This window comes from Centruroides sculpturatus, unplaced genomic scaffold (genome assembly GCF_000671375.1).
Source record: "Centruroides sculpturatus isolate CEXI.00-Female unplaced genomic scaffold, Cexi_2.0 scaffold692, whole genome shotgun sequence".
Taxonomy (NCBI): domain Eukaryota; kingdom Metazoa; phylum Arthropoda; class Arachnida; order Scorpiones; family Buthidae; genus Centruroides; species Centruroides sculpturatus.
In genome coordinates this window covers 269,476-341,564 of record NW_019384902.1, presented here as the reverse complement: position 1 = coordinate 341,564, position 72,089 = coordinate 269,476, and the positions used below count along the sequence as shown (strand labels likewise).

The following is a 72,089-nucleotide window of genomic DNA, read 5'->3' as shown; positions in this document are numbered from 1 at the left end:
CCATAGGGAGAAGAATTTTTAAAAAATGGTAGAAATAAGATGATTCAAATGATCTGTCCGGATTCAATCTCGGTCCCCTCTAAGTTGACTACCTTGACTACTCGGCCATCGGCCGTCGTTTTCTTAGCACTTCTTAAAAATTTTATTGCCTAGGAAAATTAACGCTTTTGGGTCAGATAAGATACAGATTTTCGTCATATCATAACCTTTTTTTTTTTTTTAATTCAAACTGAATTCACTAAAAACACAAAATTGAAATTTGTTTTTAACATATTTAATTAAATGTTCGCAGTCTTCCGACTGAGATCTCATGGCCTCTTAGGTCGCAGTCCTTTAATTCGAGAGGGACTGATATAGAGGATTCCAATGGTTCTATCAGGAGTAAATAGAAAAGATATCTGGAGATGCTTGGACAATGAGGACAAAGATTAACATATTAAAAGCTTGCTTTTTTTTATAGCCTTGGCAGTGCTAGATAAGTTTTTCAGTAATTGTATAAATTAATTTTGTGTACATTACTAATTTATTAAAATGTACATTTTTATCATAAACCGTTTCAACCTAATGAAGATATACTAATAAAATAAAAATGATTTAATTACCAAAAAATAAATATAATAATAAATACTAATGATAGCTTAGATTATAATCAATCCATTATTTTGTTTATCTGTTATTTTAAATATAATTGATATATGCCGATAAAATATCTGAGAATTATCCATACAAGAAAAAATATTTACGTAATAGAACATTTAATGAATGTTTTATGAATAAATGCCACATAAATAAATAAAATGTATAATACATAAATGATATAGTTGTGAAGACGTTTCATAAATGACATTGAAACTTGAAAAAAAATTAGGAATAAAAATATTTCAAATTGAAATATTGGAGAATAAAAGACAAGAATATTGACGTTTAATTCACGATAAATTCGTTCATAGAACAGTTCAAATCACGAAACTTATAAGATGTAAATTATTAAATTATTGCACTAAAGAAGCTACTTAAAATTTTATAAAAACGATTAAATCCCGGATACTGGTAAATATGCTTGATAAATGTTCTGAAAGTTGAAATGAAGAAGTAATTTTATCATTTATCGAGTAGAATTTCTAAACTTTTCTGTAAAATTATCAAAATCGTTACTTTTGAATAGATTAAATGGATGATTTTTGGAAAATATTTAATTAATCAATATACAGGTATTAAATAATCTAACTCGCGCATATTCTACATACAACTGGACACAAAATGTGTAGTGAGAAGTTTGAATTGTGCAATGGGAATACCATATTTGTGCAGTATTTAATTATCCGATTCTCGGTTTTATAAGTATTTCTTTCTTCTGGTTACGTTAAAGTTAAAACATGTACCTAAATTACACAGTATACGGTAAAACCTGTCCAAAACGGAACCTGAATAAAAAAGGAAACCAGCCTAACCGGAAAATTCTTAGGAACGGAGCGATTTTCTATGATAAAAAACGGTACCGTGCGATCCGGTTTACACAGGTTTTACTATACAGTAGTACCTCAGGATACGAAAGCCTCAGCATACAAATTTTCAGGATACGACACGAAATTCGAACATATTCGTGCTCCACGATACGAACAAAAACTCACCATACGATATTACATTAGTTCGCAGCGCCATTTTTTATTCACTTCTGTTCATTGGTCTCAGTCCGCGTGTTTGCGGACTCGCTCGATAAAGGAAATCTTGAGGTATTATCAGAAAGTGACTGATTTTATTGAAAAGAAACACCCCGAAAAGGTTCACACTGGCCGTATTGCTGCTCGGAGTAATGACATTTGCCTAAGCCATTTTAGAAACATTTTTAAAAGTAGGCAAAGCCAAACCTTTTTGGATAGATATTTTACCAAGCGACCTCTATCCAGTGAAAGTGCTGGTGGAAGTGAAGGAAAGAAAGCAAAAAAACAGTGAATAAAAATTTTAAATACTGTATATATATATAAAACAACACAAATTTTTAAAACCTTTTCTAAGTTATTTTTAAGTTATTGTTACATTATGTTATGTAAGTTAAGTTTTAGTATCATTTCCCTTCTCCCTCTCTTCCGCCACCAGTTTACATATCCACCGTCGTCTATTCTCAAAGGTAAAGTGCAAATAAAACTACATTTTTTTTAAATCAATGATTATTCTATTATGGTTATTTATACATTTACAACTACAAAACGCATTTTTCAGTGTTTTCCTTACTATAGTTATTATTTTGTTTTTAATGTACTATTTAGCTTTAATTTGAGTGTGTTTTTCGTGTTGGAACGAATTACTGTATTTGGTTTTACATGTAATCGTATGGGGAAAAATTATTCACCTTACGACATTTTTATGATACGATCTCAGTTTCGGAACGGATTAATTTCGTATCTTGAGGTACCACTGTATACTGTATTTTATTCGGCCCACAAAAAACGAGCTATAGAAAGAGTGTTGTAAGATTTACCATTCGTATCGAATATATATATGATAGATATTTTTTATGCTACTGCAACATTAATATTATCATTTTTAAACTATAATCCACAGCCACAGCGCACTTGTATAGTAAATTATATCACACGTAGGTGCACAGTTTACACTATTAATGTCTAACGATTAATTAAGATTGAACAGTGATCGAAATTAATAATTATACAGATATAAGGTTTTTCTTTATTTTCCATTTGACTTTTAGAACAGCTTATTAAAGCTAGGATTTATCGGCTTAGCGAAAACAAAACATATTTGTGCAGCAGGAAAAAAAAAAAAACATTAGAGTAAGGTCTGATCTAACCATATAAAAATGCTACATTGTCTCTTTATTTTGGTATATCTTATGCTTTTACCTTTCGGATTATCCACATATCATTTGAATTCAGTTTATACCTGAATTCTTATAAATAATACAGATACTATGTAAAGTATTTAAATGCAGTATTATGGAATACTGTATTAAATACATAGGCCTATATAAAAAATATACTAATGGAAAGTTTTTCCATCAATACACATTCATAAAACTATGGAAAATTTTTGCAAGAAATAAAGAAAAAGTGTTTCAAAATTTTGTTGTGTTTCCAAGTTATTAAAATTAGCTTTAATACGAAGCCTGCTCATTTTCAAATGTAGTTCAGTTAAAAGTAATAAATTGAGTAGCTTTTTTTTTTTTTATCCACGTTGGAGGTTTGAAACAGTGAAAAGAAAGCTATATCTTGTAATAAATTAAATTGAAATTACTGTTAGAAAAGAAAACCATAGCCGTATGAATGATTTTAATTTTCTGACAGTAACATAAAATATTTAAAAAATTAATTAATCAAATGACTGTAATTACTTTATTGATTTATTCTTGATGTAAAAAAATTCAATAAATCAATTGGATTTTGATTAATTAAAATTATCTAATGTTTTGGCACAGATATTTTTATAATTTATCTTCCTTACATTTTAATAACAAAATACTGTACTCTTTTTCATACTTTAATTAAAAGAAAAGTGAAAAAACAGATTCAAAACCTGATATGTAAATACTGTATTTTTTTGTGAATAGAACATGAGTTACATTATAATTGCATAGCAATATCTTTTACGCTTTTAATAAAACTTATACTTATAATTCGGACCGTGCTTCTCCATCTCTCTCCAGCATCATCTGATCATTTTCTGCTGATGTCCGTTCGAAATGACAAATCTGTTGCCAGCCAAAGAGAATTAATGAAGTGGAATTTTACATTAACAAATTATTTGTTAAGAATTAATTATTTGACTTCAGCTATTCAGAGCAAACATTTGGATCAAATATGTTTTGTGCTTAACACTTTTATACATATCTCTGAATACATTTTCTAACTTGACTAGAAAAACTTCTAATTTTTATGAAATATACTTCTATACAATTATCTTATGCAATTATGGAATTAATGGAATAGTTAATAAATTATTTATGAAATGAATATACAATGATTAGGGCAACCATAATGAAAAAGCGGACATCTTATTCCGAAATGTAGGATATTAAGAGAAAATGTAAGACATGTTCTTATCAGTAAATAAAACAAAGATACTAGCAAATACTGGTTTAATTTACATTATAAATCAACGCATTTATTGTAAACTTTAATTACTCACCACCATAATGCTTAAAATTCTTAAAATCCGAGATCAATTTTAAAATCATTGTAAATAATTGCTCTCGGACACATTAAATTTATTTATTACTAAACCAAATACTAGTATATGCTATATGTTATATAGTCATTTGCATACATTAGTTTTTCAGTTTATTATATTTTTACTTTTCTGTATATTTCTGTTAACTAAAATTCAAAATATTACAGTCGACCCCCCTATAAGATTGTTGATTTTTCCGTTTTATCTGAATTACATGTTGTACGAGTCACTTAGATTTTACAAATATGTGAGCCGTTCACAGCCCGGCACACGTATTTGTAAAATNATACAGATATAAGGTTTTTCTTTATTTTCCATTTGACTTTTAGAACAGCTTATTAAAGCTAGGATTTATCGGCTTAGCGAAAACAAAACATATTTGTGCAGCAGGAAAAAAAAAAACATTAGAGTAAGGTCTGATCTAACCATATAAAAATGCTACATTGTCTCTTTATTTTGGTATATCTTATGCTTTTACCTTTCGGATTATCCACATATCATTTGAATTCAGTTTATACCTGAATTCTTATAAATAATACAGATACTATGTAAAGTATTTAAATGCAGTATTATGGAATACTGTATTAAATACATAGGCCTATATAAAAAATATACTAATGGAAAGTTTTTCCATCAATACACATTCATAAAACTATGGAAAATTTTTGCAAGAAATAAAGAAAAAGTGTTTCAAAATTTTGTTGTGTTTCCAAGTTATTAAAATTAGCTTTAATACGAAGCCTGCTCATTTTCAAATGTAGTTCAGTTAAAAGTAATAAATTGAGTAGCTTTTTTTTTTTTTATCCACGTTGGAGGTTTGAAACAGTGAAAAGAAAGCTATATCTTGTAATAAATTAAATTGAAATTACTGTTAGAAAAGAAAACCATAGCCGTATGAATGATTTTAATTTTCTGACAGTAACATAAAATATTTAAAAAATTAATTAATCAAATGACTGTAATTACTTTATTGATTTATTCTTGATGTAAAAAAATTCAATAAATCAATTGGATTTTGATTAATTAAAATTATCTAATGTTTTGGCACAGATATTTTTATAATTTATCTTCCTTACATTTTAATAACAAAATACTGTACTCTTTTTCATACTTTAATTAAAAGAAAAGTGAAAAATCAGTGCTATTTAAATATCGTTTTATTTTAAATTATTTTAAGAATTGAGAAACAGAATAAAATTTTCTTTATTATATTAATATAAAATATATTTTAGAAGAACATTAATTATTCTTCCAATAATATTCTACGTAATTTTTGAAATAATAGTACTTTAAACTTCATAAACTTGTGTAAGTCTCAGATCAGTATTCCCTTGATCTTTTTCTAATTTTTGTATTCTTCGGATATATATTTTTTTTATAAATATTTGGTAATGTTCGCTCACATATTCCTTTTAGTTTTATCTGCATTTATTTATAGCGTTTTTGGTTAGATTTCATGCAATTGTGAATCACTTCCCTATAATTTGCAATTAGATACCATCATTGCAATTCGCATTTCAAACTAGATATCAACGCAAGCATTACATGAGCCTGTCAACCTTTTTCAATTGCAATCAAACATTTTTCATTCGTAGTATTACAGAGAACAACTGATATACCTTACTTTTAAGAATAATACCGAGTATTAAACACTGATTCCTTGCAAGTAGCGATTATTAAAGCCGTGAACTTATTTTTAAAAAAATGTAAATATAATTTTTATTTCCAAAATAATATGCAATTAGTAATTTAAATTTATTAAATCGACATTAAAATGAACTTACGGTACACATTGCACGAGACCTCAACTTTAATGTTCGTTAAATGTATATTTAAATAAATATATTGACTTCTCAAATCTTATGTTGATTGTTGAAGTGAAGAATTAGAATTTTCATTTTCCACAACAGAAAAATAAACAAGTAAGACAACATAATTTCAGACAGAAAAAAAAGGATTTATATTTTCTTAATTTAAAAGTTAGTTCATTGTTTCTTTCAATAATAATAAATGTCTGTTGAATTTATTTAAAAGTAGCAATTTTAGTATCAAATTATGATTATTGAATAGATATTTTTAGATATTAAATGTAGTTTATATTTTAATCAATAATAGATAAACATAAAGTATTAGTATATTTTACTAGAAAATATACATAATGTTTTTAAAAATTTCAGTACCATAGCAAATTAAAAATTGAAGTTAGGAAACAAAATAAAAATTAAATTATAATTAAAAATACTTTCAGATATCATAATAGAGAGAATGTCGTTGTAAGTGCCCTATTAGCTGAAGGTCACCCAAGAGCACAAACTCATTCAATGGCTCATGAACACTTAACACCTAAATTACAAAGGGTAAATAAAAAACAAATTTTATTTTTATTAAATATGCAAAGCTAATTCTATAAAAACTGAATTTAATAAAAACTAATTTTAATAAAAATTTATACAAATGAAGTTAATGTTTTTATTTTTGCTTCTCTAGAATTTTTAATTTATAATGAATTTTTTTAAACAAAATTTTAAAAAAAGATAATTATAATAAAATATTTTTATATTTCTGTTNTGCTTGATAATTCAACTACGCTTGTTGGAGAACAATAAAAACACTACACTCAACAAGCCACCAATAAAACTCAACTGCCTAACCTATAACCAAAGTCTCCTTTTAATTTGTTTTTTTAAAAAAGCGCTTGACAAACTTGCCCCGCATGCCGAAGTTGCCCCGGTCTCCCCTAAATAAACGATAACAAATTCGTTATGTCACAAGCAATTCATTTCCCAGAAAAATAATATTTCTGGACATGTGGGTGAAATATCCGTTGCAATCAGAAGTTTTTACTGTGTTAACAGATCATTCTATGACTTACTCCTGTTATCTTGGATAAGTAGTATCTAGGCTTGACCTTGCTACGTTTTTAATTTTGGAAAAAGCTTCTTCAATAGGAATAAGCATATAGGGATATGGAGGCAGAAATTTCAGTGCATGCATTCTTTCACCAACATATTCCCTTAATTCTCTACTTTTATGTATTCGAGCATTATCCACTATTAACCAGACATTGGATAAGTTTTCGTGAGCATCTAGGCATTCCAGTAGTTCAACATGAACTCGTTAAAAGACTGAGATTTTGCTGGTCCGTGGTTAACTTGTAATGAACAATTGAAACTGTATTCATACCAGCAATCAACGTGACGTTCTGTCCTCTCATGGTGGAACTGTTTGAAAACTTCTTTGCCCTTTCCTACTGTAGCCATTGTTTCTTTTAAGATTCTGAAACACCATTCATCGATAAATATTAATTTCAGCTGATTATTAGGTGAATTAGGTACAATGAAGTCATTTGCATATTTGAATCGCAAATCAATTGTATCTTGAACATTAACTCTATTGTATATTTAAAACTTTTTTTTTAGAGTTATACATAGATGTATAGTTAAAACTTATGTATAGTTGTTAGAGACAATCTCATCTGATTTTCCTCATAGATGAAATTAGCAATAGCTTTAACGTTATTTGTCATTACCCTCAAACTTCCTTTCAATATTCTCGACTATTGTAAATGTTATTTTTTGAAGTGTTGAATTGGTGTTGTCGAATATCTCAATGTTCCTATGTTTTGCAACTATGTGTCGAGCTGTATTGTAATTTAAGGACAGCTGTTGGCTAATTTCTTTAATATTTAGTTTATCTTCATCAATTAACTTCATCAAAAGATGTCGTTTCTCATTCCTTATTTTATCGTACGACACTTCCTACATAGAATCAGTCAGTCCATTGCCTTCCAATGCTGGCAAGAAATGGAAATCAAATCTGTTAGCACGTGTTTTAATAAACGCGGAAACATGAAATATTTTATTAGGTAGATGAAATATGTTGATATTTTAAATTGATGAAACTGTATATCAAAATTGTTGCTAAGATACTGTAAATTGTTTTTTGTTAATTTGTTAATCTACATTTTAAAAACGCGGTATATAAACGAACTTGATGATTTTACAGTGAAAATAAGTTAAAAGTGTTTGAATTCTGTTGATAAGTCATGAAAAGTGATTGATATTCTTTAATTTATTTCTTATTAGTTGAATCCATTTGTTTTCTAGTTTCTAGCGAGTGATTATAATAAATTATTCATTTCACTTTATAATTTAGTTTATTTCCTAATAACCAAGTCTCATATAATATATATGATGTAGTAAATCTTAAAGCAGTGGTGCTCAAATCTAACCGCGGCATACGTTATAAGTGATGTGTTAAATATTTGGCACGTCACTTATAAATGATAGAAATAGACCCACTTTTAGTATATTTGGAATATACAGAATATTTGCGGCCCGCATACTTACGATTTATAAACAATTTGTCCCGCCAGCTTGGACACCACTATCTTAAAGTATGAGATCATATAATTTCTGATATAACTTCCTATTTTTTCGCAGCACAGTTATTTTGTAGGCTATGTCATTTATGTTTTCCATTCGTTTTTGGATTAGAAAGCAGCAATATAAAACTTCCATGATTATATTAAAAAGAGAATAACTATGATTATAATAACAAAAAGGATGTATATTTAATAACATTAAGTTATCAAACATTTCTTACGATTGTACAGTAGTCCTTCTCACTTGTCAGAAGCCATTGATAAAATCAGAAATATTGCCGAAAACATAACAAAATGACTTCAGAAAAGAAAGATAATATATAGATCAATCTTTAGTATCTATAAAAAACAAAATGAATATAATTTATTACGCTTAATGCCATTCAAAGATTTTGAGGCAGCTTATGATTCAAACGAGAAGCAAAAGTTTAATAATATCTTAGTCGATTTATCCTCAATAAAGTTATGAAAACAAAAATCTTTAAAAAACAGGAGAAATAAGATAAATTCTTTCAGTTTTAAATATTATTTTATTTCATGATAGAAGAATCTATAAAATTTAATTATAGCTTAAATTTTTAATGTATGCAATATATGTTTAATTTTTATTTTATTGTACTTCAATCTTTTCTCTATATATGAGTATTTTACAAATGAGATTATTATTATTGCAGTTTTTTATAAGGAGCTGCATTTTTGTGCTATTTGTTAAAATATTTTTAAAAATTTTATTTATTCTTAGATATTTACCACTTTTTAATTACGCAGATTCATTTATAAACCGCGAGAAGACCGTAACGCGATATGTATTCTTTATAAAGTATAATATGTCTTAATGTAGTAAATAAAGAATAAAATAACTTCGCTGGACGTGAGTAAATAAAATTTTTAAAAATTATATATTTTTCCACAAGTGAATGATTCTTGAAATAACGTCACGTGCGCCAACGTGTCCTTAATTTAAAAGATATACTGTTAAGAAATTTTTCAGATTTTTATTTATTTTTATTTATTTTTATTTTTTGAAAGACATATGTCTTTTGTGCAAAACATATTCTCTTCAAATATTTTAAATGCAAGTAATTTCAATTTGTTCTAATTGAATTTATAGATAACTCAACATTAATATTCATTCTTTTAGAAATGGCCTTCTTTTCTTCTTTAAAACAAAACGTTTTAAAAGTATAGAAGTACTTCACTCACAAAAATACAATGATGTTACAAATCCATTCTTGAATTTTGATAACCCACAAACTGACGTCAGATATTATGGATACTTATAAGTTATAGTCTGTAAGTATTCAATTTTATCCCGTGCTATGTTATACACAGAAAAGTATTGTAATCGTGTCAAATTTGACTTTTCGTTTTGAGACCACCTGAACCCCAACAATAGTAATAAATAAATAAAAGGGGAAACATTTCGGGGATAGATATATGCGTGCATGTAAATTGATGTCTATTTCGTTTAATATCTCATGATGGAGTAAAGATTAGGTAACGAAATTTGGCATAATAAATTGTATATAAGGGGCATTGATGCTATTAAATTTTGGAGTACGGAACTCAAAGGGTGGAGAGATAGAAGGGTCATGTGTCATATTTCAAATGGAGTCGGTCGTATGAAAAATTTTATTCATTATTGGTATTTACAGTATTTTCAAAAATTTATTTCTACCCTCAAAATTAAGCCTTTTTTGTAATAATTAATAATATAAAAGTTATTTTTTAAATAATATTTTACAATAGATGGCGTCATACACAATTTTAACTTTGAGTTAATGTCATAATTTTTTTTAAACTTAAATATTTTTTTAATGGAAATTTTTATCATAATACAACAAAATTATTTCTCTTAAGATTTTGTTATTATTTCAATTTTATATCTTAGTGTAATTGAAAACTATCAGACTTTTTAATGATTTCTTTAACCTCCTGTTTGATTGTGGAGAAAGTCGAACAAGAGCCCTTGCTAGCTTTTTAAATTACTTTAACATTTTATTTTTTAATATTTTTGCAACATCAGTTTTGATTCTCATGTTTATTTAACTTCTGGTAATTCTATGCATCTATTAATTTTTTTAATAACAAATATTGATTATCGCGATATTTTTGTGAAATATTTTTTGTGTTTTTGTGAAATATTTTTTGTGTTTACATTAAATATATGAATTATAAGAATATAACTATATTGACTATGTATCTTTAAAAGTAAATTTTAATTCATTTTCATTACATGTTAATCAATGCATAACAATTGATTCTTTTAGCAAATTAGGCTAACAATTGTTGTTTAAATATTTATCAATTGGTAAACATTCAGTTTACCAAAATACATACAAACACGCTATAATGACAATAAATATGACTTTCTTAGTTGCGAAATGTTGAGGAAAATACATAAATATGAATTCTAGAATTAATGTAAAGCAAAATTTGGACAAAATATTGTATATTTTGAGCGTATATTTACGTCAAGTAAACGTAATATTTTAAATATTTTTATAAGAATTTGAGAGATGTCTACTTTTTAAAAAATTCCGACGAATTAATGTATTACATGAACATAAACTTATGTGTTATATTGTCATAAACTAATAAATTACATTAATTCATGAATTCGCGTGAAATACACACTCTTTTATGCCGAATAAAGAGATAAGAATTTTATATTAAGCCAGACTTTCGTTTTAAAATATATTAACTTTTGTGTCTACAATTTATCATATAAACAAATTCACCTAGATTTTATTTCTACATTCAATAAAAACATCACAAATTTTATATATAAATTTTTTAACATTAATAGTTTTCTATGTTTAAACCAATATATTTTTGATATTTTTATTTCTTTAATTTATAATTTGTATTCCTCAATATTTTATAGTAATTTTAGAATAATTTGTATTCCTCAATATTTCCTCAATAATTGTATATAGATCTATAAATAGAATTTTACGATTTGTATAATTGATAACAACGAAATCGTCTATTAAAAACGAATTGTCTTTTTAAAATTATTTTCAATTGCTTTTCTCTTTATGAAAATTAGTTTCTCATCTATACTACGTATAAAACTTATAAATTAAATTTTAATACAATTTAACTTAATTTAATTTATTTCCTGAAAGTTATATATTATTAGAATTGATTATTGAAGAAAATAAATTTAATTTAAAGTATATTTGTATACTTCATATAATTTTATTTGCCTTCTATTTAAATCAATATTAAAATTTTCAATTTAATTTATTATTAATTATTTTATTATAAATTCTTAAATACTGTTAGACCAAAATTTCGTAACAGCTGTATAATTTAATGTTGTATCAATTAACTGAACTTTCAAATAGTTTAGATATAATAATTTTAATGTTACTTATATTAAGTGTTAAATATTCAAGTGTTATGACGTTGCGGTTAGAATCACAAAATGATTTTGTTTTATATTATTCTGTCAAATGTGTATTTAGGAGATTTATCTACAACCCACGTAAAATTCTCATCTCCCACACGTTCTTTGTCAAATACAAAAGAAAGAGAGAGCGAGATTTTGATACAAAAATGATTCCATCTATTTTATTTAAAAAATAATAAGAATTAGTCGCTTAAAATTTAACAAATGTATTAAAAAATATAATAAATAATTAACAGCATAGTTATTTAAGCTAAATAATTATGCATATCGTTTAAATTTCTTGTTTAATTATTATTTTCACACAGTTTCTGTAGGGTCTGTTTTCATCCATTCAGGAATAATTATAGAGTTAAATTAGCTTCCATTGATAATTTTTCCATGATGACGAAGTTAATTATAAGAAAGTTCGACTGCGAAATACCTTTCTTAACATTAAATAATAATATTCTCTTCTAGCTATTCTTAGATAATTGAATGAGAATTCCTAGAGATTTTTCAAAATATTTTACATTCTAGAAAGATTTTTCTGAATAATAATCGAAGAGAAATTTGTAACTTTAACACATTTACGATTTAAAATACTTTATACTTCTTTAAAAACGTGATATGGTTTATAAGCGGTAACAGTTTAGAAATATTAATAAATTAATTAAAGAATATTTTATAAAAATTAAATAATTTTAAAAATAAACAGTAAAAAGATATATTGGATCATTTATAATTCTTTTCAATTTGAAATATCTGAGGAATTATAATGCTTTTGATCATTTCAATATCCAACTCTCTCTTGGTGATTAGTGATTAAGTAACAAATTCCTTATTATACAAATTCTGTTTTGAATAATTTAAATTTGAATACGCTTAAACAAAATAAAATTATTTTATTTTTTAAAATATATTTTGGAGTTAAGCTTGCCAACGTATAAATTATAAAAGTGCTTAAATATAAAATTCCCGTGATTAAAGGCATGAATATATATCAACGAAAGTGAAATAATTAATGTGATACTACATTTTGATGTTGACAGTCTCTTCCTTATCATGCAAATTAATTGAATCTTAATTAATTTACTCATATTAATTTTTGATCGATTATATTATTATAAATTCTTTAAAAACTATGTATGAATGATACTGTTATCTTTACCATATTTTTAAAAGATAATAATATAAAAAATATGTTTTCAAGTTACTACATTCTAATAGATGAGATTTGTATGTAATTAAGCGTTTATTCGAATTTACATACCGAATGTAGTTAATATTTATTGTATAAATGTAGTTAACTAAATTATTAACATCATTAATTATATTTGAAATATAAGTTTACACTTAAAAAACTGCAAATAACTAACTTATCTGTATTTTAACTTGAGAAATTCTTAACATTAATTTCAATAATTCGATTCAGTTTGGCAGATAAATTTTAAAATAACTTCATTATCTGATATGATTTCATCTTTATCACTTTGTTACCCATTAAAACTGCATTATTATAATTTCGTATCATTTTTTCCCATGCTTATTATAAAATATATATTCTGTACACGTAAATTAAATGTGTTAAATATAGATTTAGGTCTGTTTAAATAGCTTAATATACTTTCTAAATTGGGAGTAGAAGCTTTGTTAATTGACATTTACACTGTTTTCACTTAACGAAGCTAAGTGATGATTGATATTCCACTTTTGAAAATGAATGCGAAGAGAAAATTGATTAATAGATTAAAAGTAAACATTCTAACTAATTAAATATTGTATTTATAGCAAGGACTAAATTTAATTAGTTGTTTTTTTGAGAATTTGAAAATATGTCGAATATTTTTAGAATTATATTGCGTTCGAAAATTAAATTATTAATCGTCGATTAATTAAGGAGAGTTTAGCTTCCCAACAAATTAAAATTTCTTCTGGCTTAATGATCTTATTGCAAGAGTTTTTCATTTTTTCCCCTTGATGTCATTTCCTTTTGCTAATTCTGTTTGCAAAACTATTAGCATTGCAGTTTTATTCATTTTTCTGAATGAATTTCTGAAATATATAATTAAACAGAAATAAATAGCATCGAGAAATCACTATTACTATTTTTTATAGATATTTAATAAAATTTAAAGATTTTTTTTATTTTTCTAATTCCAGTTACCTACGCATATTTGAATAGTTTATATTCTATAATCCGAGCTTTTTAATTTATAAATATTATAATAATATTAAGTATCAAGAATTATTTTTTAGATAAATAATAATTTTAAAATTGCGAATTTATTTTTTCTAATATTAAATAAGATTCTAAACTTTTGAAAGCAAAACAACTTTAAATCTTTCTTTAGCTTGTATCTTGTAGAAGATAAGTTTTTATTAAAGTAAATTTTCATTAATTTTAAATAAGACAATTACATAAAAATCAATTTGTTCGAGATATTTAAGAAAAGAAAATCTTTCTAAAAATGTATTAGATAACATTTCTAAATGTATCTGTATATGAAATGTTGTGTTATATTTAAAAATGTTATGTATTTAATTTATTTTTCGTTTATATAATAGATTGGACAAGGCTTTGTTGAAAATAAAATACATTTCTGCTTTCAGATTTTCTGCTAGCGATTGTATAACGTTTTGGCTATCATCATTAAAATTCTAACTCGAGTTAGAAGTAAATTTAGACCTTTTAAATCGTATAGTCATGGAAATTGGAATTTTTGTGATTTATCATTTGGTCACGACAGCACTATATTCAATTACATTACAGATATAAAATGTATAGAGCAGAGAAAAATTATTTGGAAAATGAGGTTTATTCACTTCATATCAAACTTTTTATAATTTATTTATTTCAATTTTTATGGAAAAAATATATAAAATTATAAATATATATATATGTATATATTTATATGAATATTTAACTGCTTATATACATAGATATAAGCATGAATATTATATAATATACAGTATAATATTGTATACTGTACATATTCATGTAAATATTTTTGTTTAATAGTTTTATATATAATAGATAAAATATTTTATTTGAATTTTGAAGATACGTTAAGTTTTATTCATAATTTGAATAAGCAATTGCCTTATTTTTTTCTTCTTTATAACGCAAATCTACATAATCGACAAGGTTCAAGAGAAAGTTAAAAATAAGCAACAGCTGTTGTGCTGATGCTTAACTTAAAACAAGCCAAAAATAATTTTTATTTTTTAAAATTCAATTTATAATTTTTTTATATTTAATTTCTTTATTTTAAAAAATATTTATCTAAATACCGCGTAATAATTTAAATATAAATGACCTTAAAAGTAATTTTATAAAAATATTACAAAGTTCGTAAACTTTTATAGAAGATTTATCTTATTATGATGTAAATTAATATAAATTAATGACTTTATAAATTATTAAATTTTTCTAAATTAATTTTTTAAATAAAGAGGAAAATTATATAAAAAATTATCTTAAATTATTATGTTGTTTGTTTAGTTCATAAAATGCTTTCTTCTTCTTCTTCTTCTTCTTCTTTTGATCTCATATATGATATTTACAAATTTTTTTGCTCTTTATATATTATCTAAAAGGTTTTTTTTACAAATAAATTGTTATTTATATTTGCTTTTAACTTTAAAATTTTCATTTGAAATTAAATTAATAATAGATGAGTGAATATTCTATAGTAGTCAAGCATTCACAAGAGATTGGTACCATCTGTAATGCTAAGATAAGGTCGTCAAATCTTAAAACTAGCTTCCTTCGTCCATCAATTTACTTGGACAGAGATAGAATTTATATACAAAAAAAAAAGAAAAGAAAAAAAAATATGTTTACACGATAAAAAATTTATGAAACCTTATACATTTTTGAAACTTATTAAAAAGCGACTTTTAAAAATTTATGATTTAAGAAAGCTTAGAAAGGTTGAGTTTTAGAAATAAATTTAATCTTTTAAAACAAATAAAAATATTTTTAGTGCTTTATTTATTTAAGTCATGTTTAGATTAATTTTGAAAAACAGTTGCTTAAGAGATAAATTTTTTAAAATGCTTAAAAGTTAAAATTTTTTAAACGTCCTTTAAAAATTCGTTAAAATTTTATTTTTTAATTGCAAAATAGAAAAATTACCGCTACATCTGCTGTACGGAGATAATTTCACATTAGTTCACGAAATATTGTGGATGTTAGTTAGTCAATAATGCGTCAAACAATAACCTGTATCTAGCTACTTAGTTCATTATGAATTATATTATATTATGAGAGTTATATTAGGATTTTTTCAATGCAGTTGTAAATATAATATTTATTTAGTTGTTATTATATGATTTATCTTATAAGGTCGATCGAAACAAGAACATTTACTTTTAAATATTATATGAATTATGTAAGTCGTTTTTTGACTTTAATAGAAAATTTTATTAGTTTTTTACTGTATATTATAAATTTTTAATAATAAAAAAGTTTAAAATAAACGGGAAATAAAAGGACTAACTATGACCTATTTGTTTTTAAGTGATTTCTAAATTATACTTTAACATCTCTCCAGCAATTCGCCTTTGTAATGTGATTCCAACTTATCTGCCTTACACGTACTATGCAGAGAAACAACATTTCCAGGGGCAATTTTGGTAAATTTTTCTTTGTGTCGTTCAAAAATAGAATGTTTTCATGTAATTTACAAAAATAGTATATGTTCGAATGATAAAAACTCAACAAATTTTAATAAAATCTAGGCCATACAAATGTATATATAAATGTAGTTTGGATTTAAAGAGAAAAGAAAGTCATCGAGTTATATTACATTTATTTTGCTAAAATTTTGATTAAAACAAAAGACCCACCTCCTTCTCAAGCGACATTGGATACTTGATTGACAGAATCGGGAAATGTCCTTCTGGCCTTGTACCACTTTCGCAGCCAGCAGGTTTGAGGCGCTACTATCAACAAATCTTAGCACACGTGATGTGACGAATTGTCCAATCAGAATGCAATTGACAAGCAAGACACATTTCGAAGGACCAGAAGAGGTTATTGTTGTTCGATTCTTACAGGAAAGCAGACACTCTAATCCAATAGGTATGTACACAACAACAATTTCTGTTATATTCAACTTGTAGTTTTTGAGACCTTTACACGTAAATAATTCAAAAGAAGATTATGTATATTTATTTATAGTACAAGAATTTATAATTATTATAAAATAAATATTACAATAATAGCAAGATTAAAAAACGGCATTAATCTGAAACTGTCAACATTGATGATACTGTAATTCGTTTATGATGATAACTTGTCTGAACTTCACCTGGAGTAGTATGAGAAGGTTAAAACGAATTGCGTTTAACATTATATATTTAGATTAGTACAATATTTTATAAAAATATTTCTGGTTAAATTATAAGCTTTATCTATTATCTTAATGATATTTAAGAAAATACATTTAATCAGTAAATTATTAGAATAATATAAATTAATTATGATGACAGAATCTTCTTTAATTTAGAACGTATTATAACAGGATTTACTTTTTATAAACATATTTTCGCTTTAATTACGCTTAAATCATTTGAATAATTAATTAATTAGTTTTTTAAATTAATTTCATACATTACAGAATTATTTTTAATTTTTTAAATAACATCGTCGCATATTTTAAATAATTAGAAAGAATTTTAAAATTACAAATTTTTACTGTGTAAAGATAAACTGCGGTAGTTATAAAGCAGCAAATGTACGAAAGGAACTTTAGACAATTTTCATAAATCGTTTCTTTCTGTTAAACAAACAGAAAATATTATCCTTTGTATTGTTATTAAAATTTTGGATGTTTACGTTATATTTACATGCATGAGTATTTCAGTTTAAGAAGATTTTTTTATATTAATAGATTGTAAACATATGAAAAGCTCAGTTATTACTATTTATAGATGCAATAATATAACAAATGAAATAATTGTTATGAAGGAAAAGTACTTTTATACGTGCTCACTGACAGCGAAACCAGTCAAAATGGTAGTTTCATTTAAGAATTGTTAACGGTTAAGAATTTTCAAGCGTTTTTATATTTATAAAATTCTCATTTTTCTTCTTTCTTAATTTGTGTTTATATATTTTTTTCTTACGCAACAGTATTATATAAAAACAATTGTTCATTTAGTAACGACAGAGAATAGTCTCCTTCTTGAAATAAGCTAGATATTCCTCGATAAAATAAAAATCTTTTTTGTAAAATAATTCTATCGTGTTTTAACAATAAATAGCGTATCAATTGCCTATTCTTTCATACGTTAAATAAATTGTTGGGAGACATATAAGTTTCAAAACGATTTCTCTTTTATCTTATACAAATTTGATCTTATTCTCGTTATAGAGGATAAAATCAAATTTCAACTCGTAATAATATAAGAACTTGTAAGATACTGCAAATATCGATTTTTCGACTATTATATTCAAACATTTTTCTTAAGAATTATCCACTTGGGAATGTTTGTAATAATTTAGGTCGACTGCATCTTGATGGATTAAAGTGTAACCTTGATTAAATACAGTTTACTACAATTTTTTGATGTAGTATATAAATATTTAATTTATTTAAAACAGAATTCTCTTAGTCAATATCGTTTATTAAATGTCTGAAAGCTAAACAACGTGAATAATAAAGCTAATATTTTGTTAGTTGATGTTAGAATTTTGTATAAGGGAAATTTATCTTAAAAGCTTATAGCAAATACGAGCTATAAAATTTTATTAAAAATTAAGTTTATCAGCTAAAAAATAATATATATATAATCGATATAAGCAAAACGGTTATCAGAAGACATTGTATAGAAATTTTAAAAAAAATTATATTTTATTGATAATTAAGTTAATATTACTTTTTAAAAAGGAATTTTAATGATAGATAAATTATACCAAAAAAATTCAAATTTATATGAAATATTAAAACAAAATCAATACGTAAATCCGACATTTAACATTCGCTTATGTCTGAACATTTATTAATAATATTAGCATGACTTATACACAAAATAATTACAGCAATCAAATTGTTTCCATAGCATGTTAGACACTAGTTATATTAAAATAATAAATTTGAGTAAAATTCACCTGCATATGATAAGTACCCATAATTTAAACAATGTTGGATATTTATTAAAACTAAGTTATATAGTTTAAGTCAGCTTTAAAGCAATTTATTTTTATTAAATTAGAAACAACCGACGGCATTAGAATATACGAATTTCAAGTAGACAGGAAGACTTGGAATAAAAAATATAATAAAAGTACTTTTTACAGATTTCCCAACTTGTTATTTTATGTGTAGGGTTTAGCTACTCGGGAATTAAATCGTCTCCTACTAGGAATAAAATTCATAAGCTTACAAATATATCCCATTTTATGAAAACTAAATTCTAAACTTGGCTTAACATCGATAACTCTCACTAGGGAACATATCGATTTAGACATTGAATAGGATTACTTCTAATCTTCATTTCTTCGTTTTTATTCAGAAAGTTGATATATCCCGTTGATGTAATAAATCATTCTTTATTATTATTTTTAAAATTAGTGCTAGCAATTTAATACGTTAATCATAATTAACGGATACAATTTTTCGAATATCTTTCGTTTAAACTTTACAGGAAGCATAGGAAATGAAATCTTTCGTTGTTTCATGTCCTAAACAAAATGTCAGTTTGAAAATTTCAATTATAAATATTCCGAATTTTTCAAAATTTATAATATAAATTATAATTAAAAATACTTTCCGGTGTTTTTTATGAAAATAATTATTCAATTTATAAATTTAATGAATTTTTGAAAAGTTGAAAATATAATATCCAGTAAGGCGTGTAATGTAATTTACTGTTGAATTTTGTTAAAAGTCGTTTAATGTAATAGTAATTACGGTAACAAACATTAATTTTTTATTCTAGGCTTTAAAAAAGACGGTGATAAATGGCGCGTAACGATGCCTATTTCTCATGTTTAATAAAGGAAAGAAAAGATTTATATTCACTAATTTTAAATTATAATATTAAAATGATAACGTAATTAACAATTTTGCAACGATACATTTTCTAGTAAAGCAGAGCTCAGAATACCGGTAATTTCTTCTATCGTGGGTCATTAGTTGAAGTTTATCCTGCAGACGGCGATTATCACTCGCGCCAGTGACTTGGTGACATTTGTTGCCTTTTTCACTTGCTACACAAACTGAAATCGATAATTTTCTATTCAACTCTTTGCCAGAGAATTTGCAAATTGATAGTTTACTCAGCTATATTGAACTGGTAGAAATTAGCTATAGTTATATTGTAATTTTAGCGCGGCTATTTAAGGATGTCAAATAACGAATTATAGAGATAAAATATGAAAGAATATCACTTAAAAAGTACAAAAATATATACTTGAAGTGAGAAATTTGTCTCAGTACATTTTATTTGACAGCAGAACATACATACATACATACAATTCGTATGACCTTAGAATTGCTTGTTTATTTTCAATTATTAGGTTCACCTTCTGGTTTGCGGAGATGCAATTGCCTATAGGCTACAGTTCCATGAAACGAAAGGATGTCATTAACATAAAAGATCAACGCTCTCTAACTAAACCTTGTATTCGCCCGCATCATAACCCGCAGAGTATAAATTACAGAGCAACAACTTTTCCGTGCTTGCAGCGTTTAATACCCTCTTAAAAGCAAAAAATGTAAATAAAATTAAATAAGAACTATCGATTTAGGTTTTAAGCGATCGTATTTAATGATTGGAAGTTCTAGTTAAAACTAATTTATTGTAGCTCGATACAATTTCCTTTGCTTAGTTGCTGGTATCGGAAAGATTGCCGGAAAAATGTCGGAGCGAGAAACGTTTATGTCGAAGTAATGAAAGCGTGACATCATTTTTTTCCTTTTCTTTGACGGAATATTAATGAAAAATATTCAAAAGTGAAAATTGTAATTCTTGAAAAACATCTCTGACAAGTTTCAAAATTAAACGTGGTACGAAAGTTATCGCAATAATGTCCTAAAAGTTTTTAAAAATGAATGTACAAAACTTTGTCTAACATCAAGATTAAAGAATTAAATTAAAATTTTATTTTTGTTTTTCGTACACTCGGCTGGTCTTGGGATATAAACTCAATTCAAACCGCAGAACGAAGAATTTATTAAAATAATAATAACAAATAAACGTAAAATATATAAAAAAAAATTGCCATATCTTTCAGAGAAGAAAGGTGATACATTATTACAATTTTAATATAAGATTTTTCTTTTCTAAACCATTTTTAATTTAAATTTTAAATTATTTTAAATTATGAAATATATTGTTTTCCAACGAGCATTCAGCCTATCGGCGTGTCGAAGTAAAAAAAAGCATTCTTTAGACAGACTTGCATTAATTACAAAAAAACTTCTTAAATTATATAAACAGCAAGAAATCTTTTTTATTTTTTGAGATTTAGTAGAGATTTATAAGATCATAAAATTATATTAACGTAAGTAAATTAAATTCGCTACGTAGATTACAAATAAGTGCAATTTCTCTTCATTACAATTCTATTATTTTGTTTGAAATAGAAAGGATAATTGTTATTTTGTAAAAAATTACTAGTCTACATTATTTACTTACAATTTAATCTATACTTATAATTCTACATTTCTATGTGATCCTTTATAAACTTAAAAAAGAATAGCTTATACAATACCAATTTTATTTGCTTTCTACTCAAACTATTTCTTTTGAGCTTCAAGAAAATAGAGCTTTCTTTGAAGTTATGTAATAGCTAGACTGAAAATAAAAGTTTATATTAATAGTTTGGACTGGATTAATTAATACCGATCAAAATCAAGTATAGCTTTTTGTTGTCGAAAAAAACAGCAAGAGAAAGATCTCTTTACGGACCGTAAAGCATGGAGCATTCCCAATTTACGATGGTCATAATGCACTAGCCATTACCAGCCAATCTACGGAGATGATGATTTGTTAGTCTTGTTATCTGAATGTTCTAATCTCACAATACAGTCACCTATTAAAGAGCCATAAAATTATTTCTTTTGTGCAAGGAAACGTCAATAGAGAACATTTATGTTCTCTTCTGATTTTGTGGTTTATTTCGACAAAGTGAAAGTGATAAAGTCTTTCTTTCATCGAATTTACAGCTTAAGAATCAATTTAAGATCGTTACTAATTCTTTTGGTGACATTATCGATCAATTCCACTAAGCATTAAACTTTCTGAAATTAATTTCTTTAAAAACATTTAGTGTTTTATACGCAGTTATAAACGTTATAATGATATTATAACGATGTCATAAATTCAGTTAACAAATTTTCAAGTGGATAATATTCTACACTGATAAGAAATTAAAATTTAAACCAACAATATTATATATTAAGAATATTTTCTCTATTGGTTTATATATGTGTGTAGCCTACACACTCCGTTTTAGAATATATTAATTAATCTTATAAAATATGCGAGGATTCGCATTAAGTTCGACCTCTCTTAATCCAATCTCTCATTGTTTTTCAAGGAACAATAATTGATGAAATTCAATCTTTGGTATTTGAATGATAAAATAAGATTGAGATACTAAATCAATTTGTCTAGTTCAAGGTTACAATCAGCTTAGTATAGTAAATAAGAATGTAAGACGCTTTTATATTATATTATGTTTCTTTTTCTATTTTCGAGTATAATTTAGATTATTAAATATATCAGATTTTTAAATCTTTTTTACTTTTGTTAGGATTTATTACGTCAATTCTTTGTAAATAACGGGGAAGATCGTAACAGTTTCATTGTTCTTCTGTTGAAATTTAAAAGGTGTTTTCGATCAACTAATGTCTGGATGTTCCGGGTTATTTTTTTTTATTATGTTATATCACTTTACACTCGTAGTACATGACGCATCTTAACACCAAAATGCTTCCGATTGACGTAAAATTTATTGTAAATTTGTTCAACATATCTTGAAGCCATCACTTGTCATTTATTTTTATTATCGGGGGACGATTTATATGCAGAATCGGTCATTTAAAAGTGAAATGCGTTTGTCGTCTTGGATAAAAGTTGCCATCCATCAAGCTACATATCAATTTATGCTCGTCAGGTCTCCTACCGTTGTATCATTACACGAATGTTTTCTTTCGATAACTTTGCATTTATCGTATGTGTTTAATATATTGTTTAGTGCCATCTGTCTTGGATAAATATAGGTAAGTAACTAGATCCATTATTGTGATTTGTTTTCTTTTTATATCTTGCAAATCCTTTTCACTAACGATATTTACGAAAGCGAGATGTTTGAGTTATATTAAACATAATTTTACTAAATATAAAGATATAATAAACACCGAAAGCATAATATAATTCACTTATAATTCGGTATCGGATTAAAGCTTTATCTGAAAGAACTCTCTAAATACTTTTATAAATATTTCCGATTGATTTAATCTGTGAATAGTTCTCGTGCGAAGTAAATACATAGAATACAGTGAATGATTCGTAATAAAATTCGAAATAAAATTCGGCTTATTCTAAGTTATTAAATATTTTATTACTTTTCTAAATTTACTTAGTATTAAATGAAATATTTTACATTGTTTAGGTTCAAATTAAACCTAGTTTCTTCATAAAATAAATGATATGGTATAGGAGAATAATTAGAATTCTTACTGCTAGAGAACGAAACAGCGTAGACTTTATTAGCTTTTACATGCATCGTGAAAATTTGAAATAATTTAAATTAAATATTTGATACTGAAAATTACGTAAAAATCTCAGTGTGGTATGCTTTTTAAAATTATATAACGAAATTTTTAAGAATAGTAACTAGTTGTTTGACGTTACGATAACAATGAAATTAGTTATTTTTACGTAAAAATTTATATTTTTGTGATTAATTTCACTAAAATTCCATCCTATCCGCCATCACATTTGTTTTTGCAATCCATCCCAATATTTTATGCTTTGTCATTTATTATAATGAGGTTATCAATATTCTTTCGCTATTAGATATACAGTATAGACGAAATAAAATTATATTTTTAACTTAAATTTAAATATTATTCTTTAGTATAAGGGATAATAGAATTTAGATAAATATTTATTTTAATAAACATTTTTAAAATTTTAATATTTAAGAACAATGTATTAAAACCAGCTTTTATAGAATAAAAAATGTAATTATAAATTATTAAAATTATTTTAAAATTTTTAAATTAAATTTTAAAATAAAAATTAAATGATATTTCTGTATTTTTCTGATATATTTGTATAATTTTATATATGTTTAAAGAAATTTTCTTAAGTTGTAAATATGAAGAGTCACTATTTTCTTTTGTTCGAGAATTTTATTGACACAATTTCCGGTTATGAAACATTGTATACTGCATTTATTTTAAAACAATAAAATTCCAAAGCCTATAAACCATTTCATTTTAGGTTATTTATTGTTACTTATTCGAAACTATACACAAAAAAAGAAATTTCATTGCGCTTTCTCTCTAAATGCCAAGTTTCGCAGGCTTACAAAAAGAGAAATTGTATGAGTTGTATACACTAAAATTAAATTCAAGATATATTTTATATTAAAATTTGATAGTTATAGTTTGGAGTTATATAGAAAATTATATATTTATATTTTTGGTTTAAGATTCGCTTTATTGATGTTAATAACATATAAATAAACATGAAAACTAGCTAAAATTAGAGATGCAATCAATATACAAATAGGCTGAGTTCATTGATCACAGAAAATTACTAAATAGTCTAAATTATGTAATTTCGGGTATTTACCTAAATGCAGTACATCTTTATAAATATGAATTGGGAGCAAATAATTAAATCGTTTGTTAAGTTAAAAAAAAAAAAAACTAGGATAGAATAGTAATTTTGATTACGTGTATTCTTAATCTTATTATTATTTATTGATAAATTGCCTAATAATAAATTTATATGAATTTTATATTATCAGAGTAGTCTTTATAATATCATTTTCCCCTATACATTGTAGAAAAATAATTTTATAAAATTTTTAAAATTGTTTTATTGTAATTAAAACTATTTTACAAAAGGATTTAATTACAATAAAATCCTTGCCACATACTTAAATAAAAAAGAAATTAGTTTATATAGGCCTATACATCTAATACTTTTTAAGTTCAAAGAAATAAAATGAATCTTATCCATTTTTAAATTATAAACATTTAGTAATTTAATTTTAAAAATTTTAAGAATTTATGAATTGACGTTGTAATTATCCTATTTTTTGTTAAGGAAAATTAATAATTAATATCAAAATGAAACTCAGTATTTATTTATACAGATTTAATCAATAACTTTAATTAAATCATATAAAAACTAGTTGCAAATAAACAAATATTGATTAAGCTGCCACTAATAGCAAATATAATTTTAATTTCGATAAAAAAGAATATTAGGATGACATTATTGCTAAGTCTAAATTAATCAGATGTCTTTCAATTCATTTTATTTAAACTTGCAATTCTTTTCTAGTCTTAATATCAATAGTATTTAATTTTCTTAAACTATTTTTATCCTTTTATATTCATGTTATTATTATATCTACAATATATTGAATATTTCTCTTTGATACATTATAAATAAATAAACCATACATAACTTATCTAAATACTCTAAAAAAGCAATAATGAACTAAAAATACAGTAGTCATATATATATAATAAAACATATTAAATATGTATAAATTCAATAGTTAATGAATCAAGATATAATTCTAGACAACTTTATTTTTGAAAATATCAATGATTAGATCAATATACAAAAAAAAAATTAAGCCTGGAAAGTGACTATAGAATATAAAATAGACGGTTTTAAAAAACTTTTATTTATAATAAATAGATAAAGATTTTTTCGTCAATGATAATTTCTTTAGCAGAGAAAAGTTTATGCAGTAATTTTAAAAACCGGCAAGCAAATTCATTATTTTAATTAGAACAACTGCAAAAAATCCAGTTTAAAAATGTCAAACTCATTTATTTTAAAAACAAAATTTCGAATAAGGAGACAAAAAAAAATTTTAAGAAATCTTGCTTTAAAATCTTTTTAATCAGAAATATAAGTTTAAATAATAAAAGGATAAATGTTAGTCAATAGATTAAAGCAAGTGATACAATAGATTAGAAGGCTTTTAGCTTTTACTTTCAAAATAATAAATTTCAATTTATGTTTTCAGTTGTGTTTTCAATTTTAGAACTTTTATCCTAAAATTGAAAACACAACTGAAAATATTTTGAAAAATTAATAACCGATTTTTCTCTTACAGTAGAAATCACAGCAAACGATGAAAATTTACGAAGAAAATGCCAGAAAGTAATTTCTTATAGAAACAACAACAACAAAAAAAATTAAAATAAAATATTTCTGTCCTATTTTAAATACATGGTTCAAAAATCATAATACAAATAAAAATATTCGAATAAATAATTTGTAATAACTTTAACATATTGCGTCCTAAATAAATATTAAAAGTCCAAAATTAAATTTTATTTACTGCTTATGATCTGGATTATCTTAATTATACTAATATAAGCATATCATCTTTTATAAAGTAATTTGTTTATATAACATTATTTAACCAAAACTATTTAAACACAGAACAGGATATCATCGAGAAACAACAACAACAGAAAAAAAAACATATGCACTTTATTATTATTAAAACATATTTATACATTATCGTTAAATTAAATTACTTAATGCATAAAACACTTTTTTAGACTAAAAGACAAAATTTTCTTTTATTAATTATTAATGTAAAACTTCTAGAAACCAAAACATTTGTCTTAGGAAATAGAATTACTTATTAATTAAAATAATTACTAATAACTTAATACATATTGTTTATATTTGGTATAAATTTGTTTAAATCTACATGATTTTTAAAGAAATTATGAAATTCTAAACTATATCCATATCAACTTCTGTAACTATTAATGACTGTAATGTTGTTATTGATAATTATGCTTTATATGGAATCCATACTTTCTATCGACGCATTTATTCTCAGCAAGCATAACATAAATTCAATTCTTTGTATCAATACTATTTTTTAGTCTAAGATTTTTAAAAAAATAATTAAAAGCATCAATCAAATGATAGTCTGTTGTAATTTTTTAAAGGTTTAATTTAACTTTTCACTAGTATCTTCTATAAGTAGCAGAAATATATTTCTTATGGTGCGATTGTTTCTATATTGCTTTAAAATTAATTCTTAAAAAATTCTTAAAAAACTTGAAAAACTTAACGGTTGATGCAGAATTATACCGTCGTTTTTTAAAATCTGTAACCGCATTTCAACAGAAGCAAGTACTAAGGGTATATACATTAGTTCTTTATTACACTATGCATTTCGGGTGTAAGATTTTTTATGTTACTTGCACCCCTCATCAGTAATATATTTATTTAACTTAATAAAATGAATTTAGAAAATTTTGTCGCCATTATATATATATATATTTGCAACATATTCTATAGCATCTTTGAATTCATCTCATCTCAAGAATTTTTAATTCTTTAAATTGCTCAGTCCATTGATTTAGATATTCACAACGTGTATCATAAAAATTAAATACATATTTTCTCATTCAATTTTTATGTCGATATTTTCAAGTTCTTCAACTTGATTTTTCCTGCAAAAATAAATTTTGTTTTCTAACTAATAATTATTTCTTAAGATTAATTATTGCAGATTTGATTTACAGAAAACTTGTCCCTTTCGATTTTTAGAATCGTTTTATAGAATGAACAAGTCTATAAGTTCATGTTTTTATGATAAACTTCAAGAAAGTTTATCATAAAAAACCGGGACAGATATTTGTCTGAAAAGCATTGACAGTGACACAGGAACATAATACTATAAAATGAGACGTCTGATAACCTTATATAACATGTATACATAATTTATAGTACTTTATAAAAAGATAATGCATATTGATTTTATAACAAATTCTATAGAGTAGTTATTTGTTATGTCTCTTGATTGATTTTTTCCCCGTTAATTTAGATAACAAGCCGTAAAAGAACAATGACGAGTAGAATATTCTTGTTTTAACGATAGCCCTATAAGCAATTTATTTACACTGATTATTGGGTTTGGCGATCGCTCGGTACGAAGAAAAGCTTCCGAAATTATTAAAATATAATTATATNAATATATATATATATATATATTAAGAAATTTATTATATATAAAACATTTAACTGTTTGATAGTTATAATGGGTTTACTTCGTTATATCATTTCTTGAAAAGAAGATTTAAGTGTTTTGCTATTATTTCTATTTTAAAATCTTTATGGTGCTATTTTGTCACACTGATTCATATTATTACCACCACAAACTTTCTAATGTTTAAATGTATTTAAAAAGTCAAATTTTTTTGATTTTAGTAGCCTATAAGAAGTACTTGTAAACATGAAAACAATATTAACAATTTTCAAATATTTGAGTAACTGAATCTCACCAATGGATCGAACATTAAAAAAAAATAGTTTTTATATTATGGAATTTTTTAGCTCCGTCCCGTAGATTCAATTAAAGAAGATCAAAAATTATGCAGGTCTATAAAGAGGCAGAAATCTTTTTGTAATTGGGAGCTGAGTTAAGAAAAAATAAAGACACAATTTTTAAGAACAGTAATTATATTTTCAAATGATAAAAATAGGATATTTAATGATTTTTATTGACATATTTCTTATTTAAAGATTCTAGAAACACAAACTTGTCTTCTCAGCAAATTCATTCAAATTTGGAATATTTAGTACTTGGTATTTCTTAATTTCTGCACAGCTTTCAAACTTCGTGCGTTAGTCGCCCGACATTATTTTTTATATAATTCGTTAAAAAAAAGTAAATAATATAATAATAAATTATCAAAAATTAAAAAAAAGTTTTCATATTTTAATTAAGGAACACATTTTTTTTTTAATCATGCCAGCTTACAACTTCTAGTCTAAGAAAAACATTCTAAGTTTTTAATTAGCAAATAAGCTAATTAACAGGCTTATAATAAAAAATAAAACGAACCATTTTGTTAGTAAACCAGTGTTTTATATTGTTAGAAAGTTACATTAGTTAATTGAGGAAATGAAACAAAAAATGTATTGATTCGGAATAATTCCTCAAAATAATTTTAAATTTAAAAATTAAAATTTATAACTGCGAAATTTTTCAAGCATTTAGTATTATTCGTTATTTATTTTAAACTTACTTGTTGGTCTGTATATGTTTAATATATTCTATCCTTTCTTGTATCATAAATGAAAAATTAATTTTTGTAAATAAGTTTTTGTGTAGTTCTCTATTAAACTTCTTTAAAATCTTTAGCTTATGAACAAATCTGAAAATAAGGCTAGTTTTGTTCATGAGCAAAGATTTAAAGTAATAATAAAATAATGAAGAGAAGTGATACCACATTTCATACAAGATCAACATTTGCTCATCACTAATCAAGAGTGAATATTACAATCGAAAATGAATATGCGTGAGTGATGAAGAATGTTGTCCATTTGATGAAAATAACAAAACTTATAAAACATTTGATTCGGGCGTAGTGGGCTTTGTCGTTCTATGAAAAGAGTAATATCTGAAACAAGCCGATATTGCTATCTCCGACGATGCGTGGCCATCACGTTCAATGCTTTTATTGCCGACTTCAATGCAATATGAGCTAGATGCTTTGAACATAATACGCTCATAAATTATTCTTTAGTACGATACATAATAAAGATTTTACTTGTACAAATTGAATTACAGTCTTCGTTTATAACAGGAATGTTAAACGTTTCGTGTCTCATTATCATCGTAAACACGTCAATGAGAGACTGTTCATGATGGTTATTAAAAAAGTCTGAAAAACTGAGGGAGAAAAATAATGAAAAAATGGATTTTTTTATGCACTAAATATAAGTACAGTAACATCAAAGTGGAATATCTCTATAAACACACGACTTTTGGAACACGACTGCTTAAATCTTAATCTATAAAACGCTATTTCTATTATATAGTATTTTTATATTTAGGCTGTTATCATTGTGCTGTTATCATCGTTATTATATATTATAAACGCGTTAAATTAGCATAATATAAATTATGTTAAGTATTATATATAAGTGTGCAGCATTAATATTATATGTTTACAGATGTTTAATGTAAAACTAGAAGGATAATTCCATAATATATTTTAGTNTCTTTTCTAAACCATTTTTAATTTAAATTTTAAATTATTTTAAATTATGAAATATATTGTTTTCCAACGAGCATTCAGCCTATCGGCGTGTCGAAGTAAAAAAAAGCATTCTTTAGACAGACTTGCATTAATTACAAAAAAACTTCTTAAATTATATAAACAGCAAGAAATCTTTTTTATTTTTTGAGATTTAGTAGAGATTTATAAGATCATAAAATTATATTAACGTAAGTAAATTAAATTCGCTACGTAGATTACAAATAAGTGCAATTTCTCTTCATTACAATTCTATTATTTTGTTTGAAATAGAAAGGATAATTGTTATTTTGTAAAAAATTACTAGTCTACATTATTTACTTACAATTTAATCTATACTTATAATTCTACATTTCTATGTGATCCTTTATAAACTTAAAAAAGAATAGCTTATACAATACCAATTTTATTTGCTTTCTACTCAAACTATTTCTTTTGAGCTTCAAGAAAATAGAGCTTTCTTTGAAGTTATGTAATAGCTAGACTGAAAATAAAAGTTTATATTAATAGTTTGGACTGGATTAATTAATACCGATCAAAATCAAGTATAGCTTTTTGTTGTCGAAAAAAACAGCAAGAGAAAGATCTCTTTACGGACCGTAAAGCATGGAGCATTCCCAATTTACGATGGTCATAATGCACTAGCCATTACCAGCCAATCTACGGAGATGATGATTTGTTAGTCTTGTTATCTGAATGTTCTAATCTCACAATACAGTCACCTATTAAAGAGCCATAAAATTATTTCTTTTGTGCAAGGAAACGTCAATAGAGAACATTTATGTTCTCTTCTGATTTTGTGGTTTATTTCGACAAAGTGAAAGTGATAAAGTCTTTCTTTCATCGAATTTACAGCTTAAGAATCAATTTAAGATCGTTACTAATTCTTTTGGTGACATTATCGATCAATTCCACTAAGCATTAAACTTTCTGAAATTAATTTCTTTAAAAACATTTAGTGTTTTATACGCAGTTATAAACGTTATAATGATATTATAACGATGTCATAAATTCAGTTAACAAATTTTCAAGTGGATAATATTCTACACTGATAAGAAATTAAAATTTAAACCAACAATATTATATATTAAGAATATTTTCTCTATTGGTTTATATATGTGTGTAGCCTACACACTCCGTTTTAGAATATATTAATTAATCTTATAAAATATGCGAGGATTCGCATTAAGTTCGACCTCTCTTAATCCAATCTCTCATTGTTTTTCAAGGAACAATAATTGATGAAATTCAATCTTTGGTATTTGAATGATAAAATAAGATTGAGATACTAAATCAATTTGTCTAGTTCAAGGTTACAATCAGCTTAGTATAGTAAATAAGAATGTAAGACGCTTTTATATTATATTATGTTTCTTTTTCTATTTTCGAGTATAATTTAGATTATTAAATATATCAGATTTTTAAATCTTTTTTACTTTTGTTAGGATTTATTACGTCAATTCTTTGTAAATAACGGGGAAGATCGTAACAGTTTCATTGTTCTTCTGTTGAAATTTAAAAGGTGTTTTCGATCAACTAATGTCTGGATGTTCCGGGTTATTTTTTTTTATTATGTTATATCACTTTACACTCGTAGTACATGACGCATCTTAACACCAAAATGCTTCCGATTGACGTAAAATTTATTGTAAATTTGTTCAACATATCTTGAAGCCATCACTTGTCATTTATTTTTATTATCGGGGGACGATTTATATGCAGAATCGGTCATTTAAAAGTGAAATGCGTTTGTCGTCTTGGATAAAAGTTGCCATCCATCAAGCTACATATCAATTTATGCTCGTCAGGTCTCCTACCGTTGTATCATTACACGAATGTTTTCTTTCGATAACTTTGCATTTATCGTATGTGTTTAATATATTGTTTAGTGCCATCTGTCTTGGATAAATATAGGTAAGTAACTAGATCCATTATTGTGATTTGTTTTCTTTTTATATCTTGCAAATCCTTTTCACTAACGATATTTACGAAAGCGAGATGTTTGAGTTATATTAAACATAATTTTACTAAATATAAAGATATAATAAACACCGAAAGCATAATATAATTCACTTATAATTCGGTATCGGATTAAAGCTTTATCTGAAAGAACTCTCTAAATACTTTTATAAATATTTCCGATTGATTTAATCTGTGAATAGTTCTCGTGCGAAGTAAATACATAGAATACAGTGAATGATTCGTAATAAAATTCGAAATAAAATTCGGCTTATTCTAAGTTATTAAATATTTTATTACTTTTCTAAATTTACTTAGTATTAAATGAAATATTTTACATTGTTTAGGTTCAAATTAAACCTAGTTTCTTCATAAAATAAATGATATGGTATAGGAGAATAATTAGAATTCTTACTGCTAGAGAACGAAACAGCGTAGACTTTGTTATTAGCTTTTACATGCATCGTGAAAATTTGAAATAATTTAAATTAAATATTTGATACTGAAAATTACGTAAAAATCTCAGTGTGGTATGCTTTTTAAAATTATATAACGAAATTTTTAAGAATAGTAACTAGTTGTTTGACGTTACGATAACAATGAAATTAGTTATTTTTACGTAAAAATTTATATTTTTGTGATTAATTTCACTAAAATTCCATCCTATCCGCCATCACATTTGTTTTTGCAATCCATCCCAATATTTTATGCTTTGTCATTTATTATAATGAGGTTATCAATATTCTTTCGCTATTAGATATACAGTATAGACGAAATAAAATTATATTTTTAACTTAAATTTAAATATTATTCTTTAGTATAAGGGATAATAGAATTTAGATAAATATTTATTTTAATAAACATTTTTAAAATTTTAATATTTAAGAACAATGTATTAAAACCAGCTTTTATAGAATAAAAAATGTAATTATAAATTATTAAAATTATTTTAAAATTTTTAAATTAAATTTTAAAATAAAAATTAAATGATATTTCTGTATTTTTCTGATATATTTGTATAATTTTATATATGTTTAAAGAAATTTTCTTAAGTTGTAAATATGAAGAGTCACTATTTTCTTTTGTTCGAGAATTTTATTGACACAATTTCCGGTTATGAAACATTGTATACTGCATTTATTTTAAAACAATAAAATTCCAAAGCCTATAAACCATTTCATTTTAGGTTATTTATTGTTACTTATTCGAAACTATACACAAAAAAAGAAATTTCATTGCGCTTTCTCTCTAAATGCCAAGTTTCGCAGGCTTACAAAAAGAGAAATTGTATGAGTTGTATACACTAAAATTAAATTCAAGATATATTTTATATTAAAATTTGATAGTTATAGTTTGGAGTTATATAGAAAATTATATATTTATATTTTTGGTTTAAGATTCGCTTTATTGATGTTAATAACATATAAATAAACATGAAAACTAGCTAAAATTAGAGATGCAATCAATATACAAATAGGCTGAGTTCATTGATCACAGAAAATTACTAAATAGTCTAAATTATGTAATTTCGGGTATTTACCTAAATGCAGTACATCTTTATAAATATGAATTGGGAGCAAATAATTAAATCGTTTGTTAAGTTAAAAAAAAAAAAAACTAGGATAGAATAGTAATTTTGATTACGTGTATTCTTAATCTTATTATTATTTATTGATAAATTGCCTAATAATAAATTTATATGAATTTTATATTATCAGAGTAGTCTTTATAATATCATTTTCCCCTATACATTGTAGAAAAATAATTTTATAAAATTTTTAAAATTGTTTTATTGTAATTAAAACTATTTTACAAAAGGATTTAATTACAATAAAATCCTTGCCACATACTTAAATAAAAAAGAAATTAGTTTATATAGGCCTATACATCTAATACTTTTTAAGTTCAAAGAAATAAAATGAATCTTATCCATTTTTAAATTATAAACATTTAGTAATTTAATTTTAAAAATTTTAAGAATTTATGAATTGACGTTGTAATTATCCTATTTTTTGTTAAGGAAAATTAATAATTAATATCAAAATGAAACTCAGTATTTATTTATACAGATTTAATCAATAACTTTAATTAAATCATATAAAAACTAGTTGCAAATAAACAAATATTGATTAAGCTGCCACTAATAGCAAATATAATTTTAATTTCGATAAAAAAGAATATTAGGATGACATTATTGCTAAGTCTAAATTAATCAGATGTCTTTCAATTCATTTTATTTAAACTTGCAATTCTTTTCTAGTCTTAATATCAATAGTATTTAATTTTCTTAAACTATTTTTATCCTTTTATATTCATGTTATTATTATATCTACAATATATTGAATATTTCTCTTTGATACATTATAAATAAATAAACCATACATAACTTATCTAAATACTCTAAAAAAGCAATAATGAACTAAAAATACAGTAGTCATATATATATAATAAAACATATTAAATATGTATAAATTCAATAGTTAATGAATCAAGATATAATTCTAGACAACTTTATTTTTGAAAATATCAATGATTAGATCAATATACAAAAAAAATTAAGCCTGGAAAGTGACTATAGAATATAAAATAGACGGTTTTAAAAAACTTTTATTTATAATAAATAGATAAAGATTTTTTCGTCAATGATAATTTCTTTAGCAGAGAAAAGTTTATGCAGTAATTTTAAAAACCGGCAAGCAAATTCATTATTTTAATTAGAACAACTGCAAAAAATCCAGTTTAAAAATGTCAAACTCATTTATTTTAAAAACAAAATTTCGAATAAGGAGACAAAAAAAAATTTTAAGAAATCTTGCTTTAAAATCTTTTTAATCAGAAATATAAGTTTAAATAATAAAAGGATAAATGTTAGTCAATAGATTAAAGCAAGTGATACAATAGATTAGAAGGCTTTTAGCTTTTACTTTCAAAATAATAAATTTCAATTTATGTTTTCAGTTGTGTTTTCAATTTTAGAACTTTTATCCTAAAATTGAAAACACAACTGAAAATATTTTGAAAAATTAATAACCGATTTTTCTCTTACAGTAGAAATCACAGCAAACGATGAAAATTTACGAAGAAAATGCCAGAAAGTAATTTCTTATAGAAACAACAACAACAAAAAAAATTAAAATAAAATATTTCTGTCCTATTTTAAATACATGGTTCAAAAATCATAATACAAATAAAAATATTCGAATAAATAATTTGTAATAACTTTAACATATTGCGTCCTAAATAAATATTAAAAGTCCAAAATTAAATTTTATTTACTGCTTATGATCTGGATTATCTTAATTATACTAATATAAGCATATCATCTTTTATAAAGTAATTTGTTTATATAACNGGAAGTGACTTACGCAGAGACGAGTTAACGTAACAACTATTTAATTGGTAACTACAGGCCATACAGGATATACAATATATATATAGAGAGAGTTTACAGTAAATACACGTGGCGATAAATATCTTGAGTTTTAGTGATTCGCTAGTAGGTCTTGAGGCTCTTGACGAAGCGTCCAGTTAGGCAATCAAGTATTTTCCAGATAAGTCCAGATAATAGGCACTTAATAAGTCCGATGGACGACAAACTTAATCCAGTGAAAAGCACAACGCACACGGAAAAAGATACGGAGCTTCAGACGGATCTCTTCTAGGACTGGGCGACGACTGCCGCACTTTGTTGTTCTGTTGTAGATATTGTACTATTGAAATCGAAATATTAGGTCGAGAGGTGATGAGAAAGCGTTGTTGTCAGGCTTGAGAACTTAACATATGTTTTGCTCCCAGGTGCGAAAGTTGACAGTTATTTAACGAAAGTATAACTACGATAACCTAAACTCCGAGAACAATGTGTTAAACAGAGATTTTCATTGGCAAGCGCAAATGCCTCGAAATCAATAATCACTCGCATTAAAATAATAATAAGTAATTACCTTCAAATTTATGTATATGTTAATAAGTCAATGAACTTTACTAAATCTCTAAAAGACATATTTTATATATCTACACAGTTGTCTAAATAGTGGTTCATTACATCGAATTTTACCACCTCTTTAATTTTATTTTTATATATTTTGATCTCAAACTTGTGCATTTTTGAAGATTTACTTTTATCTAGAATTAGGTCTAAGTCAAATCTTTTGTCAAAGACGAACTTTTAAATAAAAATACTTTCTGAAGACGGTGCTCTTGTATAAGAGGTTCTTGCAAAAGAAGTTCTCGGCGAGTATCGAATCAGTCTCTCATATTATCTCTTGACTCAAAAACAGAGGAAAAATGATATTTCAGTGAGGTATCGAATCAGTCTCTTAATAAATATATATATATATATATATATTAAGAAATTTATTATATATAAAACATTTAACTGTTTGATAGTTATAATGGGTTTACTTCGTTATATCATTTCTTGAAAAGAAGATTTAAGTGTTTTGCTATTATTTCTATTTTAAAATCTTTATGGTGCTATTTTGTCACACTGATTCATATTATTACCACCACAAACTTTCTAATGTTTAAATGTATTTAAAAAGTCAAATTTTTTTGATTTTAGTAGCCTATAAGAAGTACTTGTAAACATGAAAACAATATTAACAATTTTCAAATATTTGAGTAACTGAATCTCACCAATGGATCGAACATTAAAAAAAAATAGTTTTTATATTATGGAATTTTTTAGCTCCGTCCCGTAGATTCAATTAAAGAAGATCAAAAATTATGCAGGTCTATAAAGAGGCAGAAATCTTTTTGTAATTGGGAGCTGAGTTAAGAAAAAATAAAGACACAATTTTTAAGAACAGTAATTATATTTTCAAATGATAAAAATAGGATATTTAATGATTTTTATTGACATATTTCTTATTTAAAGATTCTAGAAACACAAACTTGTCTTCTCAGCAAATTCATTCAAATTTGGAATATTTAGTACTTGGTATTTCTTAATTTCTGCACAGCTTTCAAACTTCGTGCGTTAGTCGCCCGACATTATTTTTTATATAATTCGTTAAAAAAAAGTAAATAATATAATAATAAATTATCAAAAATTAAAAAAAAGTTTTCATATTTTAATTAAGGAACACATTTTTTTTTTAATCATGCCAGCTTACAACTTCTAGTCTAAGAAAAACATTCTAAGTTTTTAATTAGCAAATAAGCTAATTAACAGGCTTATAATAAAAAATAAAACGAACCATTTTGTTAGTAAACCAGTGTTTTATATTGTTAGAAAGTTACATTAGTTAATTGAGGAAATGAAACAAAAAATGTATTGATTCGGAATAATTCCTCAAAATAATTTTAAATTTAAAAATTAAAATTTATAACTGCGAAATTTTTCAAGCATTTAGTATTATTCGTTATTTATTTTAAACTTACTTGTTGGTCTGTATATGTTTAATATATTCTATCCTTTCTTGTATCATAAATGAAAAATTAATTTTTGTAAATAAGTTTTTGTGTAGTTCTCTATTAAACTTCTTTAAAATCTTTAGCTTATGAACAAATCTGAAAATAAGGCTAGTTTTGTTCATGAGCAAAGATTTAAAGTAATAATAAAATAATGAAGAGAAGTGATACCACATTTCATACAAGATCAACATTTGCTCATCACTAATCAAGAGTGAATATTACAATCGAAAATGAATATGCGTGAGTGATGAAGAATGTTGTCCATTTGATGAAAATAACAAAACTTATAAAACATTTGATTCGGGCGTAGTGGGCTTTGTCGTTCTATGAAAAGAGTAATATCTGAAACAAGCCGATATTGCTATCTCCGACGATGCGTGGCCATCACGTTCAATGCTTTTATTGCCGACTTCAATGCAATATGAGCTAGATGCTTTGAACATAATACGCTCATAAATTATTCTTTAGTACGATACATAATAAAGATTTTACTTGTACAAATTGAATTACAGTCTTCGTTTATAACAGGAATGTTAAACGTTTCGTGTCTCATTATCATCGTAAACACGTCAATGAGAGACTGTTCATGATGGTTATTAAAAAAGTCTGAAAAACTGAGGGAGAAAAATAATGAAAAAATGGATTTTTTTATGCACTAAATATAAGTACAGTAACATCAAAGTGGAATATCTCTATAAACACACGACTTTTGGAACACGACTGCTTAAATCTTAATCTATAAAACGCTATTTCTATTATATAGTATTTTTATATTTAGGCTGTTATCATTGTGCTGTTATCATCGTTATTATATATTATAAACGCGTTAAATTAGCATAATATAAATTATGTTAAGTATTATATATAAGTGTGCAGCATTAATATTATATGTTTACAGATGTTTAATGTAAAACTAGAAGGATAATTCAATAAAATATTTTAGTACACACACAAAAAAATAATTAATTAAAAGTTAATTATCCAAGATGTATTATTAACAGTCGCTATTGGCAAAACTTCAATAACAAGCTAACAATGCTTTATTAAAGGCGATAGGACTTGATGAGTTTGCTACGTTTATTGATTAGTTATTAAAAGATTGTATATTCGCTATCGTCTGAAAATTTCTCTTGAAGCACAATGAAAAACAAAAACTAAAGCAAATTATTTCCATTTAAATATATATACAGTAATTAATCGTAAAATAAATCAGAATAATTCATAATTGTTCATATTTGGTTGAGATAAGCCGACGTAAATATTTTACTAATTTTTTAAACTAATGTTAAGCGACATAACGTAGATTTTGTTTCTCTATACTTTTTCATTTATTTCCCATCTTCTATCATTTACTGTTGCTTTTGAAATGCAGCTATTATAACTAATAAACATTTTAATTCCAACATTTTTCTTATTTACAATTTATAAATTCCTTCATTCCTTTTAAAATAAAATAAAAGTAGCTTAGAAGAAAATAATAAAATTGCAATATATAAAAATTTGATTATTATAAAAATTAATTTAAATATTTATTGCTCTTAAGCAAAATGTTATTACAGGTATCCCTTGTACAACATGTTTTCGTTCTAACACGGTTTGAAAATTGGGGATAATCCCTGCACAACACGACTTCCGGTTTCGCTCTAACACAATTTTGGAAATCCTCTGTACAAAATTTAATTTAAAAATTGTGAAATTTTGTACAGAGGATACTTTGTTATTCGATATTTTTGTTATTCAAGTAAGCACGCGTGTTGTCTGAAATTTGCCCATGGATTTTAGAATATTGAAATTTTCAAATTATTTTGTGACTTTCATCGGGTTTATTTTAATGAAAACTGATAGGGCAATTTTTTTCTTCCTTGTCCTAACTTTCTTATCAACCAAGTATTGTCATTGCTTTCAGACTTTAGCCCATGTTTTAGTTTTATACATTAATCTTTGTATTTAGTAAAGTTTATTTAAACATTTTTAGATAAGTGTTATTAAGCTTTTTTTAAAACTGTAGGTAAGCAGACATCCGTAAAATGACGAATGAAATACAGCAGTGTCTCGGTACTCAAACAATTCGGTATTCTAACACAAATTCTGGAAAAATGTCGTTCGGAACTCAATTGAACAAACACGATCCGCTAGAACAATATTTTCAATTAATAACATATTTTTATTTCGTCATCCATGAACATTTTTATCATAAAAATAAAAAAATATGAAAATGTTGCTGATATTTCTGATCAAGATAAGAAAAAACGCTGACAACGATACTTTGTAAATAGAAAACGCTCTCGTTTAAATAAAAATTAATATTAACGTGTAGCACAGTACTTTTAATTGTGATTGTTAATTAATTATTGATTGGAAATAAATTAGCGATTACTTTAATAAACATATTTCTCTTAGTAACGAAAAATAATAGTATGCTTTTTTTCATTCCAGAACGTTCCAGTACGTTCCAGTACGTTCCAGAAGTTAGCAAAAAAAATTTTTGCTAACTTCTAGAACGTAACCCTAAGTTTTGCATTAGTCCATTGTTTCGTTCGCATAACACGGCACTTCTTTTTTAGAACGTAACTACCATGTTATACAAGAGATACCTATACATAGAATCCAACATTTTATCACGCCTTTACTTAGATTCAGTCAAACTAGAATTTTTAAAACAGAAAAGCATCTTTGAGTAAATTTATTTGACTAGAAGATTAACCGAAGATTCTTGAAACAAACAACTTCCAATAATCCTGAACTTCACAGATTCCTCTTTGAGCTCATTAACAGAACTTTTTTGCTATTCTGATATTTTAGAGCATTTCTTCATCCAAGTCATGAGATTCTTTATGGTCATTTCAAAGTATAGATTCTTAATTTAATGTTTACTGACCTCTTATCCAAATAGATGCACTCCAGGATGTTTTAGTTTCACACTTTTTCATTATTACAAAAAATTATGTTTCAAGCAAAACAATCTGTATCATGGAATCATTTTACAAACTTATTAGGGAACTTCCCAACTTAGTGAAGTTATCTATGCGGGTGATGATGTACTGATTAACAATAGATTTTTCCTTTATACAAATCTATTTCGATCTGATTCATTAAGTGACGCATCACTTATTGGTTTGAGATCAATCTCAACAAAAACAAAGTGCTCTTACTTCTACTGCAGAACTCCATTCACCAACAAAACAGAGATTTAGAAATTATTCAGGACTTCCAATATTTTGGCTCATACATCATTGATACTGAGGAAGACATGAAGAGGGTTTGTCTCTCTTTTATTTAATGACCCCGCTTTGGAGATCACAGCTCATCAACACAAGAAGAAAATTTCATCTATGTCACGCTACGGCAGCTTCAGTCTTTCTTTGTGCATTTCATATATGGAACATTATAATTAAGAAATATAGTAAGTTTATTGACAGTTTTGTTACAACTTGAACAACAAATGTACTTAACTTCTCATAAAGGGATGACTACTTTAATGAAAGAAACCAATTGTCATAACGACTCCTCATACACATCAGTTATGACATTCTAAATTGTCAATTATCTCTGTTTTTATATTATATGATTCTTTAAACATTATAGAAATAATAAATCTGTTAAACAATAGACATCTTTAGCAAGAAGAATTTGCCTATCTCGTTTCAAATCATGTTTAGTCGTATTCGTTTTGATAAATAATAACGATAATTATGATAAAACATAATTAGAATATTATTTTATTTCTTGATTATTTTTCTGCATTCACATTTAGTAAGTTGAATTAGATTGTTTGTTTGTTTATTAAATTACAGCAACGCAACACTTGGCCGATGCCTTCCGGGAGGTCTTTTTAAGATTAATTGGATCCTATTCAGGCGTTACAGACGTGGAGAAAACCCGGAAAACCCCATGTGACCAGCCTGTTCTGGTGAGGCGCGAACCCACGACCGAACTCCTAGTGTTCAAGGAACGGAACCGATTGGGCACTGGTGGGCCTTGAATTAGAAAACTAATCACTAATAATGAAAATAAGTTTAGCAGGTAAACTTAGCTTATAATCATACAGTCTGCTGATATCAATGGCCGTATGATTTAGGGTCTTTGCGGTTAAAGTAGTAGTCTATCGTTCTTGGAGATTCATATCAAATCTGGGCGGTAGAAAAATCTTCGAATTTTTCATGTGTGGTCCGTTCCGGATATGTCGATTTTCGTCTGTCACCATCCGCTCGACCATATTATGGGTTTGACCGAACCCACGACGGATCCATACCCATTGTAGGTATGGACTCAGCATGGGAATAAAAGATCCTCTAAGAACCCACAGGGCGGAGAGCTGACAATATAATTACTTATATATTATATGCTGGTATAATTTACCAGCATATAATATATACATACATGAAAATGCTTATTATTGTGGATTGTTATTAAATATTATGGCTGATATTATGGGGAAAAATACTTATTCCATAAATAATAAACTGTAATTTGAATAACTCATTTTTTTAACATTCTGTTAAAATTTATTTAACAATTATTGTCCAACCTTTAAAAGAGAATATATAATACTGTATATATATTATAGGAATTTTTTGATTTATAGAAAATTAATTAACCATTAGATTAAGAAACAAAAAGGATAAGATAAAATACAACGAGCAATTATTTATTGTGACATCGTCACAATGACGGGATACAATTTTTATTCATATTTTTAATTTATTTAAAATATATTCTCTCTACCTCAAAATTACATACAGGGCTTGCCCCTGTATATCATACTTTCCTGTTAGAAATGGGGTCGTCCCGGTCACCTATCTAATTGCTTTTAGAGGAAATTTTTTGAATTGAAATAACGTGACTTCCGGTTCGCATAGGAAGTCCGTATATAGTTAATCGGGACCTCTCGCACCTATGCTTTCCATATCTGGTCTCGGATTTCATGTATCTAACACCGTTCTCGAACTAGATTAAGGAAGGACAGACATTGGAAATTTATAGGTCTACAATGTTTTAAAATTGCAACTCAATGACTTTTTATGTCTTGATTTACCGACAGTAAACCTTCAGCATATATATTAGAATGTGCAAAACTTATAATTATAAGAAAGCATACTAATATAAATATTCATATTAACAAATAATAAATTTTATCATCGTTGTTAAATATGAATATTTATATTAGTATAATGTATCTTATATAAGTTAGTTTAGAGTTAGATGGGAAAAGCTGTAGTCATCAAAAAATCGATTATAATATTTTGAAGCGAAACATCATAATATGTGTTGAATGTGATGGATTGATTTCGAAATATATAATAGATTTCGTGATAGATGAATTTTGTAACGAATTTAATACATCTATCGTAACTTAAGCAGAGCTTAAGTCTTTATCTGCGAAAAACTTAACAATAGAAAATGAGATCAGGTTACGGAAAATCAGTGATGCATTGATTTTGTTTCAAAAAATGTAATTCTCCATCCACAAAAAATAAAAGTTCGAATAATGCTTTTTGGAGTCCACCAATGGCCGAGTGGATAAAACTGTTGAACACTTGGTTGAACACTTGGTAACCCCGGGTTTTCTTCACGTATCTAACACCTAAACAGGGACAAGTTTCCCACAAAAAAGTCTTTCTGGGAAGCATCTTCCTGGTAGATCGCCCTCTTGTTGTGTTTGTTGCCTTATCTCACGAACAACAATGCTCCCTGTTGAAAGATAAAACTACTTTTAACCGCATTTTTTTAATCTTTCGGTTTTGTTTTTCACATTTATTGAAATTCGGGAATATATAAAATTAGAAATAATATTTCTGTAAGGGTATTTTCGAGAGACGTAAACTATGTAAGTTTATTGGTAGATGTACAGTATTAATGAGTTCTGGTTAATGTTAATAAATATGAAAAAAACTTATAAATAAATTTCTATTTTATTGTAATTTATCTTTATTTAATTATTTCCAAAGTAAATATATTTTTTTTTAATTTGATTTAGTATCGATGTAAATTTTTGCGAATTTGTATTCCCAAACTAATTATTTTATTTATTCATAAAAAGGCACGCCGAATAAATCGTCTACGTAATAAAATAGATTTATTTATATATAACGGCTAATAGTTAATTGATTAAAATATAAGTAGAAAAAATTACATATTTTAGTTATTAAAATAATAATTTTTACAACTAGCTAAATTTTAGTCTTCATAAACTATATCAAATATATTAATTTAATACTTTATGAATTTATGTCAAAAAGTAAATAAATTCTAATACTTTTTATTTTAAAAATTTATAATTTTTTTATATTTAAGGTAAAATTATACTGTAATATTTATAATTAACCAACAAATATAATATAACTGAGGTCTAATTATTTTAATGGATATACAGTATTGTCAAGAATTAATATTTTATAATGAACGGAAATTTATTTATATTCTAATTACTTATATTTCGAAATAGTATAGCTTTTAATGTTAATTACAACATTATGATGTTTTTAGCTTGAATATAAGAATGTAAAAATGTCAATAACGAGTAAAATTTTCATTAAGTTCGACCCCACACGAGTATCCGTATAAGACATGACCCATCTCTATCTCTTCACTCCCTGAAATCTCCGTATTTTAAGGTTTAATAGCATTAATGCCCCTTATATACAAGTTTTCAAGTCAAATTTCGTTTCTTAATCTACACTCCATCCTGAGATATTAAACGAAAGGGTCTGAAAACATGGAAATTTGCAAAAACTCGGAGAGTCGAATTTCAAAAACTAACTATTTATTATAAGTGAGGGTTAGATTACCGTATAAACTAAAAAGTAGCATCTTGTATTAATATATTGTATTAGTTAAAAGCCATGCTTGTTAAGTGTGCTGTTTATGCGCACTGTAAAAATAAATGAAAAAATCAAATGTTTCTGTTTCTGATTTGCAGAATGTTTTACCCAAGTTTATGTTTACTGTATCCTCGAAAATCTTAAGATTAACGGGCAACTTTTGTTTCTTGTATATAATACTATAAAAGCTTGAATAATGAGTCTAACTTGTAATCGGTCAAAAATAACAGTAAACTCTGATAGAGGGCTTATCAATATACTATTCAACTAACCCAAATCTGAAGGGTGAGATGATGAATTAGCAGAAAATTATATTTTGTTTTTTCTAATCTGTTTTTTGGAAAACGCTATTATTATGCTCGTTATTATGTTGTTTTGTATGATAATAAGACACCAGTTCGGTCAGTTTTTTAAAATAAAATTTATATTTACACAGCTTCCAGAACTTTTTACACCATTATTTACACTATGTCATATATAATAGCGACTCCGACCTTTTAGAAAAATACAATTCGTTTCAATAAAAGTAATTTGAGGCAAATTAGAATGTTAACGTAAGTTTTTACTTAATTTTATCGATCTGACATCGAATGATGTAATCAGAGAGACAAAAGTTTTGCGAATTAATCTAAAAATTCGTATCTTTAATTAAATATATTTAAATTTAATGTAATATATACTGTAGTTATATCGTGTTTAATATAATGAAATATGGTATAAGTTATTAAATATTTTATTACTTTTCTAAATTTACTTAGTATTAAATGAAATATTTTACATTGTTTAGGTTCAAATTAAACCTAGTTTCTTCATAAAATAAATGATATGGTATAGGAGAATAATTAGAATTCTTACTGCTAGAGAACGAAACAGCGTAGACTTTATTAGCTTTTACATGCATCGTGAAAATTTGAAATAATTTAAATTAAATATTTGATACTGAAAATTACGTAAAAATCTCAGTGTGGTATGCTTTTTAAAATTATATAACGAAATTTTTAAGAATAGTAACTAGTTGTTTGACGTTACGATAACAATGAAATTAGTTATTTTTACGTAAAAATTTATATTTTTGTGATTAATTTCACTAAAATTCCATCCTATCCGCCATCACATTTGTTTTTGCAATCCATCCCAATATTTTATGCTTTGTCATTTATTATAATGAGGTTATCAATATTCTTTCGCTATTAGATATACAGTATANTAGCATTGTAATGAATATCCTAAATTAATTAATTAATTTTAAAAAGTTTCTTTAACAGTAATCATTTAAAAAAATGGATCGATTCTAATAATTTAACTGGTTACTATGATTAATTACTATTAATTCGATTCTAAATCATTCAAATAAAAGATTCAATAAGAAATCTTATTCCAGTTATAAAATACAGAAAATTCAATTAAAATGCAATCCAGCGTGTCATATTAAATGCTTGAAATTCGATAAGAGGTTGTTTTTAGTCGATTTGGATATTTCGCATAGAATACCCCTTGGCAATGAATAAATTTTGAAATAAATAAAAATTCTGTAAAGTAAATACAAGCTTTTCTTTTAAAACTTCCATTTTAGAAAATGTACTAATAAAAATTTAATATTCGCCAGTTACAACGTATCCTGGTAAACAAACTGATAAAAATAAAACAAAATCTCATTTTTCTAATGTCTTGTATTACCGTATCAAAAGATCGAACAAATATGCCACTGTTGAGCATATTGTTTATCCATTCAACTCAATTAGGTTTCAAATTTAATTACTTTCTAAACACTGTCAAATAATGTATTTATGAAAATGAAGTACTTGAAATACAGTATTATACAGTACGATTTATATTCTCGTCATATCCGAAGTAAAACGAAAGTGATTTATAGGCTGCCTGAATATTTTAATATGTTTAACAGACTATTTATTAATCTAAACCGCTTTAGTTTAGATTAATAATTTTAATTTAGATCTATTTCATACATATTTCCAATTTTGTGAAATAAAACAAAAGTTATAATTTAAAGAAAATTAATATTTTATTTTACGATTAGGGATTTTTGTAAAAGCAATATCCTCTGTGTTTATCCATTACTGATAGCATTTTTGCATGCTATTGTTGATTATTTATAAGGCATTTTTTATAAAATATTACCTATGATACTTTTACTTTATAAAAATTAGTACTAATTAATTAGTAAAATTAACATCTTGTTAATTTGCCTATAAATTATATATATAGGCAACTTAACAAGATGTACTGGATATATCTAAGCACATATTTTTGTTACCGTTTAGGATTATTCGATTATTCAGAATTAATTGGAAGAGAAATCATCAAATTTCGATTCTCCACTGTAGAAAATATACAGTAGTCCGTTTTATAGCACAAATAAATAGTAGTAGTGGACTACTACTATTTATTTGCTTAGAGTTTTTTTCTCTACACAAAAATGAAATTTTTTCTAGCAATCAAAATATGCAAACAAATTTCATGATGAGAATTCTAAAGTGGAAAAAAATAACAGAATAAAATTGAAGGTTGATAGCTACATAAATATACAGTGGGTGATCGGTGAACGAACAAATCGGATAACGAACACTTTCGCGAAAGATTTTTATGATCGGACAACGAACACTTGACTGAACAAACACAAAAAGAAGAGACGTAAAATAACGAATACCGATTGGTCTTCCTTTGTCTTCAGGCAACAATTCAAAACTTTTCGGAGCGCGGGAGACGTCGACATCAACGTTCTACCCAGTATATACTGATAGGATAGTATTCTCCCGAACTTTGAAACTCTCCCTTGTAATTCCAGCTTTTTATATTTCTGACAGAAATAATTCTTTTACATTTTCTTATGAAAATGCGGATTTATGCCGATATCTGCTATTAAATATCTTTTAAAGAAGTGGGAGGACGTTGTTCTGACAGAACAATGGTCTTAAAATGGCATCCAAACCAGGTTGGGGTTAATAGGCCTAGGGTTCTCTACAATTACAATGCTATTAATTACTTCTGAAAAATCATAAAGAAGACAGAAAAGCAATCGACATTGGACAGATTCTTTAATTAATTAATTAACCCCCACAAACGGAAAAAACATGACTAATAAAAATGCAACACCGTGTATATATGTATTTTTATTATTACATATAAATAAACGTAATAAGAAAGTATAGTCTATATTTTTTTATTTTTTGGAGGTCTCCAGAACGAATTAATCAAATTCCCATAGAAACCTATGGTAAATCGATAATCGGTTAACGAACAAAGTCTTGGAACGGATTATGTTCGTTAACCGATCACCCACTTTATTACGAATTTGTATTAGACCTACACATTAAAGATTGCACAGTTGTCACGTTTTTGGGGATAAAATTATAAAATGTGAAAAAAAGATACCATCATTATAGGAAAAGCTTTTAGAATAAAATCTTTCTGTTGCTATACAGTACTCGGAAAAAAAATCCGGGACAATCCTAGGAAACAGGGACATCTGGTAACTCTAAAAGAATATCATCTGAATTATCCCAATTATATATAAGCTATAATATACATAGTTATATTAAGACAAAATTTTTAACTTTTAATTGTTAAATAAGAAAAAATAAGTGCTTTCCTAAGTTTGATAAGTTCGAATTTTAGTTCGTAAAAGTTCATAAAATATATTTTACATAACTGATCACATAATTACATAACTGATTACATCATTATAAAAGTGAAAACTAAAATACGCCTTTTTAGAAGCTATCTTTTATACTTTTATAAAAAGTAATATTAAAAAGTATTTTTTATTAAAACATCTGCTTATTTAGTTTACTTTATTTATGCTAGCAAAAAGTAAAAAGTAAATATAGATATTAGGCATAAATAATGTTTCAAATAGCATATATTCCTTGCATATTATTTTTTAAATTGGTTAGAGAAAATAAATAGGCTACTGTATTATAATTATCTTTCAATTTCCGTTATAACGGACATTGCATATTGTATACAGAATTATGTACTTTTCAAGTTTTATTTTTCTTCATAGATATATTATCCAAATACAACACACAAATTTAAATATTTATTTTTAGAAAATTAATAAAGTTTCGAGTGTTAACAATTGATTTAGTAATTTGAAATAAAGATGGCGAGTAACTCATTCAATGACGTCAATCAGTAATATTTTTATTATAAGTTGACGTCATTCTTTGGGGAAGCAAGCCGATATAATTTGTGTGTGGGAGCTGAAAATATATTTATGAAGTTTGCGCAAAAAATCAAACTAAAGAAATTTTACAAATAATTTTGAACATTATTTATTCGATATTTTAGCCGTATACTTTACTTAAGTTCCATTGTATAATACGAAGACTAATAATAAAATATGTTATTTATTGTCTCGTATCGTCATATCACTTTTTATCACAATGTTGACAGTTATTAAATGCATGCGTGTTATCCAGCTATTAAGTTTTAATTTATATGAAGGCTTTCAATGATATACTGCTTTCCGATTTTGGCTTATTCTGGCTAGAACGAAACGAGATTAACAAATTTTATGGCTTATATCTAGGTGTTGAGATAAAAATTACTTTTAATTGACTGAAATAAGCAATAATAAAAATGTTTTTAGTATTTTAAAACCGTGTATAGGCCTACTTAAAATAATATACTTGTTTATATCCAACTGCAATTATTACATTTAGCATTCGTAGATTTCGCTGGTATTTTAAAATTATATATATAGACATATTTAATTAAAAGTTAAAAGATTTAGAATTTTTATTAACTTTTTTATTAGCTGTATTAAAGCCGTTTTACCAGGCAACGCGCTTTTTATTTTCAATATAGTACGAATATATTCGAAAGAAAAATACTACATTTCTATATACAATACAAAAATTATGTAGCTAGAGAATATCTTAATACTTAAATTTTTATTTATTGTCTTAAAAACGAAATATACTGTTTCATTTATATATTTTATTTTTATTTTTTGAAATACGATATATTTTTACAAATAATATTTTAGTCTATGTAGCTTGAATATATTACTTATAATTAATAAGATCGTTTAAATTTTTTTTATTTTACAGGTTTTCCGATTGAAATTTTATTATGTTGTCCTTTTCTCTGAATTAAGTAAGATTTTATTATAATTATAGAAGAGTAATAAGTAAATTATAAAAAAAATCCAATGAGTTAAAATCAATTGTTTATTGCAGAACTAGAAAAATTCTTGTCATGCTATGATTACTGCTCAAGTTCAAACTAATTATGTCTTCCATCGAATTATTTCAAAACAGTATTCCTATACATTCAAATTCAAGAACATTTGCTTCTGTTACAAGTCCTTGGGAATCTGCTGGAGAGACTGCTTTAGCAATATTGGTCGTATTCATCTTGTCTCCCTTGATCATCTGCAGTAACGCACTCTTAGTGCTTGCCATCAACAGGTATAAAAGACTTCGAAACCCAAGCAACTATTTTCTCTTATCATTGTCTACTGCAGATTTAGGAATTGGACTAGCATTACCATTAGGACTGTATTTTGAATTTTCGCGTTCTAAAATAAACTGTGTATTTTTATGCTTATTCCCGTATTCGGTGTTAGTTGTTTTATGTGGAGTTTCGATTCTCAGTTTAACAGCTATTTCATTAGACCGTTATACTTCTTTAGCAACACCTCTTCGCTATAACAACATAATTACTCACCGGTCAGTCACCAAATACATTATATTCTTTTGGATTTATTCAATTTTATTGGGTTTAACACCATTAGTTTATTGGTTTTATTATCGAGGTGATGCCACAGATATTACCTGTTCCTTCGATTTAATACGGTATCAAGTAAGGCTTTTCTTGATATTTGCTCTATTTATACCATGTTCTACTGTAATGATAATTTGCTACTTGTACATTTATTTCGTGGCCCGTTCTCACGCCAGAGCCATATTTACAGTAGAAATATCGCTCCGTCAAGTGGCAAATTCCGAACCACGATATGGTCGAACTTTAGCATTGACTGTAGGTCTGTTTATAATTACTTGGTTGCCATTTCAAATTTGTGTCTTCATCGATGTCTTCCAAGATTCGCATTTGTTATCGGGAAGATTGGCTTTCTATTTTGGAATTTTACTTCTTGCCAACAGTGCTATCAATCCGTGTATATATGGCTTTCGTAATGCTGAATTCAAAGCAGCTTTTCTTAGGATCATCGAAAGTGTACTACCGAAGCTCAGTGGTGTAATACGCAGGCGTTACGAACAACGTAACAGTCTCCGAACTTTTACTAGATGCCAATCGCATGTTCGTTTATGTGCATCTCCTAATCAAATTATTAGCACAGACATGTTACGAGTATCATATCTCAGACCTATGGATACTATTGAACTGACTGCTGCCAGTAGTACTCCATATATTACTACACCCGGAGAAGCAGGGAATGGTGAAATTGGTATTGCAGTACTATGATGATAAATTATAATTCGTTCTAATTACATATATTGTAAAACTATTGTTTCATAAAAATTCCCGAATATAAAAAGTCAAAAGTAAAACTGTCGTAATGTAAATAGTCTGTTTTCATGATTAAATATATACGAATATCTTACAATATTAATTTATAAGAACTAAACAAACTATTTTCCTTTAACATAACTAGTATTAAGATGTAACTTTTGCAGAAATATAAAAAAAAACTTGGCACTAAAATATTACNCTGAATATTCAGCGAAACTTTGTCTTGTTATACCAAAAATTTATTGCATTAAAAATCGAAAGCTTCAATATTAAATTAAAGTATTTATTCTAAAAATATCATCCGAAAAGAATTGTAATATGATTTTGAAGATGTGATAGATTGAAAATTGAATTGCTTTATCTCTAGTTATATAAAATTAAATATAATGGTGTTGATAATGATAAGCATAAAAATAATTTCGTTAATTTTATTATGTTTTAAACTTGGTATAAAACATAAATAAAATATTTAAAATTAATTCAATAAATTTTAAAATTCAAAAGTAAATTTATCATTTTATATTTTAGAATTAAGAATAATATATCAAATTATTTAATTTATAAATAATAATTTTGAAATCTGTAATTAAAAAATATTCTTCATTTTATCACATTTTATGTTTAAAACTAATCTAATAACACGAACGAAGGCTGTGATATATTATGTTTTTCGAATTTGTCAAGCGTAAATAATGAGCTATTAAGTTTCATTAGTTGAAAAATTCACGGAATTCATTCGCATGAATAATAAAATTTTTCGAATAGTATTAAATGTAAAAAATAAAAAAAAATTGTGAATCTAAATATATAAAATATATTTTTAATAGAAAAATTTATTGTTATTCATGTTATTAAATGCGTGATTTTTATGATATTGTACAGAGATTGAGATTATTGTCGTGTATTTTATTTACTGTGTTGAATAAAAAAATTTTAAAAAAGATAAAAGAAAGAACTATAATAAATTTACATTTTAAACAATTTCCTTAAAAGCTTAAGAATAAGAATTAACCCTCCGAGTTTTATATCATCTTTTAAAGCAGAAAGTTAAATAGATATATTTAATTTAATAAATAATAAAAACATATTTATTTTCGTTTATATTAGTCATTTGGTGACAAAAATTTCAATTTAATAAATTGTAATTTTAATATTGAATTCTTAGCATTTAATATGACGTTCTCGGCAATAAATAGGTTACCTCGAGAATCTCTTTTCGCTTTTATAAGCGTTATTAAAAGATTTATGTTTAGTCATCCCGAAGAAAATTGCGATATTGCGCAACATAAACTGATATTGTATGGAAGAAAAAAGGAACGTTGAAAAACTTCGACTGCTTCTATAAAATTTTATTTTACCTCACTCTTTAATTAGTTATAATAATTTACTTACAATATAATTTTTATATCTTTTGACGTACTGTACTATATCTTTTATTATACAGATTTTATATTTTTTATGACTTATATAAAAACATTTTTAGAATTTTTTAAGCTTTTTCAAACGCAGGAACAGATGAATTACTTAAATTCTAAAATATAAAAGTTTTATTGCCTTAGATAAGGAATATATCAATACATTATAGGCAGACTGAATGCCTTCCACTAAATTACAATGAAGCACGTCACCTGATTTTGGTAAAATTATTTTTACATTAATTGGCCTACTCAAATAGAATTATGCTAATTTAAATTCATATAACGTATCTGAATTTCAGAGTTTCGTATTGTTGGAATTGCGCATGTTTAGTAATTACATTTTAGATATAAAATTGAGGATATTCAAAAACAATTTAACTTAATGCGAACTTAAGTAGTCCTTTAGATTGTTTTATTCATTAAAAAATGAATTATTCAGTTATCCTTAAAAAATAAATTATTTATCAACAAATATTATTCAAATTATTTATTTATTTAATATTTTGCGACTCATATTTCAAATGTCTTTTAAAACACTTCACAGTATTAGTACTTTCCAGCATAAGAAAAAATTTTATTTTGCTTTTATTAAAATTTAAATACATATATACATTATGTATATATGTATATATTAATAGAGCACATTTGTAAGCCGAAATAAAATGCTACAAGATATACAATATTTAAAATTTTATCCGTCACTTCATTAGATTTAAAATCATAAATATTACCTACTCCTATAGACATTTACTTCACATTTACTTCCTATTTATAATTCCTTTAACATATTCTATGTAAAAACTTGGTATTAGTTTGTTTAGTTCTATTTTATTTAATGTGAATGAAATCTACAAATGATTAAGAGAAAACATTTTTATTTTAAAAATTAAAAATATCATTTTAATCTTTAAAATATTCAACGTATTTTATAACTTTATATGCATTAATCTACTAATTCTTAAAAAACACCCTTTCATTTTATTAAGTTTTAAAATTTTTAAAAATTAATTACTCAACTAGAAAACGAGTAAAAATATCGTCTGAAAAAATAATACTGTAATAAATTATAATCGACGGATAATAAATTACTCAGATTTTAGTTGAAAACATCGATAAAAAGTGAAGTTTGTATTGCAGAATTACGTCTATCAAATATATTTTGCATGCAAAATTTATTTTAAAAATGTAACGTAATTGATCTAAATATTCATGCAATTGGATTTTTCTAGCTAAGAATAATTTTAAACAAGAAAACAATATATTATTTTTGAACAATTTAAATATTATATTTCGTCAGATGTATATAAATATTAAACATGTTCATATTTTTATCTCTAATTTAAACTATCGTGTTATATGAAGAATAATTTTAAATAAAGATTAATTATTGTCATAAAATGTTCAATGACAAGATGATGATTTTGTTATTTTCTGTATTAACAAATACTATATTTTATCATGTTTCTGAACACTTCAATCTATTGCTTTCCGGACAGATGCAATTGATATAATTTTATATGAAGAAGATTTTCATTAATTTTTAAAAATATTAACATTCAATTATTTTATTCAGAAAGTTGCCATATTTTCATACAATGGAGATTATAGCGAAGCAAAGAAGAAAAACTTGCCATTGCAAAAGACAGAATTGCTTTCTATTTTGTATATCAATACCATAATGTAACATGCATAATAGTATAGTTAATTTATTGTATTATACAAGTATAGTAGCCTATCCATGTAACTTATAGTCCTAATAGTATGGTAACCCTGAGTAACCAGTATATCTATCGACTCTGGTAATAGGTATTACTTGTGTTTATTATCATTCGTATTATCGTATTTAATTAATTACTATTTTTGTTCTTTGTAATCGATACCATTGTGTATTCAATAGTTCAACAAAATCAGTTAAATGCAATAAATGAACACGAATTTGACAAATATATTTAGAGTTAAATGAAAGATTTCTAATTGAGTGAATATAGTCCTTGACAAAAATGTTATGCATCAAGAAGAAGGCGTTGAAATCAAATGAAACTTCATTAGTGAGAACGTAATGACGATAGTAATAACTAGGGCCGGGATTTAGGCTATATGTTAGTTATCTGGTGTTACCAATTACAAACACATTATTATAAACAAATATGATCAAGAAAACGCTTTACTGGTTAACGTATATCATTCTTCAATCTATATATTTAAAAAAATAAAATAAAAGAAAATTATTAGTAAATTTTTATTTTGGAATCGGCGAGGCGGCGGCACGAGTTTACCTTGCACCTTGAGCTTTAATGCCATCTATCAAAAAGCATCTAAGTTACTGTGAATAGTAGAAGATTTTCTATCATGATCTGTCGTTCATATTACTCATTGCAGCACAAATTGCTTTTTTTCTGCTTTACTACAATTTGTTAAAAATTATTTCAAATTTCTTAAATTTGAGTTTTGTGTGGAAGTCTCTTAAACACTATAGATAGGAAGACTAGAGTCTTGAGACACTTTTTAAAAATGATTGTGCATTTTACAATTTTATTTTATGATTTATTTAACTGTAATAAACTAAACCACAACTTTATTAAATAATTAAGAAATCGAAAACTGAAAACTGCTCGTTTGAGGTTCTGAAAGAGGTCCGAACACTGCATTAAATTATGTTTAAAAGTTTTCCATTCAGGAAAGGAATTTCGTAAAATAAACACAACGCGAAAATAAAAAAAATTATTGAATGTAAGTCTCGGACGACCCGAGTTTAAGTGTCGGACCTGAAAGATGCCGTGTCGACATCGAAAGATGCAGTGTTAACATCGTGGCTCGACCTTTCCCGTGCCTCGATCGGGTCTAATTCTACCTGGATACAAAAATAAACTAATCCGGGAGGATAGAGGAAGATTCGGAACTAATTAAATTGTTCTGTCCGATGATAAATTCTATATAAACACGCATCTCAAGGCTACGGCGCGCTTCTCCGTCTGTTTTTCCCAAACCGCGTTTCGTCCATCCACTTTTTCTGTTAATTCACTCGCATCTATCAGTTAACTTTTGCACGACTTCATCGCTTAGACACTCAGAAGTCACCATCACACGCCTTCGAAAGAGCGTGGTGTCCGACAATCACCGGATTAAGTGACCCTTCGACCATCCCGTTTGCAACTAAATCCCGGGCCCGGCATCATCTGAACTCGCAGTGGACTTGAAAACTGTTGTCATAACTCCCAAGAACGACAATTTCTGTATCAAGAAACTGGAAAATTTGTAAAGGTTCTGAATCCATCGGCAGTTCGGCATCCACAAACGTGGTTTTTACCCGTACACCCTCCTTGGGTTCGGCTTCCTGGCCAACTCGGTATAGGGCTGCGACAATAAACGCCGTACACTCCCACACTCGTTTTCAAGTAAACAATGTCATGTATCAATGAAATAAGTTCTTATGTAACCGAAAACTACTTACATCACATCCAATTACCTGTACTCTATTTGTAAATTATTAAATGAAGGAAGGGGATATTTCCCTACATTTATATATAATAATACAGTTAAAGGATTCCTTAGATTTAATTTAATGTAAATAATAAAGGCATTGTCCAATAAGCATTAAATAATATATTACCAGTCGACCCCACTATAACACTGTTGATAATTCCGTTTTATATGAATTCCATGTTGTACGAGTCACTTAGATATTACAAATACGTGAGCCGGGCAAAGAACGGCACACGTATTTGTAAAATCTAAGTGACTCGTACAACATGGAATTCATATAAAACGGAATTATTAACAGTGTTATAGGGGGTCGACTGTATTATAAAAATTCTCAATTATAAAATAATTGTTAATGTATAAGTTACAGATTAATGCTGTAATTTTCATTATAATGTAAAAAATTTACTTATGCGGTTATTCATAATATTTTGATGTTTCAAATAATTTGCATATATATTTCCTTTATTAAATTGAATATAAAAGGTAGCAATTAAAGGACCTTACAAAGAGGAGGTAATCAGGTAAAATTTTAATATTTTTTGCAAACAGCTATTAAATGAATAAAACAGTCACAACATTTCTCTCTGGCAAGATATAGAGTCGAGTAAAACTAATCATTCACAACACTATAATTAATTATAAAGTAACAACTGTAAACTGTTTTAATAACGTTATAACAACAATAACATTATTCCTTGTATAAGATTAACTAAGAACTTGAATAACTGGACAAAAACAAAAACTGCATGCCAATTATATTCTATTTACGGCCAACTTTAGAAACATACAGAGCTCACACATTGGAAGCTAACTATTAAATTAGTGTTTTTACAATAACATTAAGAATACTCGTACTTATTTACTGCAACATTTCCATTCTTTATTTAATAATTTAAGTACTATACCTGGGATGGGACACGATGTAAGGAGTGACGTACAGTTATGTAATAGCTTATTACGTTGTTTACTTGAAAAACAGTTTTTTCAGTTTTCGATTTTTTAATTATATAATAAAGTTGTGAATTATTATAGTTAAATGAATCATAAAATGAAAATTGTGAAATGTGCAATAATAAAAAAAAGTCACTCTATTCTTCCTTTCCTCAACATTTAGGAGACTTCCATTCGAAATTGAATTTCAGAAATTTGAAATTGTTTTTAAAAAAATCCACTAAAAAAGTAATTTGTGCTGCGGGAAGCAGTGCACACACAGAGGGGAAGCCTGCCCAATAATCAAAGAAAAAGCAATGACATTTAACAAATAACTTGGCGGCAGTAAAGTGTTTACAGCAAGTGAGGACTGGCTATCAAACTGGAAAAAAAGACATGATGGGAGGCAACTGACAGTTACTGGGAAAGTCGATCAGCAAACAAAAAAGATGCGGAAGAATTTAAAAATAAGCTAGAAGACATGATAAAAGAAGAAGAAATAACTACTGTTGCAGTGTAAAATGCTGATGAGATAAAATGCTCTTTTCAAAAACCCTTACTGCCAAAAACGGAAAAGAAGCTCTTGATTATAAACAACAGCAGCAACGCGTCATACTCAGAGTCGTGCCGTGCTATGATACAGAGAGGCGGCCGCATCAGGCGGTACCGTAAGGGGGAGGCATTAGCAGCATTTAAATGGCGGCATTTCGAAGACTTGCATTATTGCTCGTCGGAGAAAAAGCCGATACATACATACATACTAGAATCTCCATATGAACCCCGAAAGAAAGAAAGAAAGAAAGACTTGCATTATACTGAGAAAATCTACCGCGCCGCTCTGATCATACTTATGCATGTTATAAAACGCAAATAGAGATTATAAACATCTCCTAGTGATTGACAAACCCCAACAGACACGATGTTTTTAGCACAGCGAGATAAGTACAGTATACTGCCGATAGATTATTGTGCTCAAAAGAAAGTGTGAATGGACTCAGAAATTTTCTCTTTGGTTCCACGATAAATTCGTATCAGCTGAGAAGGAAGAACTGAAGAAAAAGAAACTCGCTTTCCAAGAGATCACTTCAGCTGTTCAAAAATTTATTACGAATATTCTCAGAATCAGTGGAACATCCATGATTTAATCTTGGGAAACCAAGTTAAAAGGAGAAAAATTCAATAAAATTTCCATCTTATATGGTCACTAATTTTTAAGTAGTGTAGAAACAGAAGACACGATACAAAATAAATAAATAAAGAATTTTAATTAGGAAAAGATCTTAAAAATTTTTGGAAATTTTCTATTTTTTCTGTTTTTCTTTGGAGGGTGCCAGGGCTCCATGGCTCCTCTTCTGGATGTGTCACTGCTTCCCGTAGCACAGATTACTTTTTTTAGTGGATTTTTAAAAAAACAAATTTAAATTTCTGAAATTCAATTTCGAGCGGATGCCTCCTACACGTTGAGTAAAGGAAGAATATAGTGACTTTTTTTATTATTACACATTTTCCAATTTTCATCTATTTAACTAGTTCTTAAATGAGGGAAGTTATGCATATAAACTAAAGTTATTTTTATAGAGAATTAAGTATATTTTAAAAAATTTATTAAACAGTAGACAAAATCAACAGGTACAAATTATCAAGTTCAACTTTATTGATTTCGTTGTTTATTTTATAATAAAATGACTATTAGGAAACATAATTATTCATTTAAAATTTGTACTATATTCTCAGTGGCGTAGCGTAGTGGGGGGCGGCAAAATTACCTTTTGGGGGCGGCAAAATTTCACAATAAATAATATCTTGTAAAAATTTGAACCATTCTATTCTATATTTGCGTCGCGCCNCATCTTTCGGATTTTCTCTTCTTTCCCCGAATTTGGGACTATAATCTTTGAGTCACAATTCCAGCTTTATTTAGTATTTCTTCCTCATTCACACATTTCCAAGTATTTGAAAATATTTCCTTTCCACTGAAAAATAGAATATGTATAAAGTTTGTGAGACTTCTTTTTTGAGTTTATGCCGTTGAAATAAATAAATAAAAAATAAATAAATAAAATTTTTTGGTTTTGTTTACACGTTTATTGGGCCGCATTGAAACTTGCCTTGGGCCGCATGCGGCCCGCGGGCCGCGGGTTGGACACCCCTGTTATAACAGATTTATTGTTTAGTGAACCTTCTGTTGTTTGTTCTATTTAATAAGTCACATTATGTCGTTAGAAAACCTGTCAGAAAACAAACTTTACCACAAACACATTCTACAGATTGGTACCGATCCAAGAGCCATGCTTTAACGTTGTAATTACAAACACTATCAAACCATTAAAAAACTCAAACTTCTTTATTTAAAACTTACAGAATATAATACAAAGATACTACATTTTATTTCTAAATTGAAAAAGTGAACGATAGCCTTTGTAGTAAAGGATACATTTTATTTTGAAGATCAAAATCTGAAAACTTCTTTAATTAATTAATGAAGATTAACAGATTACAATACAAAGATATATTCTATTTATCATATGCAGTTTTCATCCTTCTTATCATTTCTTTAGTGAACATTTCGGGCATTATTTATTCATATTGCTTAGAGATACTCGTATTTATTTTTGTGTTTAATTTCATGTTTACACTATGTTTTCTCTATTTCATCTTTTGTATTTCAAATTAAAGTCAGTCTTGGCAAGATAATTTATTGCATAATTCGCACAATTTGCATATAAAATAAGTGTTTTCGACGTATTAGTAAATTACAGTTTACGCTTGTATTTTGAGTCTTAGATTTTTTATTTTCAGATCAGTTTACAGACCTATTTCAGGCCTGTAAAGTGGCCGAAAATGTTTGTACTGTAATTAAAGTTATTGCTGGAAAAGTACGATTTGTGTTTTTTTTTATTATTTTATCGTCAAATCTCGGATTATTAAAAAGGAATTTTTTGAGTCGGCTATTTTTGGGCTACTTTTTAGAAAATTTTTGGCTACTAAAGCTAAAAACATCTGGCCCACTGTCATACTCCAGACAAAAAATTGGCACTTAAGGAGTTTGAGTTTGACACTCCTGCGTTAGATTATAAAGTTATTGCAAACACTTCGTAAATGCATATTTCCACATTATTTTATCCATTAACCTCATACAGTCTCGGATTCTTAGTTGTACTTTGCTCTTCTGCAATATTGAAACCATTAGGCTCTCCTGGTTTTGTTAGCGAGAAAACGGAACAACCTTTTGCTGATGAAATTTTACAATTCGGTGTCTAACACCAAACAATTTAAAACAAAAATAGATAAAGAGTTAATTAAGATTGAAAAAATACAGCCAAATTCGCTCTATAAACACCGTTTACACACCCACAAAGGAACCAATATGGCGACTGCCTCAATGCATCACGGTATCGTGTCCAGACCGTGTATTTATAAACCTTGAATGAATAAAATTATCTGTATTCGAAGAAAAAGCCAACAGGCTAGAGTCTCCATATTAATAAGATAAAAAAGAAAGAAAATTATCTGTGGCGCCATCTTTTAGGGGATTTTATTTTTAAAAAGTTTTATATTTTTATTTATCATCAAATAGCACAAAGTTTAATTTTGAGGGTAGCGATGAGTTTCATACAAAAAAAAAAATTGTAATTGTTAATGATGGATAATATCTTCATTAAGTCCGATCCCTCTCGAGATATGACATGACATCCTTCTATCTCTCCATCCCCTCAACCTTTAATCACCAAAGTTTAAGAGCATTAATTCCTCTTATACACAAGCTACCATTCCAAATTTCGTTTCTTAATGATTGCCCCATCTTGAGATATTAAACGAAATAGACGCCCACGCACGCGTAAGTGCACGGAATTTTTTTTCCGTTGACTTTTTTGGATTCAGATCTCAAAACGTGGAGTTGACACGATTCCAATACTGTACTTGTTGTTTACATAACTGACGGGAAAGTAAAAACTATTCTGTAACAGACAATTTTCTAATAGAATTTTGAGATTAAAAACTATTGTAAACTCATTTGTATTAATTTACTAATTATTAAAACTATATAGGCCTATTAATAATATAAAATGACAAAACATTTACATACACTATTTACAGATATTGTATGATTTTTTAACTGCATTATCATTTACTTTAGATTAATTTGTACGTAGAACCGATTAAAGGCGAAAATTATATATCATTTGATTCAGGTCAATTTTTCCTAATGTTAGAAATGTAAGAAAAAACAAGAGCGAAATTTTTATTATGTGACAATTTCATTTATGTTAAATCGGATGTAAAAGCTTACACAGTATAATAATACACGCGATAACTTTTTACGAAAGAAGTGAACTCTTCTTGCCTTTCGCAAGCCGGAAAAAAAATGCATCGAAGTACACTAGCTTATGTTTGTCACATCTACTTTACACTAAATACAATTTAACGTTTGAAAATACAGAATATAGATTATCTCTTATATCCTAAGCAATTATTTCGAACTATAATTTTATAAGTTTGATTCAAAAATGAAATTCCATGCATTACAGAACTATACAATTTTACGCGAATATAAACAATTTATCCATAATATGCAAGTATCAATACAGTATATAATCCTTACTTATAACAGAATATTTATCAAGATGTTATGTGCAGTTTGATAAAAAAAAAAAAATAACATATTTATGTGATAAGCAAATGAAATGAGAAACATCTGGCCACATAGGAGCAATGTCCATAATTTCTTCTATTTATTTAACGACAACTCAGAAAATATTTTACATCGAATTTTGTTTGCCAGGCGAAAACCTCACCAAGATACATATAAGGACCATTTTTTAAAATAAAAATACAATAATTGAGATACTTACAAGTGGAAAATCGATGTATCCCACAAAACTATATATGTATATATAAAACACGAGTTATTAACAAATTTGGATTTGTGCGTTATCAAGCTGTCTTCTAAACTTTCACGGATCATCCACATTAAAACTTGTATATTAATTAAAGTGCTCGTGAATTGAAACACAAATCCTCCATTTTCTCGAAAACTTAGTATGTGATAAGTTGTCTTTCCACAAATCCCTCAATTAAAAACATATAAATTTTTGTATGCTTAGTAATTGATCCATAAATGGACATGGTTTCTACCAAGTCAGACAAACGACTGACTTCGTTCGCCGGATAGCATTAGAATAATTGAATTCGAATTTTATGTTTACCATATCATTATAAGGCGGCACGAAAAAATTTTTTAACATTTTAAAATATGCTCTTTAATCGTTTTTATGTTTAAAATGTTCCCAAGTAAAATCAATAACAAATTAGTAACTACAGTATTTCAGACAATAATTGTTAACTTTCGATGTTTACTTCGAATACATTCTAACAGGAAGTGAACTCGCTTTTCTTCCGGTAGATACCCGATGGCAATGATTTTGTTTACAAACTGCGTCTAGTCTATATTTAAATTGAAAAGATTAACTACAATTGTGTTATTTGAATACATATATGGAAAAACTAAACAAAAGTAAATTATATAAAATAACTTTATTAAATTATTGTAATGATTATGATATACATTTTCTGAATTTCAAGTGCAATTTCATAAATTATTTAAAAATTTATAAAGAATAAAATATATACATCAGTATTGACAAAATAGTTTTCAAAATTATGATAAATTATCTAGCAATGTTTGGCTTGTACAATTAATTAAAAAATTGTAATAAAAGCTAAAAAAAAACTTATCAAATGTCTTTAATTTCTTCTATATCTTCTAACCTTTGAAAACTTAATCCATCTCCACTAAGAGGTGATTTTAACCATGCTGATAGCCACACTAAATACCACCGTGTGCCAAAAATATTTTTAAAATTTCTTTTCCATCCTAAATTATAACTGAAAATATTATATTTACGTTCATGCAAAGTTTGACCTCTATAAATGCAAACTGATTGCATTACAAGAAGATATGTTGTTAGTGTTAAAACAATTAGACCCATAGTGTGAAGAGTTGCAACTAAGAAGCCATAAGCTGATACATAACCTAGTACCCAAGCAAAGTGAGGTGCAATCAATGATAAAATAGATTTAAGGCCAAAACCACCCAAATGTTGAAAACTGTAGTCCCACTCTAAAATGACTCCATAAATGGCTCCTAAAAAAACAGATATAATTAGAAAATTTAGTTTAAAATCTTCAAATTATTTAATATACAGGTAAATTAATATATACTATATTAATTATAATAATAACCCAAGTATCCCTCTCTGATTTTGATGACTTTTATACATGTTGTAGAATAGAGGTGTTCAAACTATGGCCCTTGTGCCAAATCTGGCAACAATCAGGTACACAAACATATTTGACATATCACTTATACCTACATTTGATTTATGCAAAATTAGCTTACCAATTGAAAAGTTTAGGCATCATTATTGTAGAGTATCAAAACTAAGAGAAAGACATTTTTTGTTTGTATTACAAGGAAAGCATTTTCAGAGAGTGAAATCAGTATTGAAAGTTTGGCATGTCAAGTAGCAATTTTACAGTTTCATGTAAAATCAATATAATGAGTAATCAAAAATATGTTTTTATTAACATTATTAAAATATAGAGAAATTTTTTATGGAGTTCAATCATCTCTATGAATTATTCAAATCCCATAAAAACTCCATAATGAAAGTGAAGTTGTAGCAGATAAAAATTAAGATTATGTAATCACAAAAACTGAAGTATATTATCACTTTTAAAATTTGTAAAAATACAATAGATCATGGGCAAATCCAGGGGTACGATCATTTTCTGTGTCAGTAGGGAGGGATTGTATAATCCCTACTGATACAGAAAATATAATGTATATAATTTATTCATTCAAACTTCAAAATGTTGTTTTTAAAAACATTTATGATGGCAAATATGGTTATCAGACAATCTGAAATTCAATCATCAGGCATGTGTTAATAAAAGGTCCTTATTAATTATTCAAATATTTCTAATTTTTTACCTAGCCTTCCTTTGGGTTTTTCTGAATCTACTACTACAATGGACAACTCTTTAAAAAATATTATTAAAAATAGGAACAATGATTGATATTTTATTTTAAGCTTATTTAAAAATCTATTTTATATTTAAATATTTTTAACATGCTTTGTATCATATTTTTAATTTTTATTTACTAAGAACTTGAGGGATAACATTAACAACTCTAAATAAATACATAAATAAAATGTTTATGTAAAATCTTTACTTTAAGGCAGGGATCTCAAACTCAAATTCAGCAAAGGGCCAGTCAAAACTTGCAACTCAAATTTCATCTCCTCCTAATTAAGATAGAAGACTGTAACTTAGAGGACATACTTAAGTCAGATGACAATACTTTTTAATACTGTTTTAGGAAGGGGCAGATCTAGTTTTTTTGGGGCCTAGGGCTTATTGAAGTCCAATGGGGCCCTATTTTTTGTTAGATTAAGAATCTTTAAATTGGGGTTTAAAATTCATTTTTAATAACATCAAAATCAGTGTTGAAATTTATTTATTTATGAAATGCTGTTGAATGACAAACTTTATANAAACTGCGTCTAGTCTATATTTAAATTGAAAAGATTAACTACAATTGTGTTATTTGAATACATATATGGAAAAACTAAACAAAAGTAAATTATATAAAATAACTTTATTAAATTATTGTAATGATTATGATATACATTTTCTGAATTTCAAGTGCAATTTCATAAATTATTTAAAAATTTATAAAGAATAAAATATATACATCAGTATTGACAAAATAGTTTTCAAAATTATGATAAATTATCTAGCAATGTTTGGCTTGTACAATTAATTAAAAAATTGTAATAAAAGCTAAAAAAAAACTTATCAAATGTCTTTAATTTCTTCTATATCTTCTAACCTTTGAAAACTTAATCCATCTCCACTAAGAGGTGATTTTAACCATGCTGATAGCCACACTAAATACCACCGTGTGCCAAAAATATTTTTAAAATTTCTTTTCCATCCTAAATTATAACTGAAAATATTATATTTACGTTCATGCAAAGTTTGACCTCTATAAATGCAAACTGATTGCATTACAAGAAGATATGTTGTTAGTGTTAAAACAATTAGACCCATAGTGTGAAGAGTTGCAACTAAGAAGCCATAAGCTGATACATAACCTAGTACCCAAGCAAAGTGAGGTGCAATCAATGATAAAATAGATTTAAGGCCAAAACCACCCAAATGTTGAAAACTGTAGTCCCACTCTAAAATGACTCCATAAATGGCTCCTAAAAAAACAGATATAATTAGAAAATTTAGTTTAAAATCTTCAAATTATTTAATATACAGGTAAATTAATATATACTATATTAATTATAATAATAACCCAAGTATCCCTCTCTGATTTTGATGACTTTTATACATGTTGTAGAATAGAGGTGTTCAAACTATGGCCCTTGTGCCAAATCTGGCAACAATCAGGTACACAAACATATTTGACATATCACTTATACCTACATTTGATTTATGCAAAATTAGCTTACCAATTGAAAAGTTTAGGCATCATTATTGTAGAGTATCAAAACTAAGAGAAAGACATTTTTTGTTTGTATTACAAGGAAAGCATTTTCAGAGAGTGAAATCAGTATTGAAAGTTTGGCATGTCAAGTAGCAATTTTACAGTTTCATGTAAAATCAATATAATGAGTAATCAAAAATATGTTTTTATTAACATTATTAAAATATAGAGAAATTTTTTATGGAGTTCAATCATCTCTATGAATTATTCAAATCCCATAAAAACTCCATAATGAAAGTGAAGTTGTAGCAGATAAAAATTAAGATTATGTAATCACAAAAACTGAAGTATATTATCACTTTTAAAATTTGTAAAAATACAATAGATCATGGGCAAATCCAGGGGTACGATCATTTTCTGTGTCAGTAGGGAGGGATTGTATAATCCCTACTGATACAGAAAATATAATGTATATAATTTATTCATTCAAACTTCAAAATGTTGTTTTTAAAAACATTTATGATGGCAAATATGGTTATCAGACAATCTGAAATTCAATCATCAGGCATGTGTTAATAAAAGGTCCTTATTAATTATTCAAATATTTCTAATTTTTTACCTAGCCTTCCTTTGGGTTTTTCTGAATCTACTACTACAATGGACAACTCTTTAAAAAATATTATTAAAAATAGGAACAATGATTGATATTTTATTTTAAGCTTATTTAAAAATCTATTTTATATTTAAATATTTTTAACATGCTTTGTATCATATTTTTAATTTTTATTTACTAAGAACTTGAGGGATAACATTAACAACTCTAAATAAATACATAAATAAAATGTTTATGTAAAATCTTTACTTTAAGGCAGGGATCTCAAACTCAAATTCAGCAAAGGGCCAGTCAAAACTTGCAACTCAAATTTCATCTCCTCCTAATTAAGATAGAAGACTGTAACTTAGAGGACATACTTAAGTCAGATGACAATACTTTTTAATACTGTTTTAGGAAGGGGCAGATCTAGTTTTTTTGGGGCCTAGGGCTTATTGAAGTCCAATGGGGCCCTATTTTTTGTTAGATTAAGAATCTTTAAATTGGGGTTTAAAATTCATTTTTAATAACATCAAAATCAGTGTTGAAATTTATTTATTTATGAAATGCTGTTGAATGACAAACTTTATACCTTATATAGAAAAACATAATAAAGAAATATTTACATTGATTAATTACTGACCAATTGGCCCACCAGTGGCCAAGTGGTCTTCTTACCCTGAACACTGACAGTTCAGTTATGAATTCACACCTCGCTCAAATGGTCTGGCCATGTGGAGTTTTCCGGGTTTTCTCCACATTTGTAACACCTAAATAGAGGCCAGTTTCCCTTAAATTTTCCCTTATTGATCAATTTCCCTTATTGACCAGTTTCCCTTATTGATCAGTTTGTTTAGTTATGGCAACACAACAAGTGTTGCATTGCCATAACTAAACAAACTGATCAATTACATTACATTGATTACAATAAAACAAATAATACTATAAATTATCATTATTATTATATTATTAATATTAACTATTTTTTACTCTATGATAAGTGCTCATTGTTCATGAAACAGTATTAAAAATTTATGATAATAATTCAATTTTTGTGCATCCTTGACTTTTGGGGCCCAGGGCTTAAGCTCTATTAGTCTCTATGTAGATCTGCCCCTGGTTTTAGATGGCCCCACTCCCACCATCCTCCCCAACCCAAAACCTGATAAACATAACCAAACGTATAATTTAATTATGATGAGTGTGTGTAAATGCTTTGTAGTGATATATATGGAGTAGGTCCACCCTAATCTTGAAAAACATGACCAATAAAAGCAGTTTTTAAAAATATATTAAAATTATCATTACTTGTTATAAGTACAACTTCTGTGTTGGATTTATTCAAATTGGATGAGTGTTTCTGTATGAAATGCTAAAATCATAATTGACACATCCAACTTTCAGGGTTGATTTCACTCACCCAGAAGACAATCATAAAAAGAAAATATGTCTCCTCTTACTTTTTGATTGTTATAAATGCTGTAGAACATCAAAATAAAAAAAAAATCTTAAACAATATATATTATTACAGTAGAGCGTCGATTTTCCGAATCAATTGGGGACTGGGGTTGTTCGTATAACTGATATTTCGGATAACCGATTTATGTATGGAAAAATAGTTTAACGTATTCGTTGTTAAAATTTTTATCCATTGAGTGTCGCTTCGCATTGAATTTTCGTCGATGTTAAGCCTAACGAAGACTATTGTATCGTTAAAAATTATTTTTTTTATTTTGTACAATCAAAATAAATATATTGAAAAATATAAAAACAATAAAAAATTATACTTCTGATGTTAATTTATCAAAAACGTAAAATATTTGAGTAGCCAAAGACAAAGCCAAAGATTGAAGCGCCACAGCACTGGCGAAAATTTAAATTTGCCGACTGGAATTCTTTCGGATGATTGACTTTCAGAAAATCGACGCTCTACTGTATTTCCTTCATATGTTCATACCATCTACATAAAAAGAAATAACAAGAAAGCATAAATACAGGTAAATAAAAAACATAATAATAAAATGATCATTATTAATTATAGAAAAGTGATGTCTCATACAGGATAATCAAAGTTTATTTGCAAGAAGAATAATGAGTGCTGGCCATTCTTCTTACTGTGCTGCTAAAAACACTTAAATCTTTAATTTTTACTATGAACTTGAGGGATAACATTAGCAACTCTAAATAAATAAACAAAAATGTTTATGAAAAACTTTAAGATAGAGGTCTCAAACTGAAATACAGCAAAAGGCAAATCAAATAAATTTATATCAGATGCAGGCTGTATTCAATATTATTTGGTAAATGAAAACAATTAAAAAAAAAAGGCTCTAACAAAGGCCATTTTGTCATGACTTATGTAAACAGACATTTGAATTTTTTGTTTTAACTAGTTAATCCCTGCAAGATGTTAGAAACATTGATTTTTAGAAAAGAAATCAAGGCCATGGGCTGAATATGAAGTCTTAACAGGCTGTATCCATCCCGTGGACCACCAGTTTGTGATCCCTGCTTTAAGAGGTCAAAATTTGATTCTTTTTATAGCTGTATGAAGGAAACAATAAGATAGTCCAATCTCTTGAGATATAAACACAAGAATTCATGGAATTCACTTCTGAACATATCTGAATGTCTCAAATCTTTCCTTGTATAATTTTTTCTTCACAGTTCTGTTTTGTTATACACAGACTCAACAGATTACCACTTATTAAAAATTTGTAAATAGAATCATGCAGCACTGGCTTATAGCATTTGCCAAATTCTCACTACATTTCTTGAGAGTAAACTTTTTATGATCTAAATAGATTATTCTCAGTTAATAAAGAAAAACAATTAAGGTAAGCACACATACTAGGCGGGAGGACAGATAGAGATGAGTTGCACAGGAGGATGCAATATTTCCATTCTGTCTGCCCTGAATGACTATAAAAATTACTAATGCAGCAGTCCAGATTTCAAAACCTCCAGCACTCCACTTAGTGACAGAAATCATTATTTTTTATTTTTGAGAGAAAGCAATGTCTGTTGTGTCCATTTCCATTATTAGTTTTACTTTTATTAGTGTATTTATTAAAAAAACAATTAATGCAGATGCAACTTTAATTTCTCTAGGGAAAACTATTAAAATTATATAATTTACATCATCATTTTCTAATAATAGGCAGCAGTGTACCACTAATTTTTTGTGAATGTTATTCATACTGAAAAGATGTATTGTTTGAATACATTCAATCCTTCTTTTGCTCTAAATTCCACTCAATCCATCACTGAAATGTAACAACCTCTCACACAATTCCTGGGAAGATAAATCAACACAAAAAAAAACCTTTTTAATATCCCAGTATAAACAAATTTAAACAAAACGAATGTTTTTGACCATAAACTTGGTCCTCATAAACACTTTATAAACACTTTGTTCGAATTTCCGGTTTCAAATTTTATACTGGTCATTAGCCTGATGAAGACCAAGTTTATAGTCGAAACCGTTTTTGTTTAAATTTGTTCATACTGGGATATTAAAAAGGTTTTTTTGTGTTGACTGAAATGTAACTAAGTGTGTGCACATATATGTGATTCTGTCTGCTTAGCATGTCCTGATGTTTGCCCAAGTGTGTACTTACCTTTATACTGACAATATACATCAAATGTGTAAATAAAATAAAATGATAAAGATTGTTTAATGATTCATTGAAAGTGCTTGTAAACATACTCATTAATTTCTACTCAATTAATAATATTTGTTAATTTAATACTATACTACAGTATTAAGGTTATCAACAAAAAAAAAAAAAATGTAAACTACATCAGGTACCTCAGCCAGAAGCTGCCACTCCCCTCTCCCACCTATCTGACAATATAACAGTTGGTTAAATACTATTATTAAAGTTGCTTTAATATATAATGCAAACAAAAATACAAATAAAGTGCAGGAATAACAATTACTTATTGGTTATTACTATTTTTATTTTTCTTAAACAAATACTTTTGCTATCTTTTGCTGCCAGAAATTTTTTCAATTTCAAAATAAAATTATAAAACTCCATCATGATAGTTTATTATTAAACCAGATAAAGATTTTCAATTTTACAAGTTCTGGTCTCATTCTGTTTCTTTCTTCTCTCCATAGATTCTTCATAATACTAAACAACTCAACAAATGAATTGCTAACAAGAACAGAAAATTCAGCAAGTATAAACATTATTCCTTAGTAGTTTCACCTACTGGTTGTGTCATATCATAATTATCTACTTCTTTTGTGTTGTTTTTCAAATATTTGCTTGTATTTAATGGACAAAAATTCTACGATTAGAAATTTTATTATTGATTAAAATTGAATTTATTGGGTTCAAAGACTTGATCAGAATTAACTTTTTCAGTTTGAACATCATATAAGTGGCATGGAAAGCAGGTTATAAAAAAATGTAATAAAAACTCCAAATGGAAGAAATAAACCCAAAGTAACCAGTGAAAAAGTAAATTTAATTAAAAAGTAATCTGTTGGCAATCCTAACCTTAGCTCAACATTTATTAATCTAAGAAATTGGAGAATCAGAAAATAATGAGCAGAATGAGAACAATGTTAAGGTATTAGTGTTTGATAATGAAGCAATTGATGAATATTATGATTATTCTAATAATGAATAACATGAAACTGAATTATTAACTTAATAAATAAGCTTCCAAAAAGAAATCTAAATTTATTTTTGTTGTCATTTTTTTGCAATGAAGTTATTTAATTTCTGTAATTAGACACAGAACTTATTTATGAAATACACAGTATCCAATATTTTGATAAAATAAAATTTGTTTAATGATGTAGAAACATGAAAAGACAATAAAAAATGTCAATGAAGAGACAGCAAATAATTTATATTAAAAGATAAAATCATAACTCAGAAAACTTAAGTTTTTTAATTTCTATTATATAATTAATTTGAACATCTTACAATGATTAGCTTAAGATGTTCAATTTTATACTCATGTAATCTCACTGCTTCCTTTCATGCAATTTAACTTATCTTAAAGAATGTCCAAACTGAGAACTTGGCACCATAATTAAAAAAAATTTGGTTTTTTTAACTAGCAGTTATGATTTTATTCATGTTGAAAAACAAATATTTTTCCATTATTTTTAATGTTTTTTTTTCAAGTATAACTAAAACATTCACTAAAATATAAAATAGAATGAATCTCATGATTATTTGTACAAATCACAAATACAGGTATCCCTGTAATTGTGATTTAATAACAGAAATGTAACTACCGTGTTCGTTACCTGGGATACAGGTATCCCAGGTAACGAACACGTCATTTTTTACACGGTAGTTACATTCCAAAAAGTGCTATGTTATGCAAATCCATGCGATATGAAACAAAGGACTAATACAAAACATGGGGTTAGGTTCCAAAAATTAACAAAAGTATACTATTCTTTTTCATTACTAACAGAATTATGTTTATTAAAGCAATCGATAAGTAACTAACAATCACAATTAAAAGTACTGCATTATGCATTAATATTAATTTTAGTTAAACAAAGGCATTTTCTTTTTACAAAGTATTGTCATCTACTAAGCTTTTTTGTTGATCTTAATCAGAAATATCAACAATGTAATCATTTTTTTTTATTTTTAGCATAAAATTTTTTTATATATGACAAAATAAGAAGTAACAATATGTTATTAATTGAAAATTTGTTCTAGCAAGTTTCATTTATTCAGTTGAGTACTTAGCAGTTTTCTCCCATTATTTGTGTTCAAATACTGAATTGTTCGAGTTGGAAAAGTTCAAGTACCAAGATACCACTGTATTTCATTTGTCATTTTTATGAATGATTACTTACCTACAGTTAAAAAAAGTTTAATAATACAGGGTGTCCATAAAGTATATGTACAATTTAAAAAATTTATAACTTTATTAGTATTTCTGATATAGAAATTATGTAGAATGTATTGGAAATAAGAAAATCTATATTTTTTTTATTGTTTTATTATATTTTATTAAGTTTCCACATGTCCACCATTATTAGTAATACAAAGGGTAATACAATTTTGTAATTCTCTAAAAACATTTGCCAATTGATTCACAGTAATGCCTGAAATCACATTAGTTATTTTAGCTTTCAAATCTTCTAATGATCAAGGTTTGGTTGCATACACTATTATTTTCACATTTCTCCATAAAAAAGAATCAAATGCAGTCAAGTCTGGCAAAC

General features: G+C 26.4%; 2 protein-coding genes across 3 annotated transcripts in view; one reads left to right on the top strand and one right to left on the bottom strand.

Annotated features, from left to right (window-relative positions):
• Positions 1 to 17,015: 17,015 nt before the first annotated feature.
• On the top strand, positions 17,016 to 50,987 carry LOC111631513 (adenosine receptor A2b-like). 2 transcript variants are annotated; one of them, XM_023375768.1, is made up of 3 exons: positions 17,016 to 17,052; positions 49,524 to 49,569; positions 49,653 to 50,987. In XM_023375768.1, exon 3 carries the CDS (start codon positions 49,705 to 49,707, stop codon positions 50,899 to 50,901), a length of 1,197 nt encoding a protein of 398 aa, XP_023231536.1. In that variant the 5' UTR covers positions 17,016 to 17,052; positions 49,524 to 49,569; positions 49,653 to 49,704; the 3' UTR covers positions 50,902 to 50,987. The 2 variants fall into 2 exon arrangements, with proteins under 2 accessions (XP_023231536.1, XP_023231537.1); XM_023375769.1 differs by lacking the exon at positions 17,016 to 17,052 and adding an exon at positions 31,887 to 32,167.
• Positions 50,988 to 64,554: 13,567 nt separating this feature from the next.
• LOC111631516 (probable palmitoyltransferase ZDHHC24) overlaps positions 64,555 to 72,089 on the bottom strand; it is a 12,665-nt gene continuing 5,130 nt past the window's right edge. The window contains exon 2 of the mRNA XM_023375771.1: positions 64,555 to 65,053. Coding sequence (XP_023231539.1) covers positions 64,644 to 65,053 — 410 coding nt within the window. The 3' untranslated portion in view covers positions 64,555 to 64,643. The remainder of the gene's footprint in view (positions 65,054 to 72,089) is intronic.

Bases quoted from the DNA above. Each gene is read 5' to 3' on its own strand.
- LOC111631513 (XM_023375768.1), top strand. From the start codon at position 49,705: ATGTCTTCCATCGAATTATTTCAAAACAGTATTCCTATACATTCAAAT.